This window comes from Thamnophis elegans, chromosome 7, assembly GCF_009769535.1.
Source record: "Thamnophis elegans isolate rThaEle1 chromosome 7, rThaEle1.pri, whole genome shotgun sequence".
In the NCBI taxonomy this organism is placed as follows: domain Eukaryota; kingdom Metazoa; phylum Chordata; class Lepidosauria; order Squamata; family Colubridae; genus Thamnophis; species Thamnophis elegans.
In genome coordinates this window covers 31,247,853-31,319,941 of record NC_045547.1, presented here as the reverse complement: position 1 = coordinate 31,319,941, position 72,089 = coordinate 31,247,853, and the positions used below count along the sequence as shown (strand labels likewise).

The 72,089-nt window shown below is 38.3% G+C and overlaps 1 protein-coding gene and 1 long non-coding RNA gene across 2 annotated transcripts; one reads left to right on the top strand and one right to left on the bottom strand.

The window, feature by feature from the left end:
- Nucleotides 1-17,899: 17,899 nt before the first annotated feature.
- On the bottom strand, nucleotides 17,900-28,959 carry LOC116511241. The gene is made up of 3 exons (XR_004255731.1): nucleotides 28,500-28,959; nucleotides 22,443-22,595; nucleotides 17,900-19,310 (listed from the first exon to the last, which is right to left on the bottom strand). It is a non-coding gene; the product is annotated as an uncharacterized LOC116511241 (long non-coding RNA).
- PDGFB (platelet derived growth factor subunit B) lies at nucleotides 24,224-61,580 on the top strand. Its single transcript, XM_032221111.1, is given in 11 exon segments — nucleotides 24,224-26,012; nucleotides 26,423-26,523; nucleotides 45,776-45,872; nucleotides 48,820-48,873; nucleotides 48,876-48,908; nucleotides 49,439-49,539; nucleotides 49,541-49,616; nucleotides 49,619-49,644; nucleotides 56,887-57,022; nucleotides 57,170-57,339; nucleotides 60,055-61,580. Coding segments are annotated over 9 exon segments (732 nt in total). The 5' UTR covers nucleotides 24,224-26,012; nucleotides 26,423-26,433; the 3' UTR covers nucleotides 57,289-57,339; nucleotides 60,055-61,580.
- Nucleotides 61,581-72,089: the final 10,509 nt, after the last annotated feature.

The following is a 72,089-nucleotide window of genomic DNA, read 5'->3' as shown; positions in this document are numbered from 1 at the left end:
GTCATCTGAAAATGGATGTTTCCCTAACTATTTGGGCTGATAGTTATGTACTCTTTGGCTGGATAAGGTGCATCAAGAATTGCACACTGTGGATAGCTGGCAACAGCACAGTTACAAAAGCAACTGTGATGAGTTGTTTAAACAGTTCCGTTTAATCTAAAACATAATCCTCTGAGCTCCAGGGACTGAAAGGCATAATACGCATTGCGTAAATATATCATCATGTTTTATCAAACTCGCTTTTTGTTTTCCTAAATTAACAAGTTCCCAGAATTTTGACAGTTCTTCACAGCAATGTGCATCAGCCATACTATTCCTAATTTCTCTGTATTCAGCAACAGACAGCCCTGCTGTTGTTCCTGTTTCTTTTAATATGAAACATATAAAAACCTTGCTAGCTAATCTCACAGGGCCATTAACAGGCTATTCTGAACTCCAGAAGCAAACATTTAGACTTGTAGTACTCATGCAAGATACCAAGAATCAGGGGTGGGCTGCTGAGGTTCACAGGAGTTCGGGAGAACCTCTAGCTACTGTGCAGTTCAGAGAACCCCCAAATCCCACTCCTGGCTGGCCATGCCCACCCCTCCCAGGAGACCCCACGCGGCCTGTTTTGGATGCAGGTAAGTGCAGGGTGTGCTCAGGGAGGGCGAAAAATGGGCCTACTGGAAGTTTGGGAAGGCCAGAAAAGGGCCCATTTCTGGCCTCCAGAGGGCCTTTGGAGCCTGGGGAGGACGTTTTTTGCCCTTCCGGAGGCTCAAGGACAGCCTCCAGAGCCCAGGGAGGACAAAAAGCCCACCACCACCATGGTGCAGGAGGCATACTCTGCCACGCCTACCATGGCCACACCCACCAGTAACCGGGCACAAGAACCCCTTGCAAAAAATTTTGAAGCCCACCCCTGCCAAGAACCAGATGTTAAGGATGCACTTTCTGAATGTACTGTATAATTTAAAAAAAAAAAAAACCAGGCATAACTCTTAAACTGAACTATATGAATTGCTCTTCAACATTGAAAAATGAGTCTCAATAAACTAAATGTACAGTTTTTGCTTGTGAGTGAGCTTTCTACTATTTAGCTCTGCGGTGCAATCCTTTCAGGGTAGTGTTATGTATCCATTTTTCTATCCCTTTCAAAGCCTACATTTAGAGAACATATGCCAGAAAGGTTGTTGAGAGCTGTATTACCTCTAGGACAATCCCTTGAGAGCCACTTGGCAAACTGGGATGAAATAAATGAAAAAATAAATGGAGATGTTCATTTTCTCTCTGGCACATGATACTTTATTTTGTTTTTCTTTATTCTCATCTTTTCTTCATTCTCTCCTAGGCAGTAGACCACATGCATGGGACCTACAGCTTAATCCAATATTTGAAAACTGAGGGGCTGAAACTAAGCAAAAGGCTATGGGTTATTATCCTTGATATAAGTGGTTGAGATGCAATGACTTCCCATCAGGCTGACGGACTTGCCAGAATCTTAATTGGGTTTCAGATAAAGAATGAATGAGAAAGAAAAATATATCAGCGGAAAGAATACAAAACAAACACGCTTGGATCAAAGGCATTTGACACCTCCCAAATACTTGGCGGTACTGCTCTTGTTATTTCATTTCGTTTCTCTCCTCTCCCAAGCAGAACAGTTAAGACATGTAAAATACATTTCACAGGAATCCAACGTTTTCAGCAATATTATATAGTTCAGGTGTACCAGATCTGGGTTGCAAAAATCTAGACAGCCCTGCTCATTGCTACTAGAACTGTTAGGATTTTTGTAGCCCTGATCTTGTATCCATAGGCAAAAGGCATGTGAATAATTAGATGTATGCATTTAATTCCTGGGAACTGCAAATCTCTGGAAGAGTCTTATTGTTCCTTGGTACTGGGAAGCAGAAATTTTTAATAATGCCTTTGAAATGTTTTAGAGTCTTTTTGCACAGCTCCAAGATATGAAAACCCTGCTGACTTCTGAGCAAGCATCAAATATATCTGGCTGCAGCACAGGATGCAGGGGTGGGATTCATTCTATGCATCCTTCCTCCTCTAAAAGAAAACCATTGCTGTGTATGCTTCATGTTTAAATTGCCTGAAAGATTGCCATTAATAATTATGGGTTCTCTAAACAGATGTCTACTTTTGTGTTCAAAATCTTTTAAAATTATAGATTTCAGTTTGCATGTATATGTACAGAGATAGTATTCAGCCAGTTCTGACAGCTTCTGGAGAACTGGTAGTGGAAATTTTGAGTAGTTTTGGAGAACTGGCAGATAGGCCGCCCCGGTCCCTACTGCCTCCCAGGTGATCTTCTTTTGTTGCCCGAACAGGAGAACGGAGCTGGAAAGCAGGTTAGTGGGATGGGGATTTTGCAGTAATCTTCCCCCAGGAGTGGGAGGGAATGGGGATTTTGCAGTATCCTTCCCTGCCATGCCCAGAAAGCTATGCCCACAAGTCATACCCACAATGCACACACCAAGCCAGCCCCAGAGAACTGGTAGTAAACATTTTTGAATCTCACCACTGATATGTATCTTTTAAATGTCAGTGTTAGTAGACACAGGCATGGATGTTATGTGCATATATATGTATTAATGATAATCTCTGTTCCTATGTCTTTTTTTTTCTTTTAAGCCCTTTGGGGCAGAGAAAATGTGATTCTTGGCAATTTTTCTAAATATTATTTTTTAAGCATGACGTAAGTGTTTTTGTGGGGGAGAAGGGTAGGTAGAAATCAAGTTCCCTTTGATTCTGCCAATACCATGAGGGCCTGATCTTGAGCTATAGAGATATCCTCCAATTTTAGTAGATTTCAGCTGCCATGGTGTAACCACTGAGGGGCTAAGCATCACTTACATTGTCAAACATTGCTTCAAATGAATATTACATCAGAACCAGAGGTGGTATTCAGCAGGTTCTGACCAGTTCTGGAGAAGCGGTAGTGGAAATTTGAGGTAGTTTGGAAAAACGGTAAATACCATCTCTGCCTGGCCCCGCCTCCATCTATTCTCTGCCTCCCGAGTCCCAGCTGATCAGGAGGAAATGGGATTTTGCAGTACCCTTCCCCTGGAGTGGGGAGGGAATAGAGATTTACAGTATCCTTCCCCTGCCACGCCCACCAGCTACACCCACCAAGCCATACCACACCACGCCCACAGAACCAGCAGTCAAAAGTTTTGAATCCCACTATTGATCAGAACATTTGAAGCATCATAGGTTCAGGCTACTTGAAGGACCATATCATTCCACTGGGTTCGCCTGTCCTACCCATGCCGGCAGAGGAGGCATGCTGTGGACCCAATTACTCTGAGTGGCAGGATCCAGGAGAAAGGTCTTCTCTGCTGGTTACATCTGCCCTCTGGAGCATCTTGCCTCTGGATTTGAGGTAGGCCTCAACCCGTCCTGACCTTTTGTCAGTGCCTCAAGACCTGGCTCTTCCAGTTAGCTTGAGGCTCCAATGGGGAGGATCACAGTAGAGGTAACATTATAAGCTGCTTAGAGTTACCTTGGTAGTAAAATGGGCAAGCAATAAATTGTATTGATGGATGGATGGATGGATGGATGGATGGATGGATGGATGGATGGATGGATGGATAGATAGATAGATAGATAGATAGATAGATATAGATAGATAGATAGATAGATAGATAGATAATATGCAACTATGCTGTGTGGCTCAAAGGACCAAGCTTTTGTTTGCAGAGGGGGAATATTACAACTAATAAAGAGAAACATGTAGATGCAGTGAATCTTGAAACTGCAGATTGGAATTGAATGGCTATCATATGGAGTATCTGGATTAATGACATATTAGTTCCAGTTTCTATTTTTCCAGTCAAAATCTTTCCCAGACAGCTTCTTCTGCAGCTCTGGGCCCTGCCAAAATGTCTGGCAAAAACTGATGACCCTTTCCAGGACATAGCTGCCTTTGAAATTGATTGGGAATGCCAAATGTGACTGTCAAGACAAAGGCATTGATCTTCGCCTTGGACATGACAAGACCATGAGGTTCTGCTTTGCTTCAATATAGTTGGGAAATGGGAGTGGGTGGGGGAAGGATGGGAGATGCTGTGGAGAAAAAAAGGAAACAAAGTTTTTCCTTTCATTTGAACCCAGTATCTCAAGCTTCTTGCTTCCTTATGCCAATGACCTTGGGGTCAAACTGATGTCACCCATCTTCGTTATGCTTGTTTCTCTTCTCCTCTAGCAAATTTGGATCCAATGGAAGAAATGAAATTCAGTCTAGCTACTTATTTATCTACATCATAAGCTATAATTGGCAGGCGGGGGGTGGGTGGGCTTCTGTCCTAAGACTAGAATTGCTCCACTACAGTGCGACCAACCTCAATTCTCCACTTAGAACTCAATTATATCTTTCTTTCTTTCTTCTTTCTTTCTTTCTTTTTCTTTCTTCTTTCTTCTTCTTCTCTCCTCTTTCTTTCTCTTCTTTCTTTCTTTCTTTTTTCTGTTCTTTTCTTTTTTCTCTTTCTTTGCCATATAATGTGGATATATGCATAATTTGTATGTATATATGTAAGTATGTATTTATGTACGTGTTTATTTATTTATTTATTTTGTCATGTTTATGTAGTGTATAACGGAGGTAGAGATCCTTTGAGACCTGTATGCAATGAAATTTCATTTTAATGTATGCCAATTAGTGTACATTCAAAGTGACAATAAAGTTATTCTAAATCTTCCTTTCCTTTCCTTTTGTGGAAATTCTGGAGCTGCCTTCTTAAATTAATCCTTCGTAAAGTCTGGAAATATGTTCTTGTATGATAGCTATTTTTAGAAGAGACATTCTTATGGGAAGTATATGCTTTTTCTAAGGTGGCACCTCTTATGATGTATCTTTTTTCTTTATTCTTAAACAAATATTTTAAGTTTTAGCTATATGCAAATATATTCATATTAATGAATTAATTTAACATTTTTACAATGGTTAGAAGTTAGAACCCTAACCACTTTTCTTCAACCTACACAATTTTAATTTTATCTCACAAAACCGATTAGGTGTTCTGGCTGCCTTGAACAGCAATTTAATTACTGTATTTTAGCTAGAACAGAGTAGTAGAAAACACATTTTCTGCCTTTTGTTATGGATTTTATTTTTTGAAGTGGCAAGGGGAAGAGGAATAATGGGGGGGGGGCTTGGAAATTAAAAGGAAGGCAGATGAGGAAACGTCATTGACAGTAGAAAACATGTTACGTGAGATTACCCTAACCCTTCCTTGTTTCCTGACATATTCCTCTGTATATTGAACAGAAATGTAGTAGGTGTTGCTTCTCCAACTTGAGAAAAGTAGGATCAAACAGGTGTGCAGAGGTCTACAAATGAGAATGAGATAACATGGCACTGACATTATTGAAGCAGAAAAGTAATACTGAGGAATGAGAGTTGTTTGGTGCTTGATTAATGACAGCAGGCTAGAAGCCGGAAGTTTTAGTCTTAGACCCAAAGGTTCTTATTGCAGTCAGAGAGATTTCTCCTCTTAGGATGGAAATGTTTCTTCAGAAGCAGACTGGCCACCATACAGCATACCAATGAACCATAAAGCTTAACTATGAGCTCCAAGTCCTGGAATGCAGAGAATGCCTTTTACATAAAATAATGTGATTCCTATTGCATATTAACAAAAGCAAGGGGATGACTGGACTTTATTGCCCTCACCCACATACTGTACACACACTGCCTCCAAGGGGATGCATAGTTTCCTCTTCCCTTTTTATCCAGGAGGGACTGCCAGAAGGTTGCATAGGCCTAGGAGAGCTCAAGCTCTTTTTGCTATTGTCATCCTACCACTGTAGGCTATATAGTTCCTAAGTAATGGGATTCAAGAAGTCTAATGGCTATTAATTGTCCTCTGCAGGGAGATTGCTTTCTCATGAAATGTCCAGGTCATGGGTATTGGTTGATGGGTTTTTATTGAACAGAACACTATGGTTCGTGTTATATGGCAATGAAACTTGATCTGAACAGCAGCTAGGCAGGACAGTCTTTGAAATAAAAAAACTAACTGTCTCCTGTGAATTCTAATAGATGGTAAAATGGGGGAGGGGGAGGGAGGAGAGTAGGAACCACCAATTTGGAACTATAACTAAGTAAAACTGATTCAGGAAGTTATCTGGCCTATTGCATTGTTTAATACCATGTAGTAGAATTAGTGTGTATTTTCCCATGACTTGGATTCAATTTGATAATACAAAATGTATTGTATAAATATTTTACAGCAAAACAGTGAATTTCACTGAAATCCTCATATGGGCAGTATTGTGTTTTTAAACTAATTCACTAATGAGGAGGCCAAGGGATGTATAAATGTGAATGTCCTATCTTATTCTAGAGTCGTGTCTCCATGAATATGCAGCCTCTCAGGCTTCAATTAAATCCTAAAAGAAGATCAGAAAACATTCTTCCCTTAGAACAGGAATAGGACGTGTTTGTTTTGAGAGTGCAAACTTTCATTTATTTGCATGACTTTCTTCTCCAGCCTTCCCTCCCTTGTTCCAAAAAGCATTCTTGTGTTGGCTGAGGAATTTTGCTCAGAGGCTTTTTTTCAATCAGGATAACTGAGGAGCAGGTGCCAGACTCCAAGAGGGGTATTGGGCCTGGTCCCACCCAAGGAGTCTTTTTTCTCACTTGTTTCACTGGCATTGCTCACCAGCTAGGTGGTGTGGCAAAGGATTTGTTATGATGAAGTCCATGCAACAAGAGAGGGGAAAGGGCACAAGTATGTTTGTAAGGAAGGCTGGAGAAGGTGACAAGCACAGGGACTTAGTTGACTTAGTTGTTGTGTTTGGCTACCGCTATGTTTTCTTGAGATAAGAGTGACCTATTCAGACTCCTTCCATAGTTGTGGCAGGAGCCGATACTTTACGTCTGAACTGACCTTCAATTGTGACTTGGAGACATCGGCTGATGAAAAATAAATTATGTTTTTAATATGGAGAAGTAAAAAATTGTGGAACACATTGGGACTAATTGTCTCAACTTTATTTTTCTGAATTGTAAATTAAATGTTAGATTTAATTGTTGATCTTACCTCGCCCACAGTGTTTTCCTGGCCCCATCTACTTTGTTTAGCACATTGCCCACCGTGGCACTCAATGTCAAGTGTGGTCCCCAGCTGAGAAAATAGCACATCTGTGACTCAGAGTCTGTCTCTCTGGGGAGAAGGCCAGGTGAATGGAAGATGCTATTTCAGTTCCTTGTTCTACTTGCATACCCAGAAGACAGGAAAGATGCAATGAACAGGTGTAAGTAGAACAGCAAGGCCTGGCAAAGGTGTGGATGCCTGGCCAAGTTTAGGAAAGAACAAAATCATCAGCAAATAGAGAAAGCCATAAACTTTCACTAGTGTCCTAGATTTGAGTATAACACTGCCATTGTCTTAACATGATCATGGGTCAGATTTCACATGGAGCTACTGCACTTAAAAGGGATCACTTGAGATCAAATGTGCCTCCATTTCAGTGGTGAAATTCAATTTTTTTTATTACCGGTTCTGTGAGTGTGGCTTGGTGGGCGTAGTGTGGCTTGGTGGCAGGGTAAGGATACTGCAAAATCTCCATTCCCACCCACTCTAGGGCCAGCCAGAGGTGGCATTTGCCAGTTCTCTGAACTATGTTTTCAGTCAGAATGGAGCAGGGGTGAAATCCAGCAGGTTCTGACAGGTTCTAGAGAACTGGCTACCGGAACCTGTCAGAACCTGCTGGATTTCAGCCCTGCTCCATTCTGACTGAAAAACATCATATAGGTCGTGAGGCAATACAAAATTTTGTTTTAAGTTGTTTTTCTGGTAAGTGGGTGGGTACTTCCACAAGAATCTGAAACAGGGTTTCAATAATACCGATTAATCCATACATCTGATGTTTTCTATACTTCCCATGGAGGGGTCCTTGGTGCTCTCTGAGGTTGCTTGTTTTCTTTCAGATGGTTCATTACCCTAACTAGGTAACATTATTAGTGCTGTTAGGGTAATGAAACATCTGCAAGAAAGCAAGAAAGCTCAGAGAGCACCAAGGACCCCCTCATTTCAACCCTGAGCTATGAATATTCCCCTTTATTGATACTCCCATCTTGCTTAGACATATTTTGTGGGTCTTTAGCCACAAAATTGATATTGATACTGACTATTGATTAAAAAACCAGTTTCGCTATTCGTGCTACAGAAGCTACAGAGAAAATGGTCAAAATTTGTTTGCCAGTCTTGCTTGGGAGAAAAGTTAGTAGACGTCATCATGCAGTGTAGCACTAGTGCAGTTTGGTATAATGCATATATTCATAATATAAATGAGGCCGGAAGATCAGCACAAGGAGAAAGTGACACCATCCAATTATAGCAGTGGTAGCCTACTACACATTCTACCTCCAAATTTAATTTAATTTAATTTGCTCTCTGGAATGACAACCCTCCCCTCTGAGATCTGGATGACTCCCACTCTGATGGCGTTCTGGAAAGTCTTGAAGTCCTGGCTGTTTTCCCAGCCATTGAGGTAGTAGTGGATGGAAGCTTTTCTCGGACACATTTGGCGTTTACTGTATTTTGATGTTGGTTAACTAGATTTCTATCTTATTTTTTGCATTTTTGCATTTTTCTGTACCTTCAGGTAAACAATATGGGTGGTTAATATACTGCCCAAGTCAATTGGGAGTCAGCTAGTGCTGAAATCAATCAATCATCCAATCAAGTAAATATAAAGATGTGAGTTCAGAAAGTTGACATATTATGCTGGAGGTTTTTGTCATAATAGATTTAGCATCCATCATACCATAAATAAATGCCAGGTGTTCCAGGATATAAAGAAGTTATTCCACTGATAGATAAGGCATTAGAGGGTCATTTTGGCACCTGTGCCAGCTAATGAACGATGGGAAGGGAAACTGACTCAAAGGAGCTGATTAAAATGTATATATAATTTTCCTCCAGGATCTTAACAGCCACTCATTTATTATTTGTAATTTTAAAAACAAAGGTCTCTTACCATGGATTTTAGTAGGGGGAACCCAGCTTGCAAAAGGCAGGGAAATATAACTCAAAAATAATTCATTCAAATGCATCTTACTAGCTGTTTTTCTTCTTTGTTCTGGCTGCTGAACAAGTGAACATGGCCTTTACATGAAACATTTGATTGAAAAGCAACAAACAATATGGAAACGGAGGCAGAGAAAAGTTGTTCCTGTTTTGTAGACACACAAGGAGAATGCAAATTCTACAATCAGTATAAATGGTGAAAATGTCTTCGTTTTACTTATTTACAACTGGGAATGTTTAAGTGTGCAGTTGCAGTGAGTATGCAGATTTTCTTCTTTGGCATATTTGCAGAAAAATTCATATCTTTGAACAAAAACAATGCTTAGATTTGCAGCTCTGTGGATGTGGCACCCTTCGCATGTCTTTTACAGTTAAGAGTCTGGAAGGTGAAGCAACACTTGTTTACCCAACCCCCCACCCTGGAAAACATGCATCACATGAACTCCCTTCTTTCTAAATTACATTGGCATAAAGGTTTCGGTCATTGTCCACAAATTCAATGTGGATTTGAGAGAATTTCAACTCAGCAGTCACCTAATTGACTTGGATCTTATCTAGGGAGGGAAGCAAGCCTGTGTACTGCAGCTCAAAGGGCATCCTCCAGGGTGCATCAAATCTCCTCCAGGACTCCATCCAGTTTGAAAGAATTCTATCTAAGCGGGATTTCATTCTCCACCACTGATCCTCATTACAGCATATCATCATTCTCCATCAACCTGCTTGCCTGATCCTCTTTTCTGTCTGGGATAGAGAACCGTGATTCATGGATCTGGTTGCATAGCCCACGGGTGGATTGTCTTTCATCTCTTACCTGTTTGAAAAGCTTCCCCATAACTTAAGAGGAAATCGTTTTTCCCCTTTTCTGCTCCTCAGTTTTGTTATTTCTTTTCCATCTGTGATTCAGATTGTAGCTGCTGTTTCTTCTTCCCCCGCTTCTTGGATAGTACAGATCTGGTGCTTCCCCCACCTCCATGCTTCTGTTGAATGGATAATCAACTATCATGGGAGATAGAAGCCACATTCCAAAGAAATGCCCCCTCCCTTTTCCATTCTTGGCAAAAAAAAGAAAGGAAAATGTTAAACTTTTACAGTTCAAAAACAAACAGGACTCTGCAAATGCATAGCATGTTCCACCTGTTCCTTGCACAGGATGGGGAGTGGGGAGAGAGAAGAAGAAGAATTGGCTGGTCCTGGCTACAGTTGCCAAAACAAGAGGTTTTTTTAAAAAAAGAAGTGGTAATCAGTCTTTTGTATTTATTTAACAGAACACACACACTCCTCTTTATAAAGTCCTTGATGAATAGTTCTGAAAAATTCCAAATGTTAGAATCTGTTAAAGAAAAGCACATTACCTATTAGCATTTGGAGCTGAGTGGATGATGCATATGTAAAATATGGCAACTTCTTTACTTTCTTTCACCTGTGGTTTTGTCTTCTTTCTTTTTCAATTAAAGAGTCGGTATAATTAGAAACTTGTTTTCACCAGTGAGAAGTAGACTGTCAGGAAAAGAATGGACAACAATTGAGGAGTCAAGGACCACATTTACATTAATGAAGAGTAGGGAGCTACTGTATATCATACATATGGATGAGAGTGTATCTGGAAAAACAATTACGTAGGAATGCATATGGAAAGGGTGTTTTGTTTCTTATTTTTGTTAGGGCCATACATCACAGTTTTTATCTGTTCCCGCTTATGGCAAAAAATGGAACTGCAATTTGGGTGACCCAGAAGCCTAATGCAGTCCTGGGACTATGAGTTACTCAGTTATTTTAATAAATGGTTTGCCTTACAGTTCATCTTTGATTTATGACCACAAAGGGACCAGAATTTCCAACAAAGCAAACTTTGTTAAGTGAGTTATGCCTGATTTTTATTTTATTTTTGCCATGGTTGTTATGCAAATCATCAATATCAGTTGTTAAGCAAATTTGGCTTAAAACTTTGGTTTTGCTGATTAGAAAATGGCTGGGAAGGTTGAAAATGGTGATCACATGACCTTTGGATGCTGTAACTATTGTAAATACATATCAGTTGTCAAGCGCTGGAAGTTTGATCACGTGACCATGGGGATGCTGCAATGGTAGCATGAGCAAAGAATCCCCCTCTTTCAAACATTAAAGCAGCCTTATCTTCTGGAAAACCCAGAGCTACTATTTCAAAGGTTTCCCCTATTTATTACACTATAAGCACTTTGTTTCATTACTGGTTCCAGGATTACTGTCTATGCATGCATGTATGTATGTTTCAAGGAGGTTTGTTTCACTCACATGCTTTCCAAAGAGCCCCTTTTAAAGTAATATCTTCGAGCCATAAAAATTCTCTATCCATTTTTGCTCAGCAGAAAAACTGTGATGATAAAGAAGATGGGGAAGCCCACAGACTAAGTCTTTTCCATGAAAGTTTTCCTCTGTTACTGCAAAATATTGGTGGTACATTTGTCAACAAAGTATTGATTTAACACTCTCATGAGCAATGGTGCTTTGAAACACATTTACTTTGTAGCAATGGCTTGGGTGATTTTTAGATGTGTAAAGAGTCATCTTTCAATGATCTGTAAATAAATTCCATAAACAATGTGAACAAAATTGCAAATAGCTCTACTGTGTTCTAGCACTTGGTTCACATACTGATACATCAATTCCAGCATTCTCATGCATTTTTACCTTTGATTCATAGAAAGGGATTTGAATCACATATGCATGCACGCTCAATGGTACATACAACGCTCAACGCTCTGAATAATTCACTGAGTTGGAAATTAATTATCAGTGGGGGTCATGTTCAGCCATCAGGAACACAGAATTACCTTTGCAATTACTTATATAATATGCATAAGTCTGCATCCCATTGCATACATAGAACTTATGAATTCAGAATGAAAATATATATATATTAGATTTTTTACAACCCCTGGTAAGCCCCAATTATGGGAGGAAGCTAACTGCTTCCATCATCTGTCCTTCGGCTCGTCACAAGAGTCCATCACGACAGAAACCCAATATTTTTACTGTTGCCTTTGTTAATTTGTGTTTTTTATTTGTGCTGATAAATAAATAAAGGGAGACTAGTATAGATCTATTTCAAGCTATTTAGCTCTATCAGCTAGCCATACCCTTACTGGGATTTGAACCTGGGCTATATTGCACACTAGGCATACTAGGCAGAAATCTTAGCCATTAGGCCACAGGCTCTTATCCGTTTATCAGCGAAGCCAGGGTGAAAGGTATCTATTAGATTTTTTACAACCCCTGGTAAGCCCCAATTATGGGAGGAAGCTAACTGCTTCCATCATCTGTCCTTCGGCTCGTCACAAGAGTCCATCACGACAGAAACCCAATATTTTTACTGTTGCCTTTGTTATATTTGTGTTTTTTTATTTGTGCTGATAAATAAATAAAGGGAGACTAGTATAGATCTATTTCAAGCTATTTAGCTCTCATCAGCTAGCCATGTAAAAAATCTAATAGATACCTTTCACCCTGGCTTCGCTGATAAACGGATAAGAGCCTGTGGCCTAATGGCTAAGATTTCTGCCTAGTATGCCTAGTGTGCAATATAGCCCAGGTTCAAATCCCAGTAAGGGTATGGCTAGCTGATGAGAGCTAAATAGCTTGAAATAGATCTATACTAGTCTCCCTTTATTTATTTATCAGCACAAATAAAAAAAATAATATATATATATTTGTGTTGTATTTGTGCTGATAAATAAATAAAGGGAGACTAGTATAGATCTATTTCAAGCTATTTAGCTCTCATCTTGAAATAGATCTATACTAGTCTCCCTTTATTTATTTATCAGCACAAATACAACACAAATGTAACACAGGCAACAGTAAAAATATTGGGTTTCTGTCTGGATGGTCTCTTATGACAAGCCGATGGACAGAGAATGGAAGCAGTGAACTTCCTCCCATACTTGGGCATACCAGGGGTTGTGACTTTATATATATATATATATATATATATATATATATATATATATATATATATATATATATATATATATATATATATATATATATATATATATATACACACACACACACACACACACACACACACACACACACACACATAACTATATATAACTATATATAACTATATATATATATAGTTATAGTTATAGTTATATATAGTTATATAATATATATATAAAAATAGAGTTACAACCCCCGGTATGCCCAAATATGGGAGGAAGATTACTACTTCCATTCTCTTTCCTTCGGCTCATCACAAGAGACCATCCAGATAGAAACCCAATATTTTTATTGTTGCCTTTGTTACAAATACACACATACATACATACATACATACATACATATGAATTCATAAGTTCTATGTATGAAATGGGATGCAGACTTATGCATACTACATAGGTAATACAAACACACACACACACACACACACACACACACACACAGGGACACGGTAGCTCAGTGGCTAAGACACTGAGATTGTCAATCAGAAAGGTTGGCAGTCCAGCAGTTCAAATCCCTAGCGCCGCGTAACGGAGTGAGCTCCCGTTACTTGCCCCAGCTTCTGCCAACTAGCAGTTCAAAAGCATGTAAAAATGCAAGTAGAAAAATAGGAACCACCTTTGGTGGGAAGGTAACAGTGCTCCATGCACCTTTGGTGTTTAGTCATGCTCGCCACATGACCACGGAGACATCTTCAGACAGAACTGGCTCTTCGGCTTTGAAACAAAGATGAGCACCGCCCCCTAGAGTTGTAAACGACTAGCACATATGTGCGAGGGGAACCTTCACACACACAGTGTATGTATGCATGATATATATGCATACACACATACATACGTGTGTGTGTGTGAATGTACATATTCCAGAAGTTCATTAGTATTCAGATATACACAGAGAGATATAGACATATCCCTACAGTCCCTCTCTTCCCTTAAAGCCGCATTTCTCTCAACCGTCTCAATTAAATTTACACAGACACAGCAGCGTCTGTGGCAAGAGAAGAGACAAGGAAGCCAGTCTGATATTGGGAGCATTGCAGCAGCATCACATGCAGACCCTGCCCTTTTTTTTTTACCTGCACTGCAATGTTTCATGCACACCTCAAAGGGGAGGAGCTTGTCTTCTAATGTCATAATGCTGTTTTCTTTATTCTGAAACAGCAGCAACTACTGTAGGTTCAATAATCACCCTTAAACCTTAGCAGAACTCCCTTCAGGCCTGGAATGCAGAATCTAACCATCTTGGATCAATCCTATGCTAATTCTGTAAACATGCAGCCTTACATGTGGGAAACATTGTAATGAGAATTTTCTTCTGAAACCAGTATTGGAGAAAAGGTGATGATAGGGAACAGACACAGCTTCATTAAAGGAAGGATAATTAGAAAGATGCCATTTGAGCCTGCTGTTGGGTATTTGTAGGCAGGCCCACCACTCCTTTAAGTAACTATCCTCAGTTTTACAAAAGGGCCGTGCTTGATTTAAATGAAAGTCAGCTTCTTTGGGAAACCGACTTCCCAATGAAGTAGAATGCTTATCTCTGAAGTCCTGAATCAATCCAGCAAATAATAAATTGTGTAGGGCTAAATCCGTCTCTACAACAACCCTTGATGGAATTAATTATAAAGGTGTGGTATAATTTTTCACTTGTTCTTTTGTTTAAATAAAGTTACCTAACAAAAACTTTGGGAGTAGGGACAGAGAAACGACAAAAGTAGAATCCCTTCTATTTGGGTTTTTCAACGTATGATGAATTTTTAGACTCTTTAGGGAATATTTTCTGCTATTCCAAACTAAAGATTAATATCCATTAGCTGGTTATCTTCTAATCTCTCTACAGAGACATCTTGAGGAACTCAGCCTATTGCCAAGTAAATAAGAAATTATACTCATAAATTGAGTTTTCACTTTTAACAATGTCATTTTTTTCATAATAACAATTTGTTGAACGAATGACAGTTGGCACATGCCTGAACATCAAGTCAATGGTTGGACTCATGTATACTATCTAAAAACTAAACAAAACACTTTCTGGCTTAGTGTGGTGTGTGATCCAGATATAGGGGCTTACTTTTGCCTGTATGTAGTGGCTTTAGGGATTAGAGCTATGGGCGAAATTATTATTCCTTGACATTATTACCTGCATGCCCCACTGTGATACAGAGGAAAGTTCAAATTGGTATGACAGATTTGTCAATGTTAACTTGAGTACAATAACAGGAAAGGGGGGGGGGGAGCAAACGTGGCTTGACAGAATGGGGACAGATCCAGCATGGACTTTCAAGGCCACGTGCAGTGCCAGGACTATGGGTGGTCCAGAATTAAACACGGGTGCAGAGGAAGAGAGTGAAAGGCTCCCTGTTTGACAGAGAAAGAGCTTGCCTTGCATGTAGCACTTGTGCCTGGTGACATTTATTCCCACTCCAGTTCTGGCTTAAAAGCAAGGGCAAAACTTTGGAAATCCCCTATGTCTCTAAGGTGGAGAGGTGGTGGTCTTGGTGATCTCACTCCCTTTGTGTTAGTTGTGAGTGTGTGAGATTAGGGACAGTATAGCCAATTGCAAGGGGGTGGGGTGGGAGATGGACGCCCGACAGGCAGGAAACCAAGAATACATCAGAGGTTCTATATTTAGGACTTTTTACTCAGCGGTGGACAATATTCTGTAACTTGCATTGTTTGGGAGAGGGCAGAGGGCAGGAGAGCTATTGAAAGTCTTTGTTTGCAGAGATGCCACTTTGTCTGGGCTCAGGGAGCCAGGGAGGGAGAGGTAAGACATGCTAGCCCACTCCAATGGGATGGATGTGCATTTGGGACAGTTTGTTTGAGCAGATGATCCACTTGGAAGTGCTGAATGCGTTGAGCTATTGTTCTTCTTCTCGAAATGGCTAAAAAGGGATTGGGGTGGAGCGGAAGGTAGAAAAGTTGTTTCTTTACCAGTTTACATTTTAGCTGTAATATCAGAGGAATAAATTGGATCTGGTTTCTTCAGCTACAAAAAATAGTGCCAGACTCACCAAAGAAAAGATGTTAAGTGATAATTAGATCACTTGGAAAATAGAAAGGATCAACAGAATGTACACAGAATATATAGGGAGGGATAGATGGAATCCTCACTGGATTTACAAAGTTCAGTATTGTTACTGTCCGCAGAGGTATTTCATTTGTGTAATTGAGGATGGTGTGAAAGTGACTCTGGAATGACGAACTTTATTGAAAGGTGACTATATCTCCAAAAGGCTACTTCACTTCTCACAAGGAAGATTAAGGGCTGAATGTATGGGAGACAAGATTTCTGACAACCACATTGTAGAAAAAGCAGAATTACCTCTATTAGCCATACAGGGAAAAATCCAAATTCCTAATTAATACAAATGTCATTATTAAGGGAAGTTGAGATAAGTTTATGAAAGAGGTTTCAAATCTTCAAGTTTCTAAAGTGTTTCAAAAAAATAAGGTGGATTTCTGAAGTCAAGAAAGAAAAGAAAATGCAAAAACTAGAAACATGACAACTGTGTAATCCTTATATGTATGGGTTGCAAACTACAAGACCTCTGGAAGAAGGTAAAAAATGTAACCACCATATAATAATAGTTAGGCTCACAGAGGCATCTGAGATATAGAAAATACTATATGACTATACAAAATAGGTATATGATGATGATGAAGTTTGTAAAACAGGAATTGTGACTACAAATCCTAGTTTCATTCAATACATTATCATTAGACAAGTTATGGCTTAGTTTATAGAATAATCTAAAGGTTCAGACCTTTAATCAGTACCCATACCAAAAGAAAACAATTCGGAGGGGGAAAAGGAGGAGACCCATGCACCAATTTGCCTGTTATAGGAACTGTATTCAGTTCAGAGAGGGGGCCACATTAGGAAGGCTACATTCATAATAGTATGAAGCTCTCCAGGTACATATGACTTTGAGATGGTAAAATATGTCCTGCAAGTTTGCAAACTTATTTTCATGTTAGTTATAAAAAATAGTTACTTATTTTTAAGAGGTACTATAATTGTGGTCCAGAGTGCAGCAGTTTTGTGTGAATATAAAAGGACGTTTCTACTTGAAGTACTGCTTCAGTCCTCTGAAATATACAACGAAACAGTGTAAGACAGTGTTTTTCAAATTTGGCATACTAGCAGGAGAATTCTGGGAATCTACCCATCTTAAAGTTGCTGAGTTTGACAAACAAAGGCATAAAACCTCCATGGATTGGAAGTAAGGCCTAACATCGTCTACATTTCAAAGACAAAGTATGCAGGGACAGGTAAGTGGACCCAAAGTCCCCATCCTAACAAACACTGGTTTAATTTCAAAGGACCCTGTAACAAAAATAAATTGATCCCCTCATGCATGGTCTCTTCCAAGACACAATGGAAATTGCAGGAAAGCGGAGTATAGAAATATAGATGTCAGGGTTTCAAGGAAACCCCCAACGAAAGACGACTCTGAGGCTAGAGATTCCTCAAAGTTCCATTTTATTAGCTATGTCATATTGGCACATTTGGGAAAACCCAAATCTGAAAGTTTCCAGGTTTTTCCCCACCCTAACGAAAGTTCAAGTCCCTGCCCAGCACCCATATGTCCATCACATGATCTAATCAAGCACGTCCCAACTGTAGATGCTCCCAGTCACACCACTCCAGGTGCAGGGCAAGATGTCCTTGACTCGTTGAGAAAGGAATGTTATTTTGACTACATCTACCCCACTCCATATAATCCCCCTCCCAGTTTCCCACAGCAATAAATGTGGCAGGCCTAAGGCCCAACGCAAAAGATGGCTTCCAGACCTGGCGATGGATAGATTTTAGGGGTTTCCAACCCAGTTGCTTTTACCTGGAACTTCAACAATTTATTTTCCTTTGGGTTTTTTTTAGACTTGAGGTGCCACAAACCTCTCCAGGTAGGAGGAAAAGCGAAGGGGGATATGTGTGTAATGCTTGGGGGGAATGCAACAGCTTTTGATTTTCACATCTCTTTATTCTACTCATGAGTCATACCATGATGTCTCAGGAGCTGAGTAACTGCCGGATCTATTTTACTCTTGTACAGCAGGCTTCCTTTCTTCAGCTGCTTCTACAGAATACAAATACAAAGAATGGGGGTAGAAGGAGTAGGACTGGAGAGGGATGCAGACTGGAACAAGGGAAGTTAAATACTACCCCCACCAACCAAATCAAGATGATTAATATGCTAGGATCCCAAAGAAACAGCATGTGATGTACCTCAGAAATTAACACACACACACACACAAGTAACATAAATTATTGTTATATTCGGATTAATATGGAAAGGAGAACAGGTGGGAGATATTCTTTTCCAGTGTTATTTGGCTCTTCGGAAAAATAAAAAAGGAAAATAGGGTATTTTTTTCATTCCATCAAAACAGGAAATAACTAGCAGTGATAGAAAATTGTTTGAGCAAATGCTCTTCATGGTTGAAGAGTTCAATTCTGTCCTGAAGCTCAAAAGAGAAAAATGAAAGTAGAACCATGTGTAACTTTCTAAGGGGAAAGCTGTTAATTCTTTGTTGATGAAAACAGGGACATGAGAGCAGAAGACACATTTGAGGAAAACTGTCTTGCTTTCTTCTCCTCTCCTCACTTTTGATAGGCATTGTGTTTTCCTTCTACATCCACAAAACTATTATGTGCAATCTCATCCTTCAGTAACTCTGGAAAGGGGAGGTGGTGATGGAACTGCCACTGACTGTATCCTCTACATTCTCAAGAGGAGAAAACTAAATATATTCCATTGGCCCTCACACCACCTCCAAAATGTACTAGGGAAAAGATATGATGCCCACATACAGTAGTTACATAAGGGACATCCCTCTTTCTCATGGATAAAACTTCATCCTCAAATTCTGGTAAGGTTCACAGTAGTAAGGTTCACTTAACTAATTTCACCTTGGAAACTTGCCAGTTTTCCGTAGGAGCAGCAGTGGGAAATGTTGGATTGGTGTTCCTCTGTTTACTTAACTGATAAGCATCATTCCATCATTCTCTCCAATTCCAAACTTTGAAATTGTTCCTCATACTCCAATTCTGTCCTCCTCTCTCTCCACTTCCACTTTAAAATATTTTTCCCCTTCTGCAATTCCAAATCCATTCTGAGAAATTGGAATTGGTTTTCCAATTGCTTTAGTTCATATGGGTCACTGGTTCTCAAGTGGGTTTGAGATACTTTTGGTGTTGATCCTTGTGATGTTTTCTGTTGCTGGACAGGCAAAAATGACTGTCATTATATTAAGGAAGTTTCTTAACACCAATCTAGATATCCTGTTGAACCTGTAAAGTAGAATTAAAGGTACAAGTTTTAGGTTTGTGCAAGTCAATTTATTTCTCTGCTAAATCTATTTCTTCATGTCAGATAGAAGCAGAAACTCTGAACGACAGATTCTGCCATGCTGCCGTGCTATGGCACATTGCTCCAAATGCCACAATCTCCTCTAACATCTGGAAAGATTTTGGATCCCAAAGCCTTCCTTCATTTTTCCAAGTTTTAGATTTTAGCACAAGAACAGATTACTCAGTGCCAAGGTATTTTAATCTCCTAATCCAATATGCCAATATTCCACACTTCTTTAAAATGCCGTTTTCTAAGCAGGAGCTCATTTCCCCCCAGCCCATTGTCCTCCAGCGCTTCTGATCTATATATCTCTTCATCACCAGCTGTAGGTTGTGCTAAATGAAGATTATGAAAGAGATAATCTAAGGCATCTGGAAGATACCAGGTTGGAATAGATTGCTCAAGAGTTAATGTGACCACTATCTTAATCACCATCACCTACCTTATCTAGAAGCACTGGAGGTGGGTGGGTTGGTTATTAGTTGTAGCAACCAGAACCACCACAATATTGGATTGAAAAAAATGCATTTTCATGTACCTGGACTTCAATTGCAAGAGATTCTATCATTCTTTCACTATGGCTATAACTATGATACTCTAGAAGAGGTTTCACAACATAATGTGTCAGCACGGACGGCTGTAGTGGGGGTACAAGTAGGTGCCAACTGACAACACTTATGTTGTGTCAGAAATTGTGCCTTCTACAGAGGTGCATGCAAACTCACAAGTATGAAAGGGCAGAGCTTATATTGTGATGTCCACATTTTGTCATCACTGTAGCTAACTACAAACGTCTGGGTCTCAGAAACACATGTGATGTCAGACTCTGTGGCTTAAACTTGGCAGAAGCTATCCAAATAGTTGTCATGTCAGACGACGTAAGAATTTATATTGTTTATAAAGCTTAATCGTTAGTTATAACACACTCTGTCAACATAAAGTTGAGACTTTCTTATACCTGGTGTTGTCTCATTTTTGCACTTCATTACCCTGCCTGTTCCACAGATTAATAGACATTCTGTCTTGAGTTTCTCAGTCTTAGAGGTTAGCGACCAATGGCTGTTGACATAGCAATAGCAATAGCACTTTGACTTAAATATCACTCCATAGTGCTTTACAGCACTCTCTGAGTAGTTTACAAATGTCAGCATATTGCCCCCAGCAATCTAGGTTCTCATTTTACCGACCTCAGAAGGATGGAAAGCTGAGTCAATCTTAAGCCAGTTAGTGGTCAGAGTTAGCCTGCAACACTGTATTCGAACCACTGCACCACCACAGCTCCACCACATAACCAACATATTGATCATGAGAAACTCTATGTCTTACTATAACTTCTACATATAGTGGGTACATGCAGTTTCTAGAGCTCCCCAAAATTCTATTTTCATGTGAGGCAAGAAGAAAAAAGTATATAGGAGTAATCAAAATTATAAACTTGATTGACAATCAAATTATATAATTTTAAAATTTTTTACTTATTTTTATTTTTAAATTTATTTTACCCTAACTCTGTCCATATCTTTGTCTTTGGCTAACCTCCTGGCCATGTGAGGACTTTAGGTCAAAAGACGTTGACACATTTGCTGTAAAATTTCACTCCCCCCCCCACGCCCCAAATCTAGAACCTGCCAGATTTGAGAAGTTTGCTTTAGAGAAGCTATAATATACTCTTCAAGAACAACTGATTTTTAGCATCTATCTTCCTACAGGTAAAGATGATGTATTTTATTCTCATGTTCAATAAATATCCACTTTTATATTCTGTACACATTAAATAAATAATACATAAATAAATAGCCACAGAAAGCTTTAGCTCTTTGAATTGTATTTACCTCAAGACCCATCCAGAACTGTTAGGTCTTTTTCTAAACATCCTCTTCCTCACTGTCTGAATTGCTAAGATTTAGCTTGTCTTTAAAGCTATGATTCTAAAAATTCTGTCACACATCATCCAAGTGTAAATAAATAACCTTTTCCCCTATGTTAGATGTCACGTAATTTAGCCGGATATGGAGAAGACAGTGCGCCAAAGAACAAAACTTGGGATTTTCATGCCACAAATATCACTCTTCCTACTATATTGACCCTAGACTCTGCACATTCTCACTTTGATGTACTTAAAAGGGATTATGAAGTTCACACCATGAAAAAATAGTTTTTCATCTGATCTTGGTGGCATATACTTATGAAGATTAGAGAAATATGTCTAGATGCTTAACAGTGTGGTCCTATAAAGTTGAATTTAAAAGTAATTTACTCCTACTATGTATGGTTCAGTGGGAATGCAATGTAAGGAAACATTTTTAAAAAGTTTTGTGTTGTTGTTTAGAATTAGGTTTTAGGGACTTCTGGAAGTTGCGTTGCTAGCATTGCTGATCAGAAGATGCCCACAGCTTAGGAAATAAACATGGGAATACATCAATAATTCAAGCTAAACATATATTCAAGCAAGGTCAAGGAAACTTTTTTTCTGTGAAGGGCTATGTTCTCTTTGGTACTGTGAAATATCCAATATTTGTGGGCAATAAACCAGCTGCTCTTTCCTTCTGGAGGGGGTGGGTGGGAGGGAATCCCTTCCACTGTAACCTCTAGGGGATATTCCAATGCTTGGAAAGCTAGTCATCTCTTCATCCTAAATGCCTATTAAAAGTACATAAAATTTAACCACTGCAGCTGGGGCAAAGTAGTGAGAAATTAAATGACCCAAGGTCCTCTTCTACAACTCACTGCAAAACTGCATGGAACTAAACGTGCCAATTGTATCGCTTACATACTTTAAATAGCAATCATTGTGAGGACCAGCTGGAGCTTTCTCACTGTACTAAAATGCAAATTGAAGGCAACATAATTTTCTCAAGGTCAAAATACTAGAAATGTTTCCCAAACCTAGTCAGATTACAACTTTTAGTATTCCCAACAAACATTGCTAATGGGAAATTCTGGGAGTCAAGCTACTTTGCAGCTGAAGAGTTGGGGTGTGGAGGGCAGACTGAGCTCAGCACATTTTGATTTATTCATCAAACTATAATTAAGCAAGCCATGAATGTGTTCATTTACAGTGCAAAACCAACCTCTTATGTTACTGCAGAGTTTTCCTTCTGAGCTCCATTCCACAATCAGAGGTTCTATGAAGCAGCTATACACCCGGTTATGATAAGTACAATCATGCAAATCCCTGAATCCTGGGCAACTCTAGTTGTTATGTGAAGTCACAATACAGCCTGCTAAAGAATGAATGGTTCAGATAAATAGCATTTAAGAAAAACTTTAATGCACAAACAAAATGTCCTGGTGTTTTACACAGATAACAGGACAATCCCAAAGCCTTCTCCTGCCACAGCTGTAGGTTCTCCATTCACTTGGCTTTGTTCTCTGCCACGTTAGTTTCCGCCTTGTAAAGAATGTCTAAATCCCAAGATATAAATTGACATTAGAGCATATTCTATGATCTTACAAGAGCTGATGGAGAAGCAGAATGTGGTTTGGCTTGTGCCACTTATTATATACTAGCTGGCTATCCGTGCTTTGCTACGAAACAATGTGATCGGGCTTATAGCATCAAAGCGTGTTAATGTAAGGTAACTGGCAGTTGGAACAGAATTCTTTTTAGGTGGGGAGGGGGAGTAGAATAAGGCAACTGGCAGTTGGAACAAAGTTCTTTTCAGGTGGGGAGGGGGAATAGAATGTCCAACTACTTAACATCAGAGTATGTTAATACTGTATAAGAAATACTAATGGCCTGATGGTCACTTCGAAAAATCCTTTCTTAGCAAGCACCCAGAAGCCAAGAGGAACATACGTGCCAAATTTCAAATTTGTAGGCTTTACAGTTGTGGAGATTTTGAGATGAGTGAATGCTTTTGGCTTTTATATATATAGATAGATTATGTCTGAACTGTACCAATTGGATAAATAGGAATTGGTTTATTGAGCTGTTATGAATCTACACAATCCCTATAGTTCTAAGGCACAACTGAAGAGGAACATCTAGACTAAATATTGCCCCCATCAAATAAGCACTATAATCCATTTGCTTCCAGCTGTTTCATCCTTGACCCTTTCCTGTAAATCTTTAGGAACATCCATAGTGTAGGATCATAATCCTGAGAGCCATTGATTAATAGATGGATTCTTCAGACTACCATCAAAATCATTCTACTTTCTCTGTGTTGCTCTTATGCAGTTTGTCTTTATCATAGATAAAACCCTCTCAGTGAGCCTGCTGGATGCTGTAGAACTACATCTCTAAGCTGATCGTCCTCAGGATGTCTCACTGCTAATGGGTGGCCTGGCCCTTTTACCATCCAGTAGAAGGAGATGTAGGTAGCTACATCTTTTCACAGGAGGGAGAAGGCAGCACTACTGGAATGTGCTCGCTTGCACTCAGATCCAGACATATTGATGAGAAAACATTTAGGATGACATCTGCTGAAAAAAGGAATGACAGGGTAAAAATGGTTCCATTTAAAGAGCAACAAAGTGGTTGGCAGAAATGCTGGTTTCTGCATCTAATCAATCTTTTACAGCAGAGACTTCATGCCTCATTCCAATGCTGAGAAGCTTTATAATATAAAATTTATGTGCATATGTCTGGTCTTACAAATACCATGCGGGGGGTTGGGGTTGGGGAGTAGGCTGCTCTGAAATCACTTGCCCTGAAACATCATGAAACTGCCAAAAATAATAAAATAATGAGTAGCAGCACCTTGGATCTCACAGGCAGAATGGCCAGACACCAACAGTACAGCAGATAGATAGATAGATAGATAGATAGATAGATAGATAGATAGATAGATAGATAGATAGATAGATAGATAGAGAGATAGATAGATGAGAGGAGGGAGGAGGGAGGGAGGGAGGGAGGGAGAGAGAGAGAGAGAGAGAGAGAGAGAGAGATGCTGTATGTGGAATCCCCCACCCTGGAAACTCTGAGTTTAAAGAGTCTGAACAGATGCACTTAGAGAGAGTTCTGCATGAGCAGCAGCTGTTGCAGCAAACAATACTAAGTTAGATCATAGATCAAGGAAAGCCTCAATTTTGCAAAAAGGCATTGAATTTATTTATTCAATGTATTTACTTGCAGTGTAACAAATTATTCTTGGGGAATATCACATAACTAGACACAGCAGAAAAGGATCTTAGCAATTTACCAGAGGAAATTTAGATGCACAGATCATGACCAGCATTACGTTATAAGAACAGCGTCTACCAATGGCTTTTTATGACCAAGTTCACATATAGTGGTTTAATCTGTGGTTTAAGTAAACCACCATTGGCTCCTTTCCCATAACATAATGAATCACTTTGGTTTGCAAATGGATAGCTACTGTCTGGATTCTCATAATATAGTATCGTAAGCCAAAATAAACCCCTATTAGGGCTTAACGTGTGTAAACTGAATTAATCCCTTGAGCAGGGATTTGGAAAGTGAGTAGAAAAGAAATAACATCAAATGTAGTTTCCATAACCACGATGGACTATTTTTTATTTTAATAGAAAATGTTGACTCTTGTTTTGTTTTCATTTAACAACTAATTACCCCAACTTCCCTCAGTAAATGTCTCCAATTTTCCGAAGCTTGGATGTTTATTACATTCTGGAAATTATTACTATAACAACAAATTGCCTTCCAGCACTGAAGGCAATGACATGTGCCAACTTTGGTGGATTCTTTTGTTAATATCATGTATATCTTTTGGCTTTCTTTTAGCTGCTTCTGCAGGCACATCAAAGATATTCAAGCTCGTTCTTTTTAGATTCACTGAAGTAGCAGAGCTAGAAGAACATGTATTAATCTTGTCGCCAAGTACCTAGGCTTCAACAGAGAATATTAGGAGCCAAAAATACAACACAGCAATGCTAGCCTGAGAACTATCCTCCCCCTTTTCACTTTGCCCTGAAGGAACAGAATCTCCCAGGTTCTGTCTTCAGAAAGCAGAGGTGTTTCTCCATTCCACTGTGCTTGTTAGCTAAAGATTTTGAAAAATTCTACTGAGACTAAATTCTCTTTTCCCCTCTTTGATTCATAGCCAAGAGAGGAGTTCCTGGCAGCCCTGTCTCCTCCCCCTCTCCTCTCCTCCCCCTCGTCTCCTTTAAAAGAAGGAACTGTAATACTAGCACCTTATTTTCTTGCAGACTAAAATTGAGACCCAAACTTGCTCTCTCCTTGGTGCTGTGTCTGCTTCCACCAGAGAGCGGACCTTTTGCTTCCTTGCTGCAACAGAGTGCAAGGATCAGCGAGAGCAACTGCAGCAATTCTAGGAGGTTTTGCAAGACTTTACACACACATTTGCTGCAGCAAGAACCATTTGCTCACCTGTCTGCAAACATAACAACTGAAGCCTCAAAACTCTTCCTCAACCAAGGCTACCACTGCTCTTTGGAAAGACGGCTGGCGGGGGAAGCTCAGCCAAATGATTCCAAGCAAAGGGCTGGTGTAAGTCAAATCAGAAAAAAATGAGAGACTTGAAGATCTTCATTCTCCCTGTATGGTTTTCAATGGTTGAAGTTTAATGCTTTGAAGAAACAGTCTAAATCATTTTGCTTTTGCCAGCAGACTTTTTTTTATATCTTTTAAGAGGACCTGATTTCATGTGAACTGCCAAATCTAGGGAAACCGACCTTGCACTGCACTACTAGGGGTATGTAGATGGAAGAGACTGATTTTGGATGGCTAAGATTTTGATGGGGACATGACTAAATTTTTTTTTTTACAAATACCTTTTTCTTCTCTACAGAGAAGGCAGACTAGCAATCAAGTCCCTCTGCTCTGGAACTGTTAATTTCCCCCCAAGAGTATATATATATATACTCTATATACTATATATATACTATATATATATATATATACTATATATATATATATATAATATACTCTATTTATATATAAATATATATATATATATTTGGAGAAAGTTTACTGAGACTGAAATGAGGCAGTGAAGAACTCTACACTTGATATACAGCCAATTACAGTAAGGGCAGATCCTCATTCTCAAGACTGCCTGAACTGGGGAAATCTTAATTCTTTTTTTTTTTTTTTTTAAAAAAGACTCTCCTTCAATGTGTCTGGAACTTTTGGGGATTGGAGTCGGCATGAATTTTGGACTGCTTTTCGTGTTTCTCTGTTACCTGCCACTCATCAGCAGTGAGGTAAGTACTTGTCTTTAAAAAAATTGTAACAAAAACTTCCTGGTAAACATCAAACTGATAAAAGTATATGCAAAGGGTAGGAAACACAAGTAAGTGATCACCAGCAAGAGGTCAGAGTGAAAGAGTTTGCACAGGATATCCCCACTTTTTCCCTTATAGAGTGCAGAAATTAATGTTGACCTAATAAATTAAACTGACATCTTGGTCTCCTTTTTTGGAAAAAAAAATCCTGAAAAAAATATTCGGGGGGGGGGGGGAGTTACTGATTCCAATATTTAGAAAAACAATACAATCTTATGCATGTTTACTTGGAATTCCCAGGAAATTAAATGTGATTTACTCCCCAGAAAGTGCTAATACAATTGGACTTTAATCATAATAATTGTCAAACAGCTGCTCCTGGAAGTGCCTTGTTTATGGTTGTCCAGTCTGGGTAAATACAGTCCATGTGGCCTTTTCATTTTCTCCTAACATGGAAAAAATGCACTTACAGCCTGTTTGTCGCAACTAGAAAACCTTTTTTTTGTGCAAGATTTCATGTTATGCTATCAATATCATATTACATGAGAACATAATGTTGATGCTATGACACTCGCTTGTCCATCTGTGATACACTTGTAACCAGTGATTTTTATTTCTCAAATACCGAAGGAAAAAAGTTGTACTTGCATTCTCATTTTCAGTATATTCCGGCTACACTGATATCTAATGCTTATGGTTTGTTATGCTTTTGAAAGGTAAAGAACATTGTGTACAATACCAGATTATCTTGGAAGATCCCTAACATAAGGCACTGATGAAATTGGAGAACTCTACTTGGGAATTCAGCCCAGGTAGCTGCCATACAGAGGGTGGTAGAGGGAGAGTCTCTGTTAGTTAATGGAGGGAGCCTGGCATATTTCTTATGATGCCCAAGGGAACTGGTCTGAATGAAACAAGCAAAGATTTCTCTCTCACACTCCTACAGTGGGAGGGTCAAACTAAAAGGAGTTGGAGAAGCCAGAGTATTGGCTGGCAGCTGAATTCCAACTGGGGGATACTTAGCTGGGGATGTAGTCTTCCAGCTGTTCCAAGTTGGAGCTGCCATGGGAGAGATCCTGTATCGGTTCCAAACAAATGCCCAAGAGGAAAGACAGAGAATGTGAAGATTGGGTAGGGAGGAGTTCTTAAAGGGCCAGAGTTGCAGGATTTCCCTTTGATTTCAAGGGAAAAGTCCCTGGAATTCTATATGCATTACTTTTGGTCCTATATAACATTTTTTATATGTGGGCATTGGGAATTTTTTGGTACTCTTTGGCTCTCTTCTTGAAAAAAAGAAAGGTATAGCCAACTGCTTTGAACGAAATATCAATTTAAGAGGCAGGCTCCAGTTCCTTAATGCCGAGTAGGTGTGCTGCCTTCACAAATCCAAAAATGGCAAGGAGATTACCATTACCCTGCCAAGAAGCCATGCCTGTGTGCCTAGAATGTACGCACACAGGTATGGGCAGAGTAATAATCGAAAGGGGGTTGTGAGCACACAGAAGTGGAAATGTCTAGTTTAAGGGAGAGACTGCACAATAGGATTATTTAAAGAATGGAAACTGCCTCCATTTTCGGAGAAAGAGGCACTCTTGCAATATCAGAACAACAAGAGGCTCAAATAAAGCTGTATAAGGTCACACCCTTTTTTGCCAAATAAAGCAGGTGGAAGGAAGCCAACAAAAAACTTCGCGTTTGCCTTTAATTTGTACCTATTATTAAGACTGGCCCAGAAATTAATGAAATGCTGTATAAGAGAACCCAGGCCGCGGGGGATTCTCCTCCGTGGATCGCTGCGGCTCACCTTCCCCCCTCCCCACCTTTCCTAGAGCGACAGAGGCTTCCCTACCAGATGATTTGTTTTAGAGACTTTAAAAAAAATCGGTATGCAGTTTCCTGAGCAAGAGAATATCTGGGAGGCTGCCAAACCTCAGGTTACTTGTGTGCCCACAAACCTGTGCAAAGAATTCTTCTTTTGTTCTCCGGGAGAAGAGAGCGGAGGGAGGGAGGGAAGGAAGGAGAGAGAGGGGGGAAGGAGGTGCGTCACGCGCTCCTCGACGGCCTCCGCTGAATCCCGCTGGAGGTGGTCGTAGCAACGAAAACCACCGGAGCCGCCCGGGCTTTACCCAGCCGGAGGGGGGACGGGGGGGACGGGCGCACCTTGGGCCCTCCTCTCGCTGCTCGCGGGCGGTGCCGGGCCCTCTTCGCTTCTTCTCACGAGCTAAACCGAAACAGCCTTGGGGGCGGTGGGAGGGGGAGATATTTTCTCGGAGTGGGCAGCCCTCTCGGCCTCCAGTGGCAGTAAACCTGTGTGGGTGGCACCTCCCCAATGCCGTTGTCCTTGCTGCAGTTCTCTTGGTCGCCTTAGAGGTTCCCCGTTGGTACTGGCATAAATGTCTGCTGCGGTGATAAAACCTGAGGTTTTAAGTATCCAGCAATACAGTAGCGTAGCGGCTGCGCCTCTCTTTGCAGGGAGTGGCAAGTTGAATGGTGACCTATTAAAAAAATGTAAATTACAGTAGTGCGTTACTAACAATATGTAAAGGCCAGTAGTGGAGGGGGCTTTTGAGGCCCCAGTAAAAATTCCCAGAGCCTTGCTGTGTGGTAAATGACCTTGAGTTGGAAGGGACCTTGTAGGTCATCTAGTCCAGTGTTTTTCAACCACTGTGCCGCAGCACACTAGTGTGCCGTGACATAGTGTAAGGTGTGCCGTGGGAAAAACACTTTATATATAGTCAATATAGGCACAGAGTTAATTTTTTTTAACATTTTCTAATGGTGGTGTGCCTCGTGATTTTTTTCATGAAAAAAGTGTGCCTTTGCACAAAAAAGGTTGAAAAACACTGATCTAGTCCAACCACCTGCCCAAGCAGGAGAACCTACACCATTTCTGACAGATGGCAGTCCGTCTCTTCTTGAAAGCTTCCAGTGATGAAGCTCCCACAACTTCTGAAGGCAAGCTTAGCTGTTCCATTGGTTGATTGCTCTCACTGTTAGAAAATTTCTCCTTATTTCCAGGTTGAATCTCTCCTTGTTTAGTTTCCATCCATTATCCCTTGTCTGGCCTTCAGACAAGGACCTTCTCGCCCTGCCTTGACTGTGGTGTATTCTGTATCATCTAGTTCATGGGTGTCAAATTCACCTGTCACGTTGCTGTCACATGACGTTTCATGACGTTTTCCCCTTTGCAGAGCTGAGGTGGGTGTGGCCTGTGTGTGATGCATCTGGCCAGCAGGGCATCACTTTGACACCCTAAAATTATTTTGATGTGGAATCTCACCAGATAGATAGATATCTTGGCTTTCCAGGTTTTCCAAGGTCGTATCCATTGCCGCTGTGGCTGAGTAGGCCCACTTTATTGCTGATCATGCTTTTCCTTCCATCAGTTCCAGTAATTAGCAAAAAAAAATTTGGTTTGTGAGCAGGATTGGTAAGAAAAAGGGTAGCTTATTGATAAATTCTCTTCAAGGACTTACAATATGCTTCAGAACTATTCATATGTAACTTTAGTGTTGCATCACTTCTAAATACTTCTAAATACATGCATTCTAGGTTGTAATGCAATGATACAGCTGCTGCCTATGTAGCCATCATATGTTTTATTACATGTGCCTTTAAAAAAAAAAGTACAGTAGGCTGTGACCTTTTTAATATTCCATTTGGAACCTTGCTATAGAGAGAAGGTAGATTTATGAATACTGTTAACTGTTAACTTGTTTATTAAACTTGTATGCGGCCCTATTCCCAAGGGTTAAAAGTTTTGTAATTTACCTTGTTTTCTTTTTCAAACACAGTTGCAATAGTTAAGAGTAGTTAACACTTTGTTTAAAGGCATGAATAAGATGCAAAACAGCATAAATTTATAAAAGGTACATTCGTATAAATTGAACCTTTTCTTTTAAAGATATAAGCTATGATTTGATTGTATGTGCTCTGAAGAATAAAAACTACATTTGGTATTTGAACAGTATAAAAGGACCTCCCTTTGTTTGCTGACAGATAAATTAGCTTAGCTCATGGAACAGGTAAGTATTCTGCTGCTGCTACTACTGTTGCAATAGGAAGAATAAAATTTCCAGATAAAGCTGTTTGTTTTTAATATTGCTAAAATACAATCAACAGAGCCAAAGTGATAGTTAAGAATGGAACCCATGAGACCCAGGTTCAAGATAGTCCTCAGCCATGGAAAAAAGTATGGAAATTTTGGATTAATTATCTCCCACTCTGCCTCACACAGTAGTTGTTTGGATAAAATCAAATCTCCTTGTAAGCCACCTTGATCTCTTGAAGACAGAGCTAGATGTCACTCTTAACAGATACATGTGAGTTGCTTAAGGCTAAATCAGCCATCTAGTTTCTTTATAGTTAGGTAAAGGATATTCCATCAAACACCTGCATTCGGGTACCATGTGCATCCTGCTTTTAAGTATGCCAGAATATGCAAGAGACAAGTAAAGGCAGAGTTTCTGCCCTTGGGAACATACAATTGTCATTAAAAGAAGTTTCAGGAAAAAAAGCTTTGCCTATTTCAAGAAATAAAAAGGTGGGGGGATCTGAGCAGTGGAGGAAAGAAAGAGGGGGGGAAACCATACATGGGACAGCTGCTCACCTAAATCAGACCTGGGCATTTTATGGCCCCTGGGCCACATCTGGCCCTTTGGCAGTCCCTGTCCAGCCTGTGAGAAATCAATCTGAAATTAGAAATCAAATGTAAATAAGTGTACGCCAAGCATTCAATACAACTGCATAGCTTTTTTTGAAGGCAATTGCTATTTTTTTCCAATTTACATATGTGTGCATGCCTATAGACATTCACGGCCCTATTGGTTCAGCCTTCTACAACAGTCCCAGTTTCTCATGTAGTCTCTTGGGAGAATTAATTGCCCACCCTTAACCTAAACTGAAGGGAGGAACAGCTTTCCAATCAGTTCAAGCAGGAATACATCTTTAGGGGGAACATAGCATGTTTACACATATGAATCAGTGATGCAAAGTCTACATGTCTATTGCAACGCTTTTCAGAATAAGGATAGAGTTCATGCTATTTACATTTGTTCTGAAGTCGATATAGACATGAGATTGATTTGGTTATTCCCTGTTTGGTATTGATAGAAACACTGACTCCTTTTGAGCCGGCTTTTCTTGACTTCCTTTTTAAATCTTTGGGATAGATCTACCAATTCCTTAAATCCGTGGCTTCCTAAGGAGGAGATGGATTTTGCTTGAAGTTTCTTGGATTAGATGGGGCAGCAAGTGGGTAGGCTGGGTCTCCTCCCCCTTTATTTTTTAGGATTTCTGGATTCTTCTAATTAAAAACAGGCTAAGCCTATCCAAATGCTTGACATGTTGATTGATGTATCATTTGCTTGGCTTCCCGATAGAACCTGCCAACAATTATGGCATTTTCCAAGAGTTTCCACTGTTACGCTTTTGTATATAAGAGCCATGATGGCACTGTGGTTAGAATGCAGTACTGCAAGCTGACTCTGCCCACAGCCAGTAGTTTGATCCTGACTGGTTCAAGTTGACTCAGCCTTCCACCCTTTGGGGCAATATGCTGACTCTGAAAACAGCTTACAGAGTGCTGTAAAGCACTATGAAGTGATATATAAGTCTAAATGCTACAGTGCTAGCGCTATATACAGTATGTATGATACTTATATAAGAGCATACAAGAATCGTACAGTATATACATACAGTAATCTTAGGACCTGGAAAAATAATAATAAAAGATTTGTGGAATATATGGCTGCAAGTTGCATAGCCTTTTCTTTTAAAAATCTTCCTGGGTGTTTTTGTCCTGGGCCTTGAAAATCCCAAGTGCACTTCAGCTGTTTATTTGTACTACAATTAACAGTCTAAAGCTGTGATGGTGAACCAATGGCACGCATGCCAGAAGTGGCATGCAGAGCCATCTCTCCTGGCATGCCAGCCATTGTCCGTTGCTCTTCTGGATACTGGCTTGCATGTGTGCACAGGCCAGCAGGTGTTCACACACATGGAAGTGCTGGAAACTTGGAGAGCAGTTTCCTGGTGCGCATGTGCATCAGGAAGCTGAGCTTCTGTTTGCCAGCTGGTCTTCACATGCACATCGGAAACCAGAAGCTCAGCTTCCCAGCGTAGACATGCGTACCAGGGAACTGCTCTTCCACTTTCTGGTGCTCCCCTGCACGGGTGCTCCCATTTCGGCACTTGGTGCAGAAAAGGTTTGCCAACACTTGTCTAAAGAGATATGAAGATATAGTAAAGCAGAGTGTGGGAACAAGTGAATGCTGGCTATAGGATTTTCCTTCCTTAAAAATTCTATAGAATTACGTCATTTCTTCCTTTCAGACAAATCCATTATGGCCGCAAGAAAGTGGTTGTGAAACTTTCCAGAGTCATTTCATTGTTACTCAATCCATAAAGGGCATGCGGTTAAAGAGTTGGGCTTACTGGTTTGTACATATAGGCCAACTATTTTCTCCTGTTTCCATTTTGTTCTTGTAGTCTAAGTCTCGAAACCAGGATTCTCCATAGCATTTGGCTAATCATACAGATCCGCCTTAAGCTTGTACCTTCATGCTTGCTCATGTGCTGCTTTGTATTTGTTTGCAGTATAGGGTTGCAGGAGTTCTAGTCCTTGGCAGTATATGTTATCCCAGTGTATGCTACCCCTTTGCTGCAAATGTCATCTGCCCACTAGGAATTCCCTACTTTCATTCAGTATGCCAGGGAAGGCCATCTAGAGTTCTGTGTTCGCTGCAGTGAAGGTCTTTCCATTACCATTCACTATTTTAATTGCACATAGTTCTCACAGGAATATGTCTGTGGTAAAACTGTCCTATGTTACAATGCATAGATGAGAATAAAAAATATTTGTGTCTGACTATTTTTATTTTTCTAGGGTCTAAATTTACTTTGCTAGGGTCTGAATGTTTTTATTGAAGAATACTTGATGGCTGCTCCAATCATGCCTAAGTTTTACAGGTTTTGCATTTTGAATGAAATTTCAGACTATGAATTCGATAGCATTCTTCTGGGAGTATAGTGTCTGTGTGTGTGTGTGTGTGTGTGTGTGTGTGTGTGTGTGTGTAGAGGAGAGAGAGAGAGAGCTAAAGGAAAGATTTTGAGTACTTTTAATTAGGATGAAGGGCAAAATAATATTCAGCAAAATTTGCTTATAAGTATTTATTAAACATTTTGGATTCCAGTCTTATATGTGAATAGCAGAGAATTCTGTCAATCAAAGTGTGAGAAAAATGCTTAAAGTAAGCTTGCAGACAATTCAATTCATATGTCTGTCTGGGTGCCTGTGTTGAATGTTCCTCCTCCATCACATTAATGTGACTCCTCCCATCCTTGAGCCAGCCCAAAACTATTTCAACATAATTTGTATGGCTCTGACAGTCAGATTACTGCCTTTGTTGCACAACTGTCCTTTGATGCTGCCCTTATTGTTTTAATGTAGAATAAGAGAAGGGCAGCAATTGATAGATTCTTCTGCCTGTGTTTCTCCTTCCATACAACATCAATTGTTAGCAAGAAAAAAACAACTTCCAGTCACTGCCCTGAAATTGTTGATTGGCCATGCTTGAGTAACTGGGAATTGGTGTCTGAGACAGAAACTTTAAACACCTTTCAAATTGTCCAAACTAATAGGTCATTGGTGGTGGTGTGTTGATGTTGTCACTTGGATAGCTATGGAGATTCTTAGTTATCCAGGTCATGGTTGTCTCAAAGGTGCTTTTTCAAAAGGCAACTGTACGATGTTTTTTGTCTGAAGAAGACAACACACAATGTCTTCTTCCTCAAGGAAGAAACATGGTCCTGTTGCCTTTTGAAGAAACTTTTTTCATTTGGATTATTTTTGAACAAGTATATGATCTTAGTGGTGGACTTTTAATAGTGGAGTAGAGAAGGCGGGATAAGTGAAGCTCTCCTGTTTCATCCTTTGCCCAACTCTGATGTATTAACCTGTCAGTGGTTATTTGGAGGGCTGCATTGATCTCCTTTCTGCTCCATCCTATGCCACTCTGCTATACCTCTGACCTGTCACTTGGGCTCAGAAAGGGGTAGAACTTCCTCAATTCCACCCCAGCCTCTAAGTATTAATTGGTAAGTGCATATGAGAATGGAAGTGCTGGAAGTGAAGGGTTACAGCTGGTTGCACCTGGAAGTAGCCTTTAAGGTACTGAGGTGTACAAAATGGTGTCCCCCATCAAATTAGCAGTAAGTATGGCTGTACAAGCCATTTGTGTGTGTGTGTGTGTGAGAGAGAGAGAGAGAGAGGGGGGGGGGGGCAGGCTGTAATCCATTTATTGCTGATAGAACCATCACCACAGTTGACAGAACCTGGATTCTTTCGTGGTTTAAACGGGCTAGGCTGCTACATCTTTTTAAAGAAAGAGCTAATATTATCAAAAGGTGAATAACTATATTCAAAAACAAGTCTAGCACTTTTCTAGAGAAGTAAAAAATTGGCATATATAAGGAGCCCTTTGTAATCCCATCCAGTTATTAGGAGGTAGATAAATCTGCCGGGAAACCAGCAACCTAAGTAAAATGGTCATGGAGTGCCCAGTGATTGGAAAAGAAATGGGCCTGCAGCATCCTAAAACAGGTAGCAGGTTGCAAAACAAATTTTGCATGTGATGTGCCCTTGAGAATGACATTTTTACCAGATTTCATATGCATGCATCCAGCTTTGGGAAAGACCCTCCATTTTGCTTTTAGTTGGACTGTGCCATTCCTTGAAAGATGCAGGGTGGAATATGTTCTTGATAATCTCAGAAGGGGAGTAAAAGTTAGAAGGCTGAATTTCCATAACTTAGCTTATTTACATCTGCATTCACGTGATATGTGAAATAAATATATATATATTATTCACATGATATGTGAAATATAATCACATGAGCTAGATTCATACAATATACTAATGATAATTGGCTAGTTTGTGGTTCAGTATATTGGGTGAATATAATGTCATATAATGACATTATATAATGACATAAAGCCATAGAAGAATTCAATTTAAATATTCTTGTTTTAAAAATAGTATTTCAAATGGTGTTTGATTCCATATTCATGGAAGAAAACTTCAAAAAACAAAGGCTTGTCCACCAACATGTGAGAATGGAAATACATTAAAATTTCAGGGGGTACCATTTCTTGGTTATGGCAACAGAGGAGTTAAAGACATACTTTGAGGCATGGAAACTGGAGCCCTTGGGGTTAAGACAGTTTAAGTATCTCTTGTCAGGTTCTGCTGGGACTCGTTGATGTTACTCCATGCTGAGGAATGTCATGATATTTTCCCACTAACACCTCAAGCACAATTTTCAGAGTGAAGAACATCTGTGTCTATGCAAACATATGCATGCTTACATCTGTGTCTATGCAAACATATGCATGCGTATATACAGTATATATATGATATATTATTGCTTTCTTTTTCTCTTTATGCAGGTGTATAATACCCATTGCAGCCTGGTCTAGCACACAGCCATAACTTTTAATTATTGTAAGGAACTCTGGTCCATATATGTTTGGTGGAGACCTGGCAGACTGCATATATTGAAGCCTGGATAATATTTCATGCTTGATTCTTTGTGTTCTGTCCTCTTTTTGCAGCCCCCATCTTTCTTCAGTCTATCTTTTTATTTTCCTTTGAAGAATGGAAATGTGTTGGCTTAACAAGAATCCACCCCTTTTCAAAATATTGCAAAGTGTTTGAATAGCACAAGAGAATGAGTGAATGTCAAATTGGATTTCAAGGTTGGGTTTGGACTATTCAACATTACGGATGATCTGTTTTGTTGGGAAAAAAGAAGTTATCATTATGTTGCCTTTAACACCTTGGTACTATCAAAGTATATGGAAATTCATCTGCTTTAATTTACAACCAGATTTTGCTCTGCTTCTGTTAATATATTTTTCCCTTCACTTCAATAATGAGATAATAAAATAATTATAGTTTTGGGGGCAGAAAAGGAGCTGGAGTGGAAGACTTTACAAATTTAAAGTTATTTTTTCCTTGTTATCTTCCATGCCCTGATTTGACATGCTGGATATTCAGATTCAGCATCCAAATGTAAGAGTTTAAAATACAGTTGTGTATTCATTTTTACAGCCTTCCCCAACAAGGTACCTTGTGGGAATGTGTTAGGACTATAGCTTTAAGAATTTAAAACCAGTCCTAACAATTTCCAAAAATAACCTTTGGGAAAGCATCTTTAAAAATATCTCCAACCTATTTGAGTTTTGTATGCTTCCTTGAAGTCATGTAGGAATGAAATATATTTCCATTGGGTAGTTCAGAATAAATATAAGGAACCGCTGAACTTTTAGTAATCTAGAGGAATCTTGTAGTACTATTGCTTATGCTTTTGAATAGTGGGAGTACCCAGTACTTTTTAATGTTCCACCTTTCATGTAAATCCTGTGCAGAGGAATTCCTAGCTTTTTCTATACTGCTGTCTTTATTTCACACCTGCAGAGAGCTTTTTCTCCTGTTTGCACATCATATATTCTGGATTATGTGGGATACCTAATTTACAAAGAGTGATGGAAAATAAAAATACAGGGTTGGCCCTATCACAAGAAAGAAGGAAGTAGTTACTTTAGGCAGCTAAATTAGAGTGGTCATGAAACAACGGCAAGTTATTGTTGTTATATTTGTTACTAGTGAGAGGAGGGAAAACATGGTTGTAGGGTTTTCTATTTTCACCTGGACTATTAGGTAGAGATTGCACATGCAGCCTGTCTAGGCTAAAAGTTATTGGATCTTAGAGTTGATTTAAATAAACCAGGAAGCAAGCTTTCATGTAGCTAGGCAAAAGTTTCGCTATGAGGAAAAAATACCCTAGAGCTAAAATTGCAATAGCTGTGGTAGGAGAGAAGTTGAAAGAGTTGCATGTTATTCCTAGAACTCTGACATCAAAAAGAATGTTTATAATATAAATGGAATCAAATTGTACAGACTATTTGCAACTAAGGAGGGAAGGGAAGCCACATTTGAGGTTTTGTTGAGTTGATTTTCAACAGATCTACCTTATTCCCCATTTCTGTCAATTTATAACTTTGGGGACTTAATTTTTGTGCAGCATTTGTATCATTATGATTTTGCACAGTACAAATCATATTATAGTTTATTGTGATGTATAAACCAGGCCTTTATGTGACCCTTAAGCCTTTGGTAGGCTTCACTCAAGCTGGAATACAGTAAGACTCTTGTCAATAAATGAGAATTTAACCTTTTAATTCCCTTGCAATTCCAGTAAAATATCTCCATATCACACAATCATGCTTTTAGCATAAACAAGTTTGTAATAGTTATGGAAAAGTAGATAATTATGCAGATCTTTATGAAAGAGTGGGATGAATTACATTGTTGAGCTAAATGTGTGTGAATGAGTGGGGTAAATCAGCCTGTGGGATACGCACAATAGATTAAAAGGTATGCTTTAAAGATGAGTTGATGAATAACTAGAATGCCTGTATTGACACTTTCACTTCTGCTAAGTGATAAGGTGGCATTTCCAGACTGAATTTCATTGACTGGTTTTGTACAATGCACTAAGCAAAAAGAAATAAGACATATCTTGGATTTATTTTTGAATCCAAAATATATTAAGTAGAGAAAGCAAAAAACAACCTAGCTCAACCCCCTCCCCCTTAAGAATGAAAAAAATGCTGACCTGTTGGAAGACATGATATCAAAATTGATTTGTAACTGACTGCTTATCCTTGTTTGAAGAATCTGTCTGCTGAAATGGAATGAATTTTTACCTTGATTCAAACTAAAAAACTAGCAATTTAACTGAGAGGCATGCTGCGGTCCAGGTATTGACTTCTACATAGTAAAGGCTATCAGCCATTCTAGTGTGCACACATGGCCTTGATGGGTTTGATTACTAGCTTGTGGGCATTGCCAGTAGACCCTCTTCACAGGAAAACCACAGAAAAGTTTTAAAGGGAAGGCAAAGAGATAAAAGAAGTTACAAGCCCTGTGGTTAGAATCCTTAGCCTGCAGGGATGCAAAGCCAGCTCCAAGGCACCGATAACTAACCAGGCAAGACCCCTCTTTGAACTCCTTAACAGTTAAAAAGAGATTATTAACCTACTCTATAGCAACTTACCCTCATAGCATTTGAGCAGAAAATACCTCTTACTACTCCGATTGGTTCACGGATAGACCACCTCATTCCCATTCTACTTTTCTTCCAATGGTAATTTGCAGACCATAGGTTTCCTTATTAGGTTTGAGAACCTCCTTGCCTGGAGCTTATGCGTATCATCTCCTACATACAGCCCCTTTTCTGAAATGGACTATGTCCTTCCCAGAAGCATTTTAAAGTGGACCAGTATCCTGTTAAGTATAGAGAAATTTACAAATGTATACAAGTTAATCTCTAATGTATTGTTAACTGAAAAGGATATCTATATTCAGTGGTACATACACCTGAACATAAGCGCAAATAACTTCAAGCATAAGATCTGCTCCAAAAAATAAATAAAGAGACATTGTACCCCAGGGCTGCACACCCTTCTCTGAGGCAGAGGATAAAGAACTTTACAAGCTGGGTGTGTTGTCATGCTTTGGTCCAACTGATAACATCTCTGACAAGAAAAAGTTGGCACCTAAACATACCTCTCTGAACAGGGAGTGGAGCTATTCTTATAATCTATTCTTTAGAAGCTTGCCTTCTAATGTTCTGTTTGTTTGCAGTTCAGCATTGGTCTATAAATGCTTGTCAAGTTCCCTTTCTCTGATTATCACAATGCATTTTATCATCTGACTTTTATCATTTTGCACTCAACACTTACCCAGCATTTGTGAGTATCTTGACTTTAAATCAGTGTTCTGTCTTGTCTATTATCAAGATGGTCTAGTGTCTATTATGTGGTCGCACAATTTACTTAGATGTTTCAAAACTATTCTGTTTATTTCAAGCGGCAAAAAATTGCTATACCATAGTAACATTCACTAGAAACAGCATAATCCCAAGCCTTATTGATAACACCCTCCTTTTCTTTTCAAATTAGTGCTGTACGTTCAGATCTCGCAAACTATTTTTCAATTTGTTTCTATGATGCTTAGTAGTTGGCCCAAGGCCACCATTTATTATCTCACTGTCTTAATTATCATTCTTATGTCCCAAGGAATTTACAATAGAGAAAATAATGTTGCCAGGCCCGGGGTGGGGGGGGAGGTTATCTATGGACACTAATGTACATGGCTTGGCAGGGCCACATTCATGGACCCTGCCAAGCACCTTCATCCACTCCTATCACTTGCCATATCTCCTTTGCCCAACACAACCAACATGTTGCCTGGTTAATCCTGCCTCCCTTCCCATGGACTAACATCTTCCTCTCCCTGGCAGAAGCCCTTCCAACAACCCAGATCATGCTTCACTATCTGGCTGGTCTGATAGTTATATTCTTCAAGCTTCTGCATGGCATTCAGCAACCTTTGGGCCCTAACAGTTCAGGCTCCTCCTCCCATAGCTGCCCATTGGTGACTGCCACCATGTGCTTTGAAGAAAAGTAAATACCTGCCTGTCTGAAAACTGCTTTTATCACAAAATGAAGCTGTCACAATCTAAATTAAGCTGACATAGAGGATAGGATTTAATGGACAGAGAACAATAGCTTATTTTCTAATAAAATTATGTTTTATGGTCGATTGGGAAGTTAGTTAAATAGGCAAGTCATCGTGTGCAGCCATTTGTTGAGGGCTTGCATAAGGATAGTGCAGGCTTTGGATCCAAAGGGGAAATGTATTTCAGATTGGGGGTGGGGACAATTCCATAAACAGCTGGGTCTTTTCCGGGAGCACATGTCTAGCAGAATCCTGGGGAAAAGACATTTAGTTTAAGAAGTCAACAGGTGCAATGTGTGAACCCATGCACACTCTGAAACAGTTTCTCTCCTTCAATCCAAAGAATTACATAGTCCCTAATGCATAATGTATGTTCTTAAATTCCAGATGTGTCTATTTGTTTCTAAAGCCCCTAAGGCAAACATGGATATTTACTGGGGGGCTTTGGGCCAGTCACCACTGTTTCCAGCTTACTCTAGGGCAGTGTTTCTCAACCTTGGCAACTGAAGAGGTTCCGGCCTTCAACTCCCAGAATTCCTCAGCCACCGAATGCTGGCTGGGGAATTCTGGGAGTTGAAGTCCGGACATCTTCAAGTTGCCAAGGTTGAGAAACACTGCTCTAGGGGGTTATTGTGGGAATAAAATAGAGATACCTACCTATGCCATAGTGAACCCCCAGAGGAAAAAGAAGCAGGATAAAAATTCAATAAATATTGAATGTCCCCAAAACAAATTTTACAGGAAAAATCACAATACTTTGAGAAACCATAATATTGTTGGCTGATTGGGTAGAAGACTGCTTTCTTCTTTCTAGATAAATACCCTGTAAGCGCTCCTCTTTATTAAGGCAATGTAGGCTAAAGTTTTGGGCTGAAAATAAGGAAGGAAGGTGGATGGATGGATGGATAGATGGATGGAAGGAAGGAAGGAAGAAGGAAGGAAGGAGTCTAAAGCAGAACTAAAAATCTTCTGGTTTCCAGTCTGTACTTAACTACTAGGACCTCTCAGTTGCATGGATAGACACACAACACACACACACACACACACACACACACAGCACACACACAATTTTTAACTATAGTAAATAAGATTAGAATGCTCAGCTAATCAGTTATTGTCTAGATGCTAACTATAAGTGGGTAGGGATCATCAATTCTTATTTTGCATGTATAAGTTGTTTGCAGCCTTCCAACACACAAACATTTGAGCATATGCATGTAAAATATTCATTTTGGACATACTTTATATGCCTGAATTATATATTGCATCGTTTTGACCTTGATTTGGAGATGAAGCAAAAGTGTGTTTGAGACTGCTAAATTATTCAGGAGACATTTCCTTCTCTTCAACAAGATCAGGCATCTTTTGGTCTTTATAGCAAGATTGTCACTAGATTATTCAGAGACAGGAACTTTTTATTTTAAATATAAATAGGACTATCTAGCATATCTAGTTCAAATCTTTACTTGGATATGTTCCTGAGTAACCTTGAAGCCAGTTACTATATTTTATGAGGAGGATAAATGGGATGAAATGTGGGGATAAAGGCATGTATGCAATGACTGGAGTGATTCTCCATATATTATTGAACTACATTCAGCATTACAAATAGATACTATGAGTTCACAGAGCTGCCAGGATTTCAAAGGAATAGTTTTACTGTAGTTTCAAATGCAACAGCAGCTGAGCCAGAAATAAAACTGGCTCAATTCTCAAATATGCCATTATTGTGAGATAAGAATAGTCGAGAGTTGCTTTCCAATCGCTGGAGAACCCATGGGCGAAAAAGGTTTTCAGAGTCATGGTTTATTATTATCTACAGAACCACAGATTCACGTACCACTGACAAATGCCATCTTAAGCTTAATGGATGAAACACAAAGTATAATTAACTGGTCAGTCAAATTAGGAGTAATTTAGATATATATCTTCTATAATAGTTTAAAGCAGCTTCTACGGGGATCTCCTTTCGTTTATTTACTGAATAACCTCAATTGTCCTATATTATATAGAAGATAGTTATCTGAACATTGTTCAGCCTAAAATAAGATGTAAAGGTAAAGAAATATATTAATAGTGAGAATTACACCCTGAACAGATTGTTATTTTTGGATTAATACCTTAAGTTTGGGTATTTGGAGTTGAGAGGTGATTTGTGAAGGAAACATGATGAACAATGGTATTCTGTACATTTCCACACCTAATGTTGTACTTCTGATTATAATCTAGCCAAATGTTGAGGATATGGGAAAGATTCATAAGATAATACTCAGATATAGGCAATGTCCTTTTTTGAATGGAACCCATTTTGTCCTACAAAGTACTTTTGTTTAATCCACATGCTGCATCCTGAATTGCAGCAACAGAATCCCTAGCATTCACATCCCAGTACAGCACTTAAAACATTGTTTTTTTTCAGTTAAGGAAAACAATAGGGAGTACTGTGATCATAAATAAACATTTATGCAGAAATGTTTCCTTATTGTTTTCTGCAGTTAGTCTTTAACTGTGGTTAATACATCAGGGTTGGGCCTCTAATTGTGAGGATTGTATCATAAAAATAGATCTCAATTTATTAAAGCAAAGGTTAAAACTAATGCAATGAATTCTTAAAAGGAAAAAAAGCATTGGTGACTTATTCATTAGGAAAGATGCCATAGTTTAGTAGTAGAGCACATGCTTTGCATGCAAAAAGTCCGAGGCTCAGTTCCTGGAAAGATTCTTGTCTGAAATTTTAAATAGTTACTGTTGGGTTATTAATGATCTGATTCAGCACAAGAGACGTTCCTATGGATACTGGGTTTTATGCTATTGACCATGATTGCAAAATAACAGGAGGTTCTCCAATGCAAGCTCTAATGCAGGGCTAGTCAGCTGTTCCAGAGGATGCATTTCTATTTCCAAAGTTATTTTTAGTCTTGAGGACTGCAAGGAGCTTTGTTAGTGATGTGAAGGTATCACTAAAGAGCACAGAATTAACATTTTAACAGAAAAGCAGATACATGAAGTCTCCTGGAAATGCAACAGATTTATGTTACAGCTTACCAACTGTTTTTTAGAGAAAAAAATAATACCATTAAAAAATCACCATTTGTCATTGTATTTACCCAGTGTGATTATGGAGCTCTGGAGACTGCAAAAATCGGAGTGTGGTTAGCATGGAGATCACAAATTGACTTCTCCTTCCACCTATATCCTGATAGAGCTTCATAGTACTGATCAGAAGCATTATCTTCTTTTAAGTGGCTTCCGTAGATTTCAATTTTGAGATGAGCAAAACTTCTTAGTGATTCAAGCCCAATATGTTTAGACATGCAAGTCTTTAAAGTAGGCATCTAAACTGCTTCCATTTGATCCTAGCCTCACTAGCAATGTTTCTTTTTCAAATCACTACTAGAAAAAGATTGTGATGATTTTTGAAAGAAGATTAGGTTCTTTTTAAAAACAAAATTGTATTTGATATCACAAACTAGAGATTTCAGCTCCCTTCTTTATCAAGGTGATGATTAATTTGGTGCACCCAAAACACCATCTAGAATGGTTTGTGCTATATAAAGTATTAGATGTTAACAATTGAAGAAAAAAATTAAGCTGTGCCAATTTTTAGAACATTTTATTAACTCTGAAAGAATCAGTTGTCCTATCATGTGAATCTGCAACACTCTCAGGTTGTTTTTGCATTACAGTTTAATTTTGGGGCATGAGTTGTGCTTATTAAGGGAACATGGTCTCCCCCGCCCCAAATCAATTCATTAAAGTAACTTTTGCTAAACTGCTTTTTAAAGCAGCCGCATCTTTTCTTAGCCTCACACAGAAGCTAAAAGAAGACATGTATTATCAATTCTGAATCAGAGAGAGATGCTGTGCTTGCACTTGTTCAAGAATTGTGAAGTATGCACAGCCATACTGTCTGCAATGCTGAGAATGGAGCTAACTAGTGAAAACTTTGGAGGTACAAAGCTGTATTAATAGAATGTTGTTACAGCTAATACATTAGAAGCAATGGGAGGGAGGGTATGCATTTGACAATAGTCTTGACAAATGCAGAACAGGTTGTGTAGCTGCTAACTGTAGTATATAAAGAAGAACATTGGTATATTTAACCCTTTCCCCATTTTCTATATTTTAACTTCAAAAAATTTATCCCAGTGTTACCCACAGGAATGTGCATTTAATTTGGAAGAACTTCTTGAGGAGAGCAGTACTACCAACTATTGTTTAGAATGAAGAAATTCTAAAAAAGAAAACCCCCAAACAATAAACAAAACTTGGAACTTTGCTCTTATATATGACAACAGCAGCCAGCCTTATCTATGTCCAAAGATGGAGGACTAATTTCATGCAAGATTGGATGGTGAAATTAATGGAGTTGGTGGAAATGGACAAAATTGACTGCTTGTATTAAAGCTTTATCTAGATTAGTTTCTACTTGGAAATCACGTTTGGATTTTTATTTTTTTTTGCTTGAAACTGAAATGAAAATTTACCCTTTGAGTTTTGATTATTAGACTTGTTTATATCGATAGTATTATTTTTCGTGGTTTATTGCAGTTTAAAGTGTCAATTGATTTTAGGTTTTTATCTGTGTCAAAGAAAATCAAAAGTTAATTTTTGCCATATCTTTTTTCACCTTTTTGCCCCATCCTCAATTTTGCTTTTTCACTTTTCCTCCCACTTTCTTTTTATTTCTTATTTTCTTTGCTTTTTTTATTTTGCACTTGAAATTTAATAGGATTTTGGCAAAAACATTAATGAAGAAATTTTTTGGGAGAAATGCAATGCTCCAGCAGTAAAATCCTGTACTCTCCATTGCTCTGTCTTAAAATTGCTTTTCTTTTAAACAATTACGCTGAGTTTCCCATACACAATTTGCTCCTTAATTAAAGGAGTATCCAGCTTTGTGACATTACAGTCCAGGTGTTTGATAAAATGTATATGATAGCATTTTAGATAGAAGCAACATAGTTTAATGTAATAGGTATTGCTTTTGTTTGGGCTTTTCCTTCCAAATGCAAAAAAGCTGTTTTAATTTTAACAGTGCATAATCTCAACAGTTTAATGCAAACATCAAGTTGCACTGCAGATTAAAAACTATTTATTGGTTTTAATATCAGAGACGTCATAAGGCTGCAGTATTAAACAGGGGAATAAACTCCAATAAATATAGGTAGACCTATATAAACATGCATAAGATTATACTATAATAACCATTTACAGATAGAGGCCTGTTTGGAACAATCTCAAGATTAGCTGATTAATGGAATATTCAGAATCCTTGGATGTATGACAGTAAAAGGTCTCCAAAGATACACTTCTTTTTCTTAAGGAGAAAATGTGAATGATTATTACATGGATGGTGAACACACTATTCCTAATGTTTGCACTTTAAAATATATGCACATTTCTCCTTGTCATTTTCTCTTTTTCAGCTAATCAGCCTTTCTTAATCAAATATTTCTTTCCAGGTGCAATGAGACTATAAAGTTTTGGAATCTTGTAACTACAATTCTAACATACCTGGGAGGTACCAGGTTGGAAAAGTGTGTATGCATAAAAATTTACTCCGTGAGAAATGTATGAAATTGGGTATAAAACTGTCACAAGAGAGCTATTTAACATAACTTTTTTTTCTTTTTCGCTTGGCAGGGAGACCCCATTCCTGAAGAAATATATGAATTACTGCGTGACAGCTCGGTGCGCTCCATCAGAGACCTCCAGCAGGTCCTGCAGATAGAATCCGTAGGTAAATTTCCCACACCAAATGTTCCTCTTTAATAAATCTCAACAGATATAACAGTAAAGCAAATGCATTTGTATACCACCTGAGAACTGCCATTGTGAGCTATGTGTTTTCTAGATTCAGGTTACACAAAATAAAACCATAGGTTGCATCTGGGTTAAGAAGCTCCTCCCCACCGCCTCCAAATGATACATGGCAGTTCACCCATAGAATAATTCTATAGCATATTTTAGTGTTTGGCTTGAACAGAGTTTAACATGCAGTCATAATGTAACAGGGGCACATTACTTGCAATAGGTTTTAATAATGTTTATTATTTCTAATCAGTCTGTAATGATTCCTGGTGTTTGGGGGAAAAAATGAGACTGTGGTGTTATAATCTTCTGTGCTTGAAATCAGACATCAGTCATCCATTATTCATTTCCCTGGCTTTTGATTTTTAGTCTATATAAAAGAAAAAAGGAATGACATCAGGTAATGAGAGGAGAGTTCATGTTTTGTTTTACAGTGGTGACTGGACAAAGCTGGAGAGAGAGTTGGGGGATCCCTGTCTCAGAATTGAGGTCACCACAGACCAGATTGAATAGGCTTTGGCATGTGCAGGAATGTGAGCACGCGTCATGGCCATTGGGTTGGCCCTGGAATGTATTTATAAACATTTTCTCACAGGTTCCATTCTGATCCAACCTCTGCTCCCGCCTGTCCCTCCCCCACCCCCTGCCTTCTCTCTATGTTTGTCTATTGGTAGCTTTGTAATCTTTGCCGAGACACTATCTACGGGGAACAGAATTTCCTGTCTTTGTTTCCGATGCCAGTTGGACCACTGGCACGTTCTCAAAAGCATTCCCGCTCCCTTTCAAAATGCCTGTAAGGGAGGAGGGAAAAAAGAGGGAGGGCACCAGCTGTGCTCTGCTATTGTTTCCCTTAAAGTTGCTTGGCTTCTCCACCCGCCTGTCCCGGCTACACAAGCCATACAATAGGGTGCCTTCCAAAATTAGCAGCACTGGCTTTTCCACAGCTGGGCCTGTTGCCCTGGTCAGCAGTAGCTTTACTGCCCTATCTGGAAAGACACCCTTGGGGGAAGGGTGAGGTTAACGGGAGATCTCTGTTTTCAATAGATGATTTGTTTCAAGTCAACAGCATGGCTATTTTTTCCCTTGTCTGTTTAACCTTTGCAAAAATACAGCCCCCACCCTGCCCTGATAAAATTCCAGAAAATGGGGGATGGTTGGAAGAAGATGGGAAGATCCAATTAAATTCAGTGGCATGGATTAGTGATAAAGCTTTGATGTCATGATTCATCTTGCTCTTTCTTTTGGGAGTTGGTTTTTTTTTAGGAACAATGAATCTGGGAGTAAAAGCCTTTAGAATATTATAGAATCAAATTTTATATAGCTGGGCGCTCAATCTCCAATATATCGAGTCTTGATTTCTGCAGAATCTGATTTAGAAAACCTGAGGCTTTATTTCTTTTAGCCTTAAACACAGAACTCAGTCAGCTGCTTGTAGGAACTTTGCCTTCGTTCTTTTTTCTTATAGGCTTTCTATTACTTATTTCTTACATTCAGAATTATTCCCCAGAAATAAAATCTGCCCTGCTTTACTCTTAAGTAGTTCATAAATGAAAAGCCTGCAACTGTGTAAGAACTATCTTCAAATACTGCCATTGACTTTGGAATCTGGAGGGGTTTGTTGACTCCAAGGAAGCTCTGGCTGATGTGATGGGAATTGCTTTGTTCAGCATTTCCTATGGGAAAATGTTAGAGAATGTTTATAAAGAAAGCTGGCAACTTTATCTTTTACCCATCCCCCCAGAAGACCCAATTGGCTAAAACTGAATACATCCTCCGTAAGAGGGACAGAACTATTATACTTACCTACATCTTCACTTTGGAAGGATAAAATTACAAAAGCCTGAGATCTTGAAGTGTCTCTACTAATTTGTCAAAGTACAGACCTGAACAGATGAATAAATAGCTGGATTTGTTCAAAGGCAACTGAAATCAGTCAAATAGCTTATTTTATCATTTGGTTTATTAATATTTACAATTTTGTGTGTTTTTTTTAAAAATAAAAAATAACTAAAACATACCCAATGCAAGCAACACTTTATTACGGGCAAATGTTGATAATCTAAAGAAAAACGTTATTATTAAAACTGATTTATTGGGTATAAAATAAATGTAATGTAATAGGAAATATGATGTAACCTGAGGATATCAGGAAATAAACACAGAATGTAGAGAAATATATTGTAAAATTTATATCAAATTAATTTGCTGTGCTATTTATTACCAACTTCAATTGAAATGGTCTTGTGGTGTTAAGGACCACATTATCTGAACTTGAAATAAACTGTCAAATAGTTTCCACTGTGGCTATTAAGAGATATGATAAGAACTGCAGATTTTGAGGTTCACTGCCACAATTTCAGATTGCCAGAATTTGGCTTCTACTACAGAATTATAGTCTCATTTTGTAGCTGAAAAACAAAATCCAAAACATACATTCTTATTTTTCTCCTTGCTTAGAAATACATTTTGGGTCATATTGGAATGCATTACTGCATTTTCTCTGCAGTCTCCAGTATATCATTGCTTATCAGTTATAATTCCTTCTTACAGGGGAAAATACCTGTACATTTTCACCTTCTTATTTCAAAATACCTATGCTGAATAATCATTATATATTTTATTTTATATAATATATCTTGAGAAGAATTAAGAAGGTAGGTAGAGTTACAGGTTATAGAATTTTATTGAGTTTATTATTCTAGCACCATATTGCCTGTAATACTTCTTGGCCTTCTTAATAGGGATAATTATAGTATTTTGCTAAATTGCAATCAGTCATTTCATTCTTTATTATTTTGTGCAGTATTTGCTGTAGTGATGCAACCTATATATTAATTTATTTAATGACATTGGTTTTTTTTTTTCTCTTTTTGCAGATGAAGATACCTCTAGTTCATACATGAATTTTACCCAGATGCATGCTGGTGAAAATCTGTTCCTTTGTCCCGTGGAAGACGAAGTTTAGGTAAGCTGTAGACATGCTGGCTACTATATTTCAACAAGTATGGGATTAGATTTAGTCCAGAAATACTTATGTTTTAGCACATATAAACAACCTTATCTTCTACCAAACCAAATAAAGTCTTCTTTACAGTTTCAATTTTTTAAAACCTGTTTTTCTGCCAGTTCAGACATCAGAATATTGGTTAATTACATGCATTTAAAAGAATCTTAGATTCTGCAAGTAGAAGATCATAACCCTTTAACCAATCAACTAATTAAAATAGTTTTTTTAAGGAATAGAATAATAAGTTTGATTATAATGGAGGGATATGTAAGATAATTGGTTAAATAAGTAAGATATATATTTGGTGAAATATTTTCACCTTCTGCCCAATAGAAAACTTACAAAGACTCCTCTAACAACTTCAAAATATATAGCAGAAATGCCCCCAAACTGAATAAAATGAGACACAGTAAAGCACACAATAAGGGAAAACAGTGATGAGTTTTAAAGTTGATTTCATCAGGAATTTTTGTTCTGAATTTTTTTAGGTGGAGCAGAACCTATTGAGCCAGCAGTAATTGCTGAGTGCAAGACACGGTCTGAAGTCTTTGAAATCTCCCGGAGCATGGTGGATTCAACAAATGCCAATTTTCCTTGTGTGGCCACCCTGTGTAGAAGTGCAACGGTGCACAGGCTGTTGCAATACCCGAGCGATGCAATGTCGTCCACACAGGTTCGGGTGCGACATATCCAGGTATACAGATATCTCTGTTCTTCTCTCCCAGTTTTTCAATCTTCTTTGAATCTTACTTTATCTTATTTTAAAGTTTATTAAGTACAATAAATCTATCTGACATTTTTTGAAAACAAGGTTACTATCTGTGCTCCTGCACCATGCCTAAATTATCTTCTCGTGTTGGAACAACTTTGGCTTTAATGGTTATGAATGTTTCTTGAATAAGATAGAGGCAGTGCTAAACTTACAACCAGAACGGTGTGTTGGAATCTCAGTTGTTGCAAACTGGTTGTTAAGCGAGATGTCATGGAATCGCTTCACTCAACATCACTATCTTGACATTTTTAGTTGTGGTTGTTAAGCAAGAATTGCCAGTCATGAAACAATCAAAGTCCTAAGTAAGGAGTGCAGGGGTTCCTCAGAGAGTTGGGAGAGGCCCAGTCGAGGCTTCATGCAAATTGAAGGGTATTGCACTGCAGCGCAAAGCTGCAGCTGCCCAGAAAACCTCAGCAGCCCACCTAGACTACCAACATAGTGCAAAGTTTCCGCAACCCAGAATATCTTAGCCATCCACCCAACTCACCAACATGGCACAAAGTTGCCACAACCTGGGAAGCCTTCGCTGTCTACCTGGTCCTCAGCACTTATGACTGCAGGGGTGTTGGCAGTTTCCTCAATCCACCTGTCTACCCCATGATCTATGCCCTTTTGGTCACCCTGCATAGTGGCACTCGCTGTCATCAGCACTGGACAGGGGCTGCAGTAAAGGCTTGGGACCCCTCAGCAATCTTAGCCAACTGCCATTTCCCCCAGGTCTCGAGTTTTGGTCTAGCTCCCATCTCCACTGAGAACTGTTGCCTCAAGCACCACAGCTCAGCCAGCCATGGCAACATCATTCCGTCAAGCCCCAATTACCCCCACCATCCTGAACTCCAATGGATCTGTTTTACGTCACTCATTTCAGTCATTTTCTCCCACTGTTGACAATAGGTCTCTAAGCCACCTCACACCAGTCTCCATGCTAGTGGGTAGGTAGAAGTTGTCCTCCTGATGGCCTATGTACAGGTAGAGGTTGACACTGTGTGTTGCTGCCTTCAGGAAATGGACCGTAGGTCAAGCTGATCATGCAGATCAATCCTTCCTCCATAGAAACAGCTTTGTACCTGAAAGTGCTCTAATAGTACTTAAGGAATCTCATTATGAATTAGGGATTTGGTTATGTGAATATAGCAAAATGTTTTAGTTTGCATTTTGTCACAACAGGTATATCCATCATTATTTATGCCTACTGGAGTTGAATGGACAATGAATTTAAATAGTAAAGTAACATACAATAAAATAAAGTACACAAATTATAGGAAAATATTTATTTTTGTAATAATGTTCTTTGACAGCCTTTGCTTCCTCATATTGAATCAAAAGATCACCATTAGTGCAAAATTTAATCCTGTCATAAACAATTGTCTCAAAGATATACATATATGCATATACCTATTTACAGTATAGTATAACTGTTCTACCTTGACACAATATAATTTCTCAGTATATATGCATAGAATTGTTTGCAGTTGGGTTCACACTCTGGTAAGGAATAGCTTCTTTTACCATAATTTATGAAATAATATGTGGTTGGGTTTCTATAACATGCTGAGTCAAAAAGAAACAACCACTAGACCTACATATCTTTATTGTACAGTTATCTTTATAAATAGTGTCTTGAATTGCTTAATTTGCATCTACATTATTTCAAGACTTGATGTGTTTGCCTTATCAAATGGGGAATCTACATGTTGTTCTGCTTTGATCGTACCTGATTTTAGAGTAGATTATTTTATTTTCTTTGTAGTAGATGCATTACTATTTCAGGAATTACTGCTTTGAGATGGCTAAGTAGCTCTAATAATTCCAAGAACAGTGCTGGCAGGAACATGAATTCTGGTAGAGTTTCTTTCTTGTTTTACGGTCAAATGTGGAAGGGAATGTGAAGGGAAACTTAAATATAATCCATAGAAGGTTTAGATCCCTCTGCAGATATGTAGGAAATCAATTCATCCAGCAAAAGGATCTTTAAAGCAACCATAGGATACAATGGCAATCATGTAGCATTAAAAAAATAGACAAATCATATTTATGTTCCAAACATGGAGAAATGAATGGAAAATTTGTAAGATTTGCAGCTGCTGATAGACAAGTAACAGATAGTACAGCTAATCCTCAATTTATGGCCATTCATTTAAAGATGGTCCGAATTGCAATAGTATTGGAATGGGTGTTTATGCCCCATATAGCACTTTGCCCATTTCAAAACATCACATCCCACCCCTACAGTTACGTGCTCATGATCTGAGTGTTTAGCAATCTGTTCACACTTACGTCTGATTGCCTAGCATCCTGCAATCATGTCATCACTATTTGCATTTTCTCTGCTGGCTTCCCCAGAAAATCAATGGGGAAGCAGGCAGGGATGGTTGCAAGTGAAATGTCTATGGAGATTCTCAGCTATCCAGGTCATGATTGTCCCAAACAAGCTTTTTCAAAAAGCAACTGGATTTTGTTTACCTTGAAGATATTTCACTTCTCATCCAAGAAGCTTCTTCGTTCTGACTGAATGGAGGAAGATGGAAAGATTTATATTCCTTGCAGTCATCTTGTTGTTAGCACTCTTTTTGAGGTTGTTGAGGCCACTTGGAGGTTTATCTGTGCCCTCAGGATCACCTGAATAGTGCAAATAGGGTGTGGGACTTTCTTGGAGTTGCTAAAAGGACTGTATTGTAAACAGGGAGTAGGTATTGTCATATCCCTCCCCTTCTGTTGAGAAAGACTGTTCGATCTTATTGTAAATGGGCTCTTTGACCCCTCTTTCAAACCATCGGTCTTCTCTGTCCACAATGATTCTGATTCTGTGCAGAATCAGAATTGCAAGCTGCTTCTCCTTGCCAAAAGAATCTGTTTGGGTGGACTTGATGAGACCTTCAAAAGAATAAGATAAAATTCAAAGAACAAAAAGATAGCATAATGCAATGTATGGTCAAAATTATGCAGAAGATAGGTTAATATTGTTTTTGCAAATATAATTCTGTGTTCATTTGCCAACACCTGTTTAAAACAATAGAACTGAAACAGTACACCTGGGCAGCATCAGAAAAATGTCACTGCAATCAGATTGGCTATGTATAGGAAACAGAAGATGGGAAAGTACAATCCAGTCAGCCAGAACTTCCAGGTGCACGTTGAAGAACCAATAATGAATTATTGTGTCAATATATGAGTTAACCCTTGGAAATTAAAGAGAGCATTTATGCCAACAGGATATGACCTGGTACAATTAGAACTTAAGATCAGTGTAATGATTAACTTATAGCAAAAGAACTGAGAAGAAATAAGAGTCACAAACATTTATATAGAAAAAAGATTCTCAAAATGTCAAGAATCCGAATGGCTTCCAGAACAAGTTATCTTGACAGGCAGGCATTATGAAAGCCTTGGGCAACAAGAAGGAAGTACAACAACTAATCACCAACTTCCAACATCAAGCAAGTGAGGACAAGGAAATATATATCAATCAAAAATGTCAACCCAAAGAGGAAAATAACAAGAAAAAATAGATGAGTGGTACTTTTAAGAAAATAAGAGAACTCAGAAAAAAATCAAGGTTATAGGAATATCCAAGAGTAATTATGCAAGGAATCTAATTGAAATAAATGAGACTAAAATTACTTGAGAAATTAATTAAATTCTTTACCAATGTGATTATGAGATGATAAAGATATTTGTAGGGAGATAATATATTTAGGAAACAACTCCATGAAAATGTAAGATGCAAAGCACCAGAACACTGTCAAACAGAAAAGCATTAGATGTAAATGAAATGCCCGTTGAACTGCTTAAAGGCTCAGGGAAAAAAGAGTTGCATTTATAGTCAATAAATAATGGGCATGTTTGTGAGATGTAGAGTTTGGAAACGTAAATGTACATATCTATATTAAAGAAAGCCAATGTCCAAAGTTTAAGAAAGATTTATTCCTTGACTACAGCAAGATTTTTTTGTTTTGTTTTGTAGATCATATCAATGGGACATTTTAAAACTACTAGACATGTCAGAATGCCATTCTTTTGAATAAATTTCACAATGAAGCTATTATAAAAACTGAATTTGGAAAAATAGAGTAGTTCAGAAAGGTGGAGGAAATGGTGTGTATATTAATTCCTTATTTATTAAACTTGCACAACAAGTATATTATTAGAGGGATGGGAGAAATGACAGTAAACATTGTAAAAATTGGAAACTGAATGAAGAATTTGAGCTCTTTAAACAACAGCAGAAGAACTCATTAGGAAGTGAAATAGTGATTTGGACTAAAGTTAAACATAAGGAAGCATTAGGTATGGTAGAGTACGGATATGGTAAATAGGTCTGGATTTTTTGAGTGAAGAATAGGTAAAGATGGATAGTATACAAGAGAAAAATAAATTAATCTTAAGAAGGAAAGCAAAGACAAACTCAGGCAAGTTCATAAAGGTTTAGGGGATTTTTTTTATGTCAACAGATATAGGAACAGGTTTTTTTTTCCCCAGTGCTATGAAAGTCAAATATTGTACCACTGTGAAAGGTGAACACTGAGAAAATGACGTGGAAAGAAGGTAGTTGTATTTGAATTATGAGTCTGCAAGCAGTCATTAAGAGTACCATAGGTGATAGAAAGGTTATGAAAAGAAAAACTATTTGCTACAGATAATGATTAGCAAGCAGAACGTTGCATATATGGACAAATAATAAAAGTGGAGCATAAAAATTAATATGATTGTCAAGTTTGAGGGAAAAAGAAGAATGATGTGACACCTGTGATGATGAATGGGTTCAGGGATACTATTTTAATGTCCCTGGAAACTTTTGGTTCAAAGTTGAACTTTGAACTTTTGGGACTTTAGGCAAGTTGAAATGGAAGTCATGTACATACCAGGAATTGATTCAATAAATATTTTCAGAGTTTAAGGTTAATAAGGATTTAGTTATTTATCATACTATTCAAGAGTTTGTTTCGCATAGTGCTTGTATCAAATATTGCCATCATTTTGGATCATATATTTCATATATAATCTGTCCTATAATGCCTGTTTTAAAAAGTCATGTGAAGATCTCCTTTGTTTATAAAGATTGCAAAGACAGCAATCAATGGCTTTATTTAAATTTTCTGAAGAAGGAAGATTACTCAGTCCAACATATATCTTTTAATATGTAATACAATAATAAAATCCAGTAGTCCAGTGATAGAACTGGCAGAAATGAACATACCAGCATGCATACTAACAAAGAGCTTGATTTTTTATTGTGCTAGTGCACTTAACAAATATCATATTCCCAGTTGCTCTTCTAAGTTATCTTCTCTGGATGTATTGTAAATAGGGATCTTTCAAATTACCTCTTCTGGTGCTGTTCAGTTTCCAGTCAATATGGATCTTTATGCTTCTTCCTGGATGAAGCCTTTTAAATACAAATGCCTTGCTTGACATCTGTATGAGAACAAATTCTTTGGATTTTTTCATACAACAATGCACAAAGGAAGGAAAATGTTACACCATTTCTAAATGGGAAATTCCTTTCTCCATAAAATTTTATGAAGCAGAAGAGAATGAAGTTGGGTGGAATGATAGGGATGTGGTAGTGTTGTGGAAAAAAACAAAGAGTCCCTAGGATATTCTGTGAATGTGATTCTGAAATGCTTTCTTTGAAAATAGAAAGGCCTGTATTTTTTTAAATTCAGAAACAGTGTCTACTGAGCAATTTGTGTGCTATTGTAGAATTTGGCTTTTAAGAAAGTTAAACCGAGTGGATATTCAATCACTGCTAGGTTCCTGGGAAGATCATACTCACATTTTATGGCTGCATTTGCATAAAATGTTAACCAGATAGACACAATTGTGGCTCCTTATTCTTAGATGGGCACCAGTCAGTCACACAACCTCATTCAAGGATTGCCATCTGGAGGAACAGGAATCCCATCCACTTCTTTCATCCCATTATGCCAGGAGAATGTTGGCCAAACTTCATGGCTGCTTCCCTATTAGCCACACAAGCAGTTTGGATGCTGCAGATATTCACTGTTTTAAAAGTATGTTTTGTGACTTTCAGATCTTGCCAGTGAATGTTATAATGCAGCATGTTGTTTTTTCAGAATTGTGTGCTTTGGTCTCATTTCATTGGAGAATTGGTACGATGTTATGGTATAGATGTTTCTGGCCTTCTGAATTCGTGTGACACTATCTTATCCAAAGACATGGCACATAGGACTAAAAATGCCTTCGTTAAGAGTGCTGTGCAAACAATAGCCACATGTCACATTTAAAACAGACTTTAGTAGAATTGCATCCTTCCTCTTCTGAAAGTATTTCTTTAGCCCACAGTCACACTGCAGATATAGCCCTCTTACTCTTATGTGAGGCAATTCGGAGATCCCTTGTTGTATGGTAGTTGAAGTACTGGACTAGGAATGAGAAGATCCAGGCCTAAGTATAGAAGCCAACTGGATGACACTTGGGCCAATTACTCCTTATTGGCCTAATCAATATGACAGGCTTTCTGATAAAGAAGAAACCTTATTGTATCACGCACTGAATGCTTTTCTGTAAGAGCTACACAAGTGTAGTGTAAATGCAGCTAGACCCTGCAATGCTATGGAACAAATGCTAAGAAAAACAGCAGCCATTAGCTAGAGTAGTTTGCTGTGGAGTTTTCCTTTCTTTATCTTCTGATAAGAAATTTGCTGTTACACTTGTGACAGCGACTTGCAGTTTGGCCCAGGTGGCAGGAGGTGACAGGCAAGTAAATGGATGACAATTTCTTGCAAGAAGAAGTCCAGTAACTTCTTGGTCTTTTTCAGATCCATATAGATTATTACAGGATCAGTTAAGAGGAATTACCTTCAGCAATGTATAGGAGCCAGCACTGCCTTTCATAATGCATTTTTACAATTTGTTTTGGTGAAATAATTTGATATTCTAAGCAGGGGAATTTGATCGTTTGAGTGAAATGTTCCAATTTTCCCAGTTTGGACTTTACCTTCAGTCCTTCGTTAGCATATGCGAACGGAATAATCTAAGATGCTATTTTGACTGGGATAAATCATGCTGCATCTGGGCTTTATCGCAAGGCAATGAAAACGTTTTAAAATGTACAAGCAAAATCTTTAATAATCTGGCTGAATTGAGATGAATTCACAGTGCTATGTATCACAGAGTTTGTTCTTACTCTCTTTTTGATAGGTAAATAAGATTGAAGTTGCTGAAAAGAAGCCAGTCTTTAATAAAGCAATTGTAGCCTTAGAAGACCACCTGGCATGCCGATGTGAGCCAGTATCACCCAGGCTTCCCAGTCGGGAAAATTCACATGAGCACAGAGGTGAGTAGTGGAATTTATGCTTTATGAGAATTGGGTACATTATGAAGTCTGAAATAATAAGTAGAAAGAATTACTTAGAAATATGTTTGTCAGTGACAATGAGCTCTTTTATACTGATGTTTATTATGCACCCTCTTTTTTTGGCAGGTGAGCCCCCAGTAAGTGCTGTAACTTCTCCTCCAGCAAGGGCAAGAGCACACAGGTTGCTGCCACAAAAGAGGAAGCATCGAAAGTTCAAACACGTACATGATAAAAAAAAGCACTGAAAGAAATTTTCCCAGCATAAAAATGCTGGCAGGCAGAAGTACAAATGTCAGGTAAATACACCAAGATAATAACTCATTGAATTGAACTGAACTGAGCTTTATTTGGCCAAATGTGATTAGACACGCAAGGAATTTATCTCCAGTATAGAAACACTCAATGCCTATGCAAAGCAATAGAATAGTAATAATCACCATAATAATAATAATACCAATAAGAGGGGGAGTAGATAATGAGAAGGATAAATACAGCCATACTACATAGGTAAGTATACAGGGACATTAGATGGCACTGTAAGAATTAGCAGAGTGTTCAGCAGCAGTGATGGCATGAGGGGGGAAACTGTCCCTCTGCCTAGCTGTTGGCATACAATGGCCCTATAATGGCATCCTGAGGGGAGGAGTTAAAACAGTTTACACTCAGCCCTCCTTCTAACCCACACAATATACAAGTCTTCTATGGAAGGCAGGGTGTTGCAATTATTATTTCTGCAGTCTTAACTGTACATTGGAGTTTGAAACCTGTCCTATTTGGTTGCTGTATTTTGGGAGCCTCTTTAGACAGGTTATTTTCACAGTAAATCCATTTGAATTACTGAAGCATTGTTTTTTCACAGTTGGCTGGAGAAGGAATTCAGATGACCAAATTCCTTATTTTATTTGGGGAGTGAAAAAATATGTATGTTTATTATGAGTTTGAGACAAAACAGTCCAATTTCAAACAGTCTGTTGAAACAGTTGGCTGTGTTCCAGCTGAACTAAAATTAAAACAAATAAAATTTCTGTTTATAGGAATATAAGAAACACTGTGAATTAGAAAAAGCCCCATTAATAGTGTTTCTTATCCCAGATCCACAAGACTAGAGGACAATCTATTGTGTCGCTTCTGTCTAGCTAAGTTGCAGGAAAATTAACCAAAAAGATGAGTTTTGAAATGTTTTGAAATTATTAAAGCAAATAATGTGAATTTAACTTTGCAATTAGCTACTGCAAATTTAATTGAGATTATAATCTTTATACCAGCTATTTTGTAAAATCAATCAGTAGATTTGGCATGTATTTTTTCTTTTTGTGCCTCATTGCCAGATATAACCTCAGCAAAATGAACTCCTTGATTTGTTTGTTTGCAAATGAGGATGGAAGCTGCTGCAAAAATGTTTACTGCAAAAATTATATTAAAATTACAGCAACAATAAAACACACTAAAGCTCAAGAATCCAACACAAAAATATACAGCATGCATATAAAGCATGTGTGCACATGAAAGCTTAACAGCCCAACCAAGCCAAGTTTATATTCGTGCTCTTGCAGGTACAAAACTTTAAATATATTATCAACACTTGTATATGAAGCACAGTAGCATGTGCTTGCAAAGACACCTTTGCATAGCTAGCCTCTCTGCAAAATAAAGGTGAACACAATTTATTCACCATCCACAGATACTCTAAGTACAGTAATTGTCAGGCCTGACAGTAACATTTTTATGTTGTAACTTACCTGTCCGGCTGGCAGCTTGCAGCTGCAAACTATGTTCTGCCTGTCCACATTTTCAATTGTTGCTTTCTTCTCACCCTGTCAAGCATCCGCCTATTGCAGTAGAAACATGAATGCTTCCTATGCTTTTACTAGGAAAAAGAAATGGATAAAATAAGCTAATCACAACCTGAGAAACAACAGTAAATCAAATCACCCAAGACACTCAAAATGATGTACTGTTAAAATGCCAACTTTGTTCCATATGTGTTTTAAGTTCAGGAGACTCAAAACAGCCAATCAATTGCCCAGCAGTGCCCCTGACATGATCAAATTTCTACAATATTCAATTACTGCCATTCAACAAACATGCTGTGCAATGTTATTTGTAATATTTCAGAATGGTAAAGAACCTTCCATTACTGTGTCAAGCTCTATTTGTGGACAGCGATATGAAATGAAGCCAGTTATTAAAGCCCATCCTGCCCAATCAAGAAATTCATATATAATTCATGAGAAAGTTGCAAAGATCAAACAAAACAAAACTGTTAACTTTAAAAAGTGCTATTTTTAAAAAACTCAAAATTATCCTGTCATAAATCATAACTGAAAAAATGACAAGACAATTTAGGAAAATCAGAATGCTACAAATAGGCATCAACATTGTTAGGATGTTCTTGAAAGATTATTAGATTTTGTGAAATTCAGAATGAACTTCTATAGAGTGTCCCCACAATCATGTCCTGGTAGACATCTGATGGTATTATAATTCTTTTTATTTTTTGTGACCCTTAAGTAATCCCTTAATTCAGGGTAGAGTTAGGGTGACTAGATGGAGTTGAGCATTTACTGGCCAGGTGCCCTTCCTGATACCTACACAGAATATGCAGCAGGTATTTTCTCTTTGTGCCCTGCGAGGGAAACTTCTGTCGCTACCTATGATTGAGCTCTCAACCTTCCAAGTGAGAGGCAAGCGTCTTTACCACTAAGCTACCACACCTTCTATTATTATGGCAGAATGTTGGGCACAAAATATTGTGGTCTGATCCAGCACAGTTCACTGAATTTATGGGAACTTTTTATGGATTTATTAAATTACATGCCGCCCACTTAGTGACTGTTTTTTTATGGAAGCAATCCTCAAATTAGCTGTCAAGGGAAGAAATCTTCTGGATATGAAAATGTGAAGTGGTATAAGAAAACCACAACCAACCACATTTAGGCACCATAAGCAGATGACTTACTTTTCTGGAATGGAATGCTAATCCTCCTTTTTTTTATTTCCTTTTCTTCCAGGTTTATTTAATATATTTGCTGTATAGCCCCCATGGGGTTATCAAAAGTTTCTCTCCGTCCATCTGCCTCAATGCCTTTTGGACGGCCAACGGTGCTTCCCAATTCCTCATTCGCTGAATGTTTTCTCACCAAAGTTTGCCATTTAAGTTCATAGTGGCATTATGTCCACCTCTTGAAGAAGAAAAAAAAGAGAGAGGAAATAAAGAGCAAAACGACAGCAATGGGCATGGACAATGTGCTTTTTGCTGCAACAAATGCTATCGAAATGTTGCAAGACTTGTGGCTCAAATGCATTTTGCAAGTGGTGGGTTTGAGGAAAACAGGAATATAACAAGGTTATTTTTTCCTTTTTTTTTCCTTGCCCCATCTTGGACTTAACTGGACTCAGGTTGTTTACTGTGGCAGTGGGCATGTCAAGAGAGTCAGTATGGCAAACCGTGACAGCAGATGCACTAAGGACTTTTACTGTCATGTTTCCACTGATACGTTTAATGTCTTCGTGTATATTTCATTTTTCATACCATGCCTTGGGGAACTGAAGCAATCAATACTAAATACCCATTCCTGACCCTTTTTGGAAACAGGCTGGGAACAATTATGTTGGGAGTCCATCTTACCCATCCCCATTCAAAGCTTCCTCATGGGTCAAAGAAGTAATTTCTGAAAGTGATGTTAAGAAAGACTTGGCTCCTCCTGTCAATTGAGTTTAGAGATGTTTCTGCTAATAAATTTACATCGGGGAAAGTAAGAGTTGCGACTCATGGACAAATTGGGGCTTCTAGCACCACTGTTGGGCTATTTTTGCAACCACTGCCTCCGTAGTTGCTAGAAAAAAGCATTGCTTTTTAGTAAACAGGGCCACAGCAATGTTCCAGCATGTTGTTTTAAGATTAGGCAGTATACACAGGCAATCAGCATCAGCATCTCAATAAATGATCTCAAGTGCCAGTGGAGGTAAAGAGGTCTCTGCTTAGGACCATAAAAACTCTTGCTACTCCAGATAAATAGCAGCTGTTTCAACCAATAATTGTTAAAATACAGGTATACAGCATCAGCCTTCATTTGTATGTCATTTTTTCCTCTAGCAGTCATTTTGGCCCAGATGCAGTCTTATACAGGGGCGTAGGTGGAGTTGGGTAAAGGGTCAGAAGTTTTAAAAAAATAAAGATGGCAGTTGCCCTTGCCATCTTGACCTTACCCCAATCCTGGACACCCCAAGTCTTACAGCACTAATCTCAGGTTAATATCTTCCAAATTATAAAAACCAAGCTGTGTAAAATCTTAGAAAGCCATACAATGCTGCACAATGTATTGAATATATAAAAGTTAAGTGGTGCTGAATATCATTACACAAAGTGCTGCTGGCCCCATCCCAGTCCAATTAGTAATATCTGATGGAGATGGCAGACTTATCTCTCTTTGGGTCTCCAGCTTGGGATTTACTCTATTTGAAAAGGTGATAAATAAGTTGTTCCCTGTCACTAAATGCAAAATTCACTGTGTCTTCTGTCAAGACAGTAGCCTTCCTTCCAGGAATCAGTGAGTAAAAACAACAAAAGTTATTCACTTTATCAAAAAGAAAGAAAAGAAAGAGAAAGAAAGAAAGAAGAAAGAAAGAAAAAGAAAGAAAGAAAGAAAGAAAGAAAGAAAGACGTTTAATTGCCTATGGACCTTTGCTGATAGAATACCGAACAAAAAAGAAAGAGATATGTGAATGTGGAACATCCCCTTTCCAATTACATTTTAGCCCTGGTCATTTACTGTGTTGTTATAAAAGAGGAAAGACAAAAAGAAAATTGCTGAGGTCATAGATGGGTAGAGTTTGAACAAGGTTTGGGCATTTAAGGTCTAACTCTATAATTTCTATATTATTGGCTGCCTCATGAGGGAAAAACGTGCTTAAGTTTTAACTGAAAAATTCTAGTTTTATCCTCAGTGACTGAATACGTGACAGAATCCAGCAGTAATACAAATATCTTTGTTAAGAGAATCTTGTCTCAATAGCTAAAACCGTGAAAATCTCTTGGTAAGGAGGCATCAAGACAAGAAATAAGGCCTTTTGTAATCTTTAAAACATGTTAAATGAGCTATGCAAACCATGGTTGGTTAGAGTTAACAGTCCTGGTACTGCAAAATTCCAGATGATCATTAAATGGTAGAACAGAGTTCTGTCATTTGTCTTTACTGCTATCCAACGCAGATTTTTGCAGCTCAGGTGGTAATTCTACATTTTTTGGGTAAGCCACATTTGGGGTTGTTCCTAGCTCTGAGCTATTAGCCATGGTTTATAGATTACAGTGCAACACGTTAAAGCCAAATGCAACCACCCACCTGATAATGTTGTATGATGTGTAAATTGAAAAACAATCTATTTTATTCCAGTTGAGACAAAAGGAAAGATGCTAAAATTGGGCAAACTAAGTAATAGTTACTACAGAGACATGGAGTAACTAGAGCTCTAATGAGATAAAACTGTTTTCTGTCATGTTCCCATGCTTAATGAAGGATTCTCAAAATGCACCTTTTCCTTTCTTGTTCCACTTTCAGTCCATCTCCCTATGGAAGCAGAATAGTAAATTAGTTGGAATACATACTTTACCTCCAATTTCAGATTTTGTTATCCAAAGAGAATGGGGCTTAATAATCTCCTTGACTTTCATTTGAGTGATGCTATTGATACTTGGGTGCCCTAGATAAATTTTTATGACACATCAGCCCAGTTTTTCTCATATGAGAACATCCATGGTTCTCTAACACCTGATAAGACTGAGATTTGTGCTCATTAATAAATAAACTACTTGTATTTAGCCAGATTGTACTGGCTAAGAAAAAAAAAGCATTAATACTATAGCTGTGGTCTCTTGATGTAATTCCATGGCACCAAGATGTATGAAAAATCTGCTCAAAACAGTTTGGAAATACGCATTTCCTGTCTACTCACTTTATACTCAATGGTTTATTTCTGACATTAAAATACTTGCTATTCAGTCCTATTTCACTTTGTTTTCAAAGGCCATTTGTTTTTGGTGGGTTTTTTTTTGCATACTTTTATTTGTAAGGTGGGAGAGGTCTTTCATCATCCCTCATTTTATGTACAATTAATTTATACTCTGTACTGTATTTAAAATTGTTTTTAAAAAATCTTAAAACCCAAAGTCTTAATGGTTTTATGTTTCATTGGTATTCAATTCCACTATGCAGGTTGAAGAAAAAGTGAAAAGTCTTAGAAGCCAAAATATATTTTACATTTAGAAGTTATTGAACATTATTGTTTATTGCTAGTCTTTCATAAGTGTTCTGCATTCAAAATGCAGGGGTGTCCATAAGGAGTGCGGGGGGGATCAAAATAGTAGTTGTAATGGTACAAGTGAAGTTCTATCCACTTTTTATTCATGTCACAGCTATCGTCTTGAAATAGATTGAGCTTGAATTGTACCATTGTGGCCACCATTTTGAGGTGTTTTTTTTTAAATCATGCCCTGAAGATACTCTCACAAGGTACTGCTAAACAGCAATCTGATAGCTGAAATAAAGAGAATTCCACCGTCCAACTTTTGTCATTCTGGTGAAAACACTTTATCATCCAAATCACTAGGATCACTCCATCATCTCCAGAAATGAATGTTTACCACCAACAGCAAAACTGTTGGAATTCTGTAACTGATGGAATTCTTTCTGCATCATTGACAAATGCCAAAAGGAGCGTGGAAATGCAGGTCTTAGTATCATAGGTTTCTGATTTCCAAATGCTTACATATCACAGAAAGTGCAGTATTTCATATTTGCTTCATTCCCAAATTGAATTTACTGAATGGGAAAAAAAATCTATAAGAAATACTCCTCTGTCTTCTCCAGAAAGACTGAGCACACGACTGTTATGTCACCATCACACCAGTGGCATTTGGAAATTGCTGTTGGTGAAGCCAACATAGGAAAAGAGTGCTGTACTAAGTGAGGTAGGGATGATTTGGTCAAAGCATGAATTATAATGTTGCAGAGCTCACAGTGTATCCATTTAACCTATGATAATAGTGACTTCTTATAAAAATGCTTCAATATGCACAAGCCATTGGTTTAATTAACCATTGTATGACTGATGGATCTATCCATGCAGAAGGTTAGATCATTTTGAACAACTCTATGGCATAACTTTGATTTCCAAAATGCCTTGCTGGAAAAATTCCAGAAAGATAGGCATGTTGGGGGTATTCACATATATGTATTCATATTAGGCTGGATCCAAACCAAGTTGCTCTTTAAAGGAGAATATTTGTACATCAGGGTTGACGACAGTGGTAGGTTCCAGCAGAGACTACTGCTAGTTTACTCAGGAGGGTACCACTACCATGCGCACACATAGTACAACTAAAATTGCTCTGCATATGCGCAGAACCAAAAAACAAGATGGCACTGCCTATGGCACCGCTGGGAGAACCGGTTTGGTGGTGTGGCAGGTCTGGGTTGCTGCTGGTTCCAGCAACCCAGGCCGCCAAGCTACTACTGGTTTGGCCAAACCAGTTCAAACAGGTAGGAACCCACCACTGGTTGACGTTCTCTGAGCTTTGTTGTTTTCTTGCAGGCGGTTCATTACCCAAACCAGGTAACATCATCAGAGCTAGCTTAGTCTAGCACTGATGATGTTACCTAGTTTGGACAATGTAATAACTGCAAGAAAACAACCTACCTCAGAGAGCACCAAGGATCCTTTGTAGTTGCTCTTTGTTTGTGTAGAAATCTGTAAAACAAATTAGCCATGGACAAATCCACTGAGTTCGTAAGATAAAATTCTGAAATACATAGCTAGAGAATAAGTATATATTATACATTTTAATTAAGTTTAAATGTGATGAAGCCAAATAAGTTTTAGTACACTATTCTTAAATGTTAAACCAACAATGCTGCTACCTTTCAAAAAGACCTTGACTATGTGTCAGAATGGTGACGCAATCAGCAACTTCAAATTTCAACCAAAAAATGCTCTGTCTTATTTTTGCATGCACCGAACCGGTAGTAATGCCAGTAGCAACCCACCCCTGGTCTAAACAATCAGCTCATCTGAGTTCAGAAGCCCATGTTGTGTCTCTTTCCACTATGTAAAGGATGTAGTTCCATGTATTGGCATCTGTATGCCATCCAATGCCACAATGCAATTAGCGTATCAATAGGTATTGATTGTGCTGGTTAAGACCCTGCTCTGTGAGTGCAACTGGAGTCTTTTTCTAAAAAGCTTCACTACTGGATCCTATTTCCTCTTCCTTTACCCAACATTGGGTTTTCAGTATTGGGCTGAGATTGAAAAATAAATCTGAAGTTTTAATAAGATCTTTTGAAATGGACATTTGGTTTTGCACGTGAAGGTGGAAATAATTTTCTTTTTACAAAACCTGTTCGTTTGTAGTGGGGGGTTTTTTGTTTGTTTTTTGGTCTGTTGTACTTCAAGCAATCTGACCTCCAAATACATGTATTGCCTAAAATGACTCATATTAAATGAAATGGGGAAGTTTGCAGTGATTTGCTACAGTAGAACTACCAGCTGTGTCCTTTCTTCTTTTGTTGCAAAAAAAGAACTCAAGTTATATGTCATGATATGTAGCTGCTTTATTACTTAAGCCAGTCATTAGTTTACCTGGCTCATCAGATTCTGTCTAGATGTTTGAGACAACATAATTCCCATACACATTTTTCCTTTGATCAACGATAAGATCTTAAACACCTGAAAACACCTCATAGTGTCAATACTGGCTTGGTCAGAAGTTCCATGAAGCACCAAGCAGGGGTGTTTCTGAACTAGGCAACAACCAGTTCTAGCAACTGGCTGCAGGTCTTCTTCTTTAAAAAAAACAACCCCACCCTTGTTTGCAAATGAAATGCAACATTTTGTTGAAGAGTGCACATACATCTCATTAAACAAAGTCAATCCAGACCCATTTTCTCTTCTCCTTATTTGCAAGCACAGAATGTGTCCACCACAAAACCGCGGTAGACTAAAGTGCGTGTGACTAAAGCGCGGTGACAAAACTGCACTGTCAAAACCGCGCGACAACAGCGCGCAGACAGAAGCGCACTGTAACATAACCCTAAAAATAACCCTAAACCTAACCCTAAACCTAATGCTAAACCTACCCTAAAGCTACCCTAAACCTAACCCTAAACCTTACCTTAAGTTAAATCGCGCTTCTGTCGGCGCGCTGTTGTGGGCGCGCTGTTGTGGGCGCGCTGTTGTGGGCGCGCTGTTGTGGGCGCGCTTTTGACATCGCGGTTTTAGCGCCGCAGTGTTGTTGGCGCGCTTTTGACGTTCGCGGTTATGTCGTGCCATGGCACAGAATTACTTTTTGTCATTCACACTTCAATATAGGGGAAGTGGATACACTTTTGCAATTTTATAAAAAATGTTATTCTAAGCTGCACCTTGCCCTGGCCTCCCATCACAAGCTCCCACCTCACCCGCAAGAAAAAAAATACAGGAGGCACAACCAACAGCCTGCTCAGAGTGAATGCACAGTGACTGCCCAGTCCCAGTCCCCAGGATACCCTGTGACAAGCTTCAGAAAGAATCCCAGAATAAGCAGAAAAAAATAGATCCAGTTTCAATGAACTGGTTAGACAACACTCCAGAACTAAGGATGGAAACTCAGCTCTGCAAAATACCTGCTGTGATACAGAATAAGTCCATTCCTTTAATGTGATCCCAATATCAAGTGATGCATGATTTATGAGGAATGGCATCATATATTAAATGTTTTCATAAACCTAAAGCATAATTGATTGAGTCATGATTAAGTTATCATTGAATTATATTCTTATAAACTCAGTGTGACTTAGCCATGGCTAATTTGTTTTACAGATTTCAATGAAATAAAGAGCAACTAACTTGGTCTGGATCCAGCCTAAAACTTTTAAGTGGAAACAGCTAACATTGACTCATCATGTACTAAATGATGAATATATACTGTATGCGAACTCGCTAATATGGCTATTTTTCTGGAATTTGTCCAGAAAGTCATTCTAGAAATTAACTTTATGAGATACACTTGTTCAAAATGACCTGAAATTTTTTGGCAAGTTTTTTCAGAAGTGTTTTGCCATTGTTTCATTCCTAAGATTGAGTGACACTAATAGACCCAAAGTCATCCAACTGGCTTTGTGCCTAAGGCGGAATTAGAAGTCAAGGTCTCCCAGTTTCTAGTCTGATGCCTTAACCACTACAGCATTAATTATTATTTATAAAACATTATTAATAATAATTATTAATTACAGTCCATACCAGACAATGACATTGGATATTCCCAGGCACTTGAGGCTTGAAAACTTTAACTGGTCCAAAATGGATTTGCTAATCAAGGATAGCATATTTAATACCTACACACTAAGACTAGACTGCCTGCATTGGTTTTCGGTTTGTTCCAGATCCTGTTCAAAATGCTGGTGATTATCTTTAAAGCTCTACATGGCTCAGCTTCCACTACACTAATTTCTCCGAGGCAAAAAGGTGCTCACCTTGTGTGAAATGGGAGAAGAACTCTGTCAATGTACCTTCTCAGAGATTTCACTCACAATCTCAAATGCCTAATCTTCTGTGAAAAGTAGCAACGTACAAAAAGCTGCATATTATCACTGGGCTTATTTAATTTATATTCAGAGAACATCACTGAAATGCCAGGATGAATGAATCACAAATCGGAATTAAGATTGCCAGGAGAAATACCAACAACCTAAGATAGGCAGACAATGGCACTCTAATGGCAGAAAGTGAAGAGGAACTAAGGAGCCTCTTGATGATGAGAGTGCAAAAGTTGGCTTGATTATTAAAAAAATATTAAACATTAGAAAAATTAAAATCATGACATCTAGTCCCATCACTTCCTGGCAAATAGAAGTGGAAGAAATGGAAGCAGTGATATATTTTATTTTCTTGGGCTCGAAGACCACTGCAGTTGATGACTGCAGCCCTGAAATTAAAAGACACTTGCTCCTTGCGAGGAAAGGTACTGTATGTGTGGATTGCTTTGCATTTGAAATGATGCACACTCAAATACCTGATAAATGTATGAGCTGTGCAGATATTAAATTCCTCTGAAAGGAGGAACTGAAGTTAAAATAACAATGATTGTGTGTCCTGATGATCCCTTTAATTCAAAAGTTTACTACCAGATTGTATCAGTGATCTCTCCATTACAGAGATTGTTAATAAAATCCGTTAGGAAAACAGAATATTAGCAGAGTTGGCAAAATGGAAAAGCCAACCTTAAACATTATCTTGCTAGTTAGCTGAAATTTGAATGCAATATTATCAATCTAGTGGCTTTCTGCATCTGAGGAAGAGAGCTGCATATTCTTTTTCCTCAAATATGTTAATTGGAAATGGTACTTTCAGGATCCTTCTGACTTTTCTGCCATAGATTAATATGACTCCCCTTCAGTGAATTAGGAAAGATATACGCCTCTCTCTACCCCCATCCCCACCCACCTGATGGATAGACAGGAAAGTCCCAGTGGATTACTAGAGTCATCACACTCAAGACGTTTTTGAATGACCAATCCAGAGCTCTAGTGAGAAAAATAACAGAATTGAGAAACCTTGCCATAAAGTTCACAGCAGAGTCACAATGACTTCTTTTGTCTGGATCAGACTGCCTGTTGGCAAACAGTTACATTATAAGCAGCCAGATAGTTCTGAGTCACGATACTTCTATTCTTTTGTTTGTCCAGATTCATCCTGAATTTAGTCCAGCGTTAAGGCTTTTGAAGTCTTTGTCCAAAGACCTATCAATGGCTTGACACATGGAGATGAGTTGTAATTTTTTTTCTGGTCAGCCTTATGTCAGCTTTCTTTATTGCTTTGTTGCTACCCCATTTTTTGCTCTGCCCAAACTCTCAGCATAAGACCACGATTCACACATAATATTAAGCTATAATGCAGTTTGTTTTTAGTTTAGTGTATGGTGTATAAAACCATTCCAAGAAATAAGTGATAGTTTATATTTTTAAACACTGTATATCTCAGGAACCAATAAGATAGGCCACTCTAGTAGAAGCTGTACTTCTTCTGACATCTCCAGAAATAAATAAAGAGTGGCAGTAACTCAGAGGTGGGTTCCTACCGGTTCACACTGGTTCGATAGAACCAGTTCGTCAAATCTACCCAACCAGTTAGAAAAGGTTCCACAAGTGGACCCGGAAAGCAGGCCACACCTATAGAAGAGGTTCCAAAATTTTTTGAAACCCACCACTGCAGTAACTTTAGTTCAGCAAATCTTGGGATTGTATGCTGTATGATGGTGGCCCCCTTATTTATCTTCCAAATAAGAATTTGGAATCGATTAAGCGTAGACACCTCGTAGCCCAAAGGTTACTAGAGCACTGATAGTAAATCCTTATTTAATTTCAAATGTTTGTTGGTTTTGAGGAAGTTTGTCTAAAGTCATAGAGAAATAGGGCCATTTCAAGATGAAATACTAATTCTGCATTTACATTTTGAGCCCGAAGAGCAGCAATGTCTTCACTGTTGAAATCTGAATGGTGCCAAAGTAGTTGAATCATTTCAATATGGGCAGGACATCCTGCTTGTGGAGTTTTCATATATCTGCAGATCACTAATAAAGAAACAGAACATAGAAGTACATAGGGCAACTTTTAAGGATATCTAATAGGGACTGTGGAGTAAACAAAATCAAAATGGCTGCCACAATCATAAGATCAAAGCTGCCATTCTAACATCTTTGACCATACTTGTAGATAGCCCTGGTATTTTATTTCTTACATAGTTTACTTTGAAAAGGGGCAGTCATCTCATCTAATTAAAACAACATAAAATGTTTATAGCCCATTAGTAATAATGTGCAAATAATGAATTATTTACAAATCCATGATTTTTTTCCAGGGTATAATATTCTAAATTAGTCAGTCCAATTTATTCAACACCAGGCATTGAAATAACTTTTGCCAGCTTAGTTTACCTGTTCAATCTCTACCTGGAAACTATTATTTGAAAAAGCAATTCAATTCCTGAGAATCTCAGAGCTGTTTTTACTATGCCAATGTGATGTTGCAATATGTACATATGGGGTGGGGTATGTACTGATACATTTCCTGATTTGTAGGGGAAATACCAAAGATAATGCTCAATTCCAAAGAAAAAAATAATGCATTGTTTATTATTGAACTTTTCCCATTTCCACAAGAATCAAAACGTTTTCTTTCAAGTTCATGGCCTTTTGTTTTCTAAAAAAGAAAAAAAAACACTCTAGAGGATTATGGAATATATAAATGGCTAAACAGATAGATGTAGAAAAAGCTATTGTATCATGCCAAGCCAGGGCTGCTTAACTCTTTTCAGACAGAATTTAGTCAAAGCAAAAATGAAAAGATTTGCTTTCACTGACATTTATGTTTACTTGAAACTTAATTTAGATAATGTGATTATTAATATGATTATTCTCCAATCATACATTGGGTCATTTCCCTCACCTTTTAGAGTTCAAGTTGGTGGTCTCTGCAGCTATTCCATTCAAGGCTTTTGAAGGCTGCATGGCTTTAAGGCTTCTGTTGGACACCTTTATGCTAAACTATGGTTCATTTAACCCTGTTTGATTCAAGAATACACCGGTCTGATATACAAACATCAAAAGAGCTCCCTGGATCAGGGTACAGGTCCTTTTAGATCTGCTTTCTGTCTCTCTGAGCAATCAACTGAATTTATTCAGGCTGCTCTCAATCCTAGACTGCATTCTTTTTCCATTTTTATTTCCCAATGAACTGTACTTAAAAGGATGCTTTAATGACTTGGAGAGTAGCGAACAGCCATCAATATTATTAGCTGATGATGGCCTGATCTGCAAATCTCTTCCTTTTAAAACCATCCATACTGTCCTACAAAAGATATGGGTGAGGAAAGATAAAATAGCAGCTTCAGATATCTGAAGGGTTAGTACATAGAAGAGAGATTGGATGTAGAACCAAATCCATGGAATAACTACAGGAAAGTAGGTTCAGAGCAGGATTCACAAGGAATTTCCTGGCTGTAGGAATTGGTAGCCCAGGGTGACCTTCACAACTTGTAAAGCAAAGGAAAGCTGAAGCAACTACTTCCTTAATGACTGAGTTGTTGTTGCTAAATAAAGACTTGTCATTAAATAAGGACTACCTGTATTGATCATTCTATCTCCCCTTCTTTTCCTAATGACTCCAAGCATGAATTTTCCTTCCCCTCTTTTTTATTTACATTTGTCTTATTTTTATCAAGCTGTCCACTATGATTCCTACTGGCTCCTTGTCAGTTCTCATTAATATATAGAATAAAATGTGAATGTATTTTTTATTTCAACTCTATATTTCTTTAGTCAGAATTCCATTTCCCATTTTGAAATGGACTCACATAGTTTGGTCATATTCTTTTGGAACTCCTCATAATCCTTCCTGACTTTACCACTTTGAACTATTTAGTATTATCTTCACTGCTCAATCCTAATTCCAGGTCATTTATATAGAACCTTAGTATGTATGTATGTCCTGTAGGAACTTACAATGCATATCTTATCAATATAGAATGGCCTATTTATTTCTACCTCCTGTTTTAAACCTGTCTCCAATCTACAAGAATACCTAGTTTCTTTTTTTTAATATTTTTTTTAATTTTTAATTTAAAACAGATACAACATCCTTCTTTACATGCTATAGAAAGTGTATCAGTTGGTTACAAAAAGACTTTCGTGCATCTCTTCCACTGTCAACAAACATAATTCATATTAATTTAATTATTTTAAATCAAATATTTATACATGTCACCATCATCATATCTCCATTTTCATTTGACTATAATTGTTTAAGCGTCCTTCATCATAAAATATACCAAAATTTAATACATATCCACATACTGGCCTTTCAATTACTATTTCTAAAATCCTCCACTAACACTAAATCCTTATGTCCTATTCTAGCTAAACATCCATAATATTTAATAACAAAGTTTTCTAATCCTCCTTTCCAAATCACTGTTTAAAGTTTACATCCAATTTCCTTATGTTATACCCATATCT